Source organism: Oncorhynchus keta, chromosome 13 (assembly GCF_023373465.1).
Source record: "Oncorhynchus keta strain PuntledgeMale-10-30-2019 chromosome 13, Oket_V2, whole genome shotgun sequence".
NCBI classification, from domain to species: Eukaryota; Metazoa; Chordata; class Actinopteri; order Salmoniformes; family Salmonidae; genus Oncorhynchus; species Oncorhynchus keta.
The window spans coordinates 50565934-50638022 of NC_068433.1; the positions used below are offsets into that span (position 1 = coordinate 50565934).

General features: G+C 43.1%; 1 protein-coding gene across 4 annotated transcripts; it reads right to left on the reverse strand.

Moving 5' to 3' along the window:
• Window positions 1-2907: 2907 nt before the first annotated feature.
• Window positions 2908-40283, reverse strand: LOC118392674 (sodium-coupled neutral amino acid transporter 4-like). 4 transcript variants are annotated; one of them, XM_052460607.1, is made up of 18 exons: window positions 40135-40254; window positions 29732-29771; window positions 29600-29665; window positions 22748-22972; window positions 22233-22329; window positions 21710-21825; window positions 20330-20403; window positions 20097-20189; window positions 19934-20015; window positions 19682-19764; window positions 19492-19550; window positions 16981-17229; window positions 16641-16720; window positions 16430-16530; window positions 14135-14259; window positions 7444-7588; window positions 7085-7182; window positions 2908-6727 (listed from the first exon to the last, which is right to left on the reverse strand). In XM_052460607.1, exons 4-18 carry the CDS (start codon window positions 22858-22860, stop codon window positions 6623-6625), a joined length of 1620 nt encoding a protein of 539 aa, XP_052316567.1. In that variant the 5' UTR covers window positions 22861-22972; window positions 29600-29665; window positions 29732-29771; window positions 40135-40254; the 3' UTR covers window positions 2908-6622. The 4 variants fall into 4 exon arrangements, with proteins under 4 accessions (XP_052316567.1, XP_052316568.1, XP_052316566.1 ...); XM_052460608.1 differs by lacking the exon at window positions 22233-22329 and having other exon boundaries at window positions 40135-40255; XM_052460606.1 differs by lacking the exons at window positions 29600-29665; window positions 29732-29771 and having other exon boundaries at window positions 40135-40283.
• Window positions 40284-72089: the final 31806 nt, after the last annotated feature.

Sequence of the window (72089 nt, forward strand, 5' to 3'; positions counted from 1 at the left end):
TCTTTTCAGTCTCCTGAGGGGGAATAGGTTTTTGTTGTGCCCTCTTCATGACTGTCTTGGTGTGCTTGGACCATGTTAGTTTGTTGGTGATGTGGACACCAAGGAACTTGAAGCTCTCAACCTGCTCCACTACAGACCCATTGATGAGAATGGGGGCGTGCTCGGTCCTCCTTTTCCTGTAGTCCACAATCATCATTGTATCATTTCAAATCCAATGTGCTGGAGTACAGAGCCAAAACCATAAAAAAATGTGTCACTGTCCCAATACTTTTGGAGCTCACTATATGTGACTCACATGTACACAACCTCAAATAGCATCTGCATCAGCATGTGTCTTAGATGTATACAGCATTTGAATTCCAACACACCATGGCTCCGTTTCCGGGGAATATGTCAGTTTGCCGGCTACAATCAATTCCTGTCGATTCTTTGCCAGGAGATATTGATGTATGTGCTGTTGGTTAATGGGAAATGGAATCAGCAGGCATAGAGGCATTTATCCTCAATGGTAACACTTCACCTCATCACCTCTTTGTAATGCCTGCCTTTGGTAGGCCGTCATTGTAAATAAGAATTTGTTCTTAACTGACTTGCCTAGTTAAATGAAGGTTAAATAAAAAAAATGCAATAAATAAAAAAACAATGGCATAAGATGCCCTAAGAAGTCATGACAGCTGATGTCAGCTCATGGCAACTAACTTGACTCAGTTGTGACACAAACCGTTATTTTGCTAAGCTAGTTGGCTAAACTTACAGATGGTCAATTAGCTGACATCTGCCATAGTGTTAAAGATGCAGTCAGGCATTTTAAGCACAACAATTTCACAACATATTGTACAAATGTAACATATCATGTGAATTTGCAGGATGTAACATATCATACATAACTGGATGACGTAGTACACAAAAAACAGAGACCCGTTTTGGCTCGTTAGCACCCCTTTAAAAACTACTGGCTGAAATTATACAAAAGTTCTGGAGAATCACTTTAAGTCATCTGTCATAAGAGTTAATGACTGCATATAATGCATATTATGTCACTGCTATGACAGTGCTACACAAGCCTTACTACAGAGGATTCTGTACTTACCTCTTCAACAAACACTATTGTGGTACAGCATATTTACTGTATATGGAATTCTCTAGACCAGAGCCGTATATCAACAGAAATGGCATTGGCCTCGACCTTTCTGTGTTGAAAGGAAATCTCTGAGACGTCTCATTGGATGAATTACTGTATCACAGTGTCATAGAAGGACACAGAAGGAGGGTCAGTGCATCACTGGAAATGAGGTGAGTATGTGTCCTTGGTGGGACAGGGTGAGGATAAAGAGATAGAGGGAGAAAGAGAGAGGGGGTGGTAGAGGCAGGGGATGATCCAGAGGCGTTATGTAACCAGATCCACAGGGAACCACGCAGAGGAGTGTGACCTGCATCCGGAGTGAGGCTATGAGCTGGTGCTCACACTCAGACACACAGACACTCAGACACACAGACACACAGACACTCAGACACACAGACACTCAGACACACAGACACTCAGGCACACAGACACTCAGACACACAGACACACAACAAATTCAATAATACAAGAAAGTAGTATTCTATTTTTTACTGTTATATTTTACTACAACATTTAGTGGTATTGCTTCATAGCCCAATTTCTTTGAATTTACTTATGGTATTTCCCCAAATTTCATAGAATAAATAAAATAACATTTATAGCATTCATAATTAACCATGAACTGAATGCACTTGAGCTACTGTACAGCCAGAATAGTGTCTTAATTCAAATGAAACTCACAACCTGCTCCTCATCATTTGAAGGCTGATTCATGATCTTATATGTTTTTGGTAAGGTGGAGGACAACACCTCCTAGCTCCCACCAGCCTGTGACCAGTCCTGGAACATGACAAGTGGGTGCTAGATGTCAGGGCTGGATGTTAAATAGACAGGATAGAGGTATATTTCTGGACAGGCCAGTCTGCACTATGTCATTATGCCAGCAAAATTGCTCCCAAATCAAGTCGGTCACAGGCGTCGTCGCCACCTTACGTAACACCAGCCGTGGGCAGGGAGAGAGGGGATTTGGTGAGTAGATATAACCCCAAACAAGTGCGCACGTCCATTAGACATATTGCATATTTGTCACGGAGCTTGAGAGATAATGATGAAATAGCATCAACACTACAGCTGTAGAAGAGAAGGAATGAAATGAAAATGTTATAAGTTGAGGTTCAATAAAATGTAAATGAATTAGACCTTGTTGTCAATGTTGAAAAAAATAACAATATTTCACATACTTACAAAGAGTTTTGGTACTCAAATGATTATACTAAAACTGGTCAAGGCATTTATAAGACACATTACTAAAAAATCAAGTTGTGTTTTCAGTAGCTATAATAATCAGTGCAAGAGAATTTTGCACTGTTAGTTTATTCCGGGTACTACTTAAGCAATAAGGCCCGAGGGGATGTGGTATATGTCCAATATACCATGGCTAAGGGCTGTTCTTATGTACGACGCAACACGGAGTGCCTGGATACAGCCCTTAGCTGTGGGATATTGGCAATATACCACAAACACCTGAGGTCCCTTATTCAATGGTGTAAAGTACTTCAGGTAAAAAAATAATACTTTTGAAGCACTACTCAAGTCGTTTTTTGGGGTATCTGTACTTTACTATTTAAACATTCCTAAGGAAAATGATGTACTTTTTACTCCCATACATTTTCCCTGAAATCCAAAAGAACTCGTTATATTTTGAATGCTTAGCAGGACAGAAAATGGTCCTATTCACACACGTATCAAGAGAACATCCCTGGTCATCCCTACTGCCTCTAATCTGGTGGACTCTAGGCACAAGTCCTTGTTCTTCCCTCATTTCAACAGCAGAGAGATGCAGCCAAGTTTATTTCCCATTTTTATTGTTCATGTTACATGATATTGAAACAGCTTCACTGATACAAAAATCCCCTTTGTTCAGGCAAATATACAATTGAATGTTAGTTGATCCACAGGAAGCAGACACTGAACGGCAGGACACCGATGCTGACCCAGTGCTTCTTTCGGGCCAGGTTACAGATAAGGCAGATGCTTTTGGGGTAACACATTACTTAAACCCTCCGGCATGAATCCTACTTTATGTTGTCAAATGCATGACATGTAGTTTGCATGCCAGTGTTTGGTCATTTAACGTATATTAAAGTCAACTGTCATGACTACAGCATGTTATGCTACGACAGTCTAAAGTTGTACCTGAGTGATATTGAGGACATAGCGCTGAAGGAGCCCCTCCCCGACCCCCTTGAGTGTCTGAGACCCCAACATTTGTGCTCTCCGCTCTAGTCCTTCATTGGGGGAAAAAAACACGCCCCTTTTGAATGTTAAAAAACTAATGACAAAATCACTTTGACCAAGGTCTTACATCTAGTGCCGTACCTGACCCGAAGGTTTGCTCCCTAGATGAACTGAAGTTTGCAATTATTAAGGCAAAGGTTGGTTTCTGCATTCTCACACAATAGTAAGGTTTTTGTCAATACACTTCATGAAATGTATCTTCACATACAGTAACTGAGGCTGAGGAGGAATTTCAGCAAAGACCCAGCAGCCCCTATCGATGCGGGCCACATCTCAAATGTGGCTGTAGGGTGGTTCTTACTAAAAGCAAGTGATCTGAACGTCATTGATCTCTTGACAGCGCACCCACCCGCATGGCATGAATCAAATACTTCAGCTCAACATAGGCAATATCTACCCAAGTCTCGCAAGACATCAACACTGATATTCTACTTGGACCCTGCAGCCCCTGTAGGACTGAGGAATCTGAAAACATTACCGACAAAACCATTCATTAATTCAAGGTCTAGGTCCTCCAGATATGTAACTATAAAGAAATGAAAAGGGGTAGAGATTTTCTACAAATGTACAAGCTTCCATAAAAAAAAAAAGAAATATCATAGAGCAAAATCAAAAACATTGAATACTAAAATAACCTTGTAGAAGACTTCTGGTAAAATCCCTTACAACCCCCCACACACATAATTCAGTGAGTACCATATAATAAGATTATTTACAAAGCATATACAAGTTGTCAGAAAAGACCATGAGTATAATCTAAAACATGCACACACTATACCATTTCATTTGAAATATCAATTTGTTTCATTCATATGTAGATCCACAAAGGATCTGTAAATGTTGTCCATTCTGGCTGGATCCATTCGGAACACGTATCTGCTTTAACACCTAAGAGAACAGGTACTCTATGCTTCGAATGCAAACTGCTCATGTAGCCACCTACTGACAAATGGTTTTTAAGCACGGCACAATATTTTGAAATTCATTTATCGTGGTGTTAATTAATTAATAAGGGCATTTTAAGAAATTATGGTCCATTGAAATTATGTAAATTACAGTAACACGAGTCACAATTACAGTAATAAACACATACTGTTTATGTTAACTCTACTATCAGCAGCAATCTGGCATAAACAAATCGCTGGTAAAAAAAAACATCAAATGACAAGCCTGCTAAGTAACAGTGGATGCATTTAATTTCTCTAATCTTTTCCACATTTGACATTATGACCCATATTGAACTTAAAGGGGCAATCAGCAGTTGAAGCAATACCAAAGTGTTGACCCCGTCGGTTCCAGAAAAAGCTGAAGGTTGAGATATACGGATGCAAGGATTGACCATCCATGATATCAAAATGATGGTTTTAACCATGTTTTGAGGCTATATATTGTTTATATTTATGTTGTTTACAAACATTGGAGTAAACCAATCATATATTTTGGGTTCTGATGGGGTACGACGGTTAAACTAAGCTCGAGGCATTCACAATTGATATTTGTCAAGAATCAATGAGTACAAATCATTCATTTATACGTCCAAAAATGTAGCAACTGCAGATTTCCCCTGTAAGGTGTGAACTGCAAACACAGATAAAATAACTTATCTTGTATCTCAGCAACAGCACAGTCTGGAGGTTCAATCCATTGCTTATTTTACCCACAATATTTTTTCCCACAATTTAATTTTGTTACAAGATATCGTTTTACACACTGGGATAGAAGAAAAACATTCTCATGGGTTATAGGATCGCTGTGCCAACACAAATAGCTAAATAACCTGTATGGTATACTGCCAGTAGACCTTCTTTAACTCTCAGAGTTCTATTGTTGTTCCTCTTCACTGAAACTAGCATTCACTAGTTGTATTTCATAGCATAGTTCACTTCACATGAAGTTTAGTAAGAGATGGAGTTACAAGTTGAAAATTATCTCAAGCCAACAACATGAGCTCATCTCCTGGTAATGTTCGCTGCAATTGACCCAAGGGCTCTGTAGTGTGACACATTGGACAAGAGTGAACAAGAAGGCAAAGAAAGAAACACGTAAACTGTCATTCAGTAGATCAGTAGACGTTTGGCCAAGTACCGGTACATTCAAAACTTGGCAACATTCAAATCTATGCGACAATAACACTGAATGAATGGAGTCTCTTGTTTGAGGCTCAGTCTACTGGGCGGTTTCAAAATGGCTGACAGTGTGTGTTGATCATCACGTTAAGTGTTGATTGGGAGAATGGACATGGCTGAAAATGTTGACTTGGTGTCTGTCAATGTGTACGATTGCTAATGTCTGATCTGATGATTGCTGTCAAGGGATGTTTTGAGAGCAACACACTAGCCACTGAGAAATATGTGTGTGCACAAACTTTGGTGATGTGATTGATTGTGAGAGTATAAAATAAAATAGAAACTACTTTACAAAACCTAGTTTACAAATATCACTCAGAACAACCTTTTCCAGACTCTAGCTTGGAAAAAGATACTACAGCTGTCATATGTACGGTTACATCGACTTTTCTTTTCCCTAGGTGTACAAAAATACATTTTGACAGTAAGCAAAATAGCTCCAATTAGTGTAGATGGCGTGCTGTATGTGTGTGTGTCTGGATGTGTTAAAAATACATTAAAACTTGAAACATGCTAAAAGTGCTCTTTGTTTTTGAACCCTTGTCCCACATCTCTCTCTAATCTTCAAGTGTGCAGAGCCCATTGCCCTGAAGCCACACCTGTAATAACAACCAGCTCCAATTGTGGCAGCTCTCAGATCAGTTCTCGTTCTCTTTGGGTTCTCTAGACCGTTTAATGGTTGAGGTCCCTGCTCATATTTTTTCCTCTTCTCAGGGAATATCACAGAGTAGAGATGATGGGCTATCTAGACAACTACGGCAGGGCGCGCAGCAACAGCCGCAGCGTCTGGCGTCTTTTCTCCCGTTTCTGACCGTCCTTCTCGATTACTTTGTGTCCTTTCGGCGACCCCCTGTTGTGGAGGATTCTACAGAACTAAACCATCCAACAACAACAAGAAAGAAAAAGAATAACGAACTTAAATGTTTCAGTCGTAGAACGTAGAGTCCCATCCAGTAATACTTTGTGGAAAGGGGTGGGGGTTGAGAAAAGCGAAGCGCCCCTTTACAGTACGCTGACGTACTCAGTCTGTAGGTGATGTGTGGGGGCACCCCCCGGGCCCGGTGACCTTACCCCCAAGGCACAGTCAGGGGAGGGGGTTTGAAGTGAGAGGGGGTGGAGGTAAGGGGGGGTCGTCTTAGTGACCATTGCCAGAGCCGGGAGGGTTGTGGATCCAGTCCATCACGATGAGCGACAGGCTGCTGAACATGAAGATGATGCCCACTACGAGGAAAATGGCCGCCTAAAAGACATCAGGAAAAAAAATAACGACACTGTGAGAGGAGGTTGTGTGAAGTGTTTATATCTGTACATTCAGTGCAATCATTTTTTGCCAAGAATCTCAGTGGGCCTCTGGGAAACCTTGTTTTGGGGGACTGCTGTAACTCTGTAAATCAGGGTGTTGTCTAAGTGCTGTGGGGGGTCTGTTCTAATAACAGCTATGGTGTGTCTGTATGGGCATGTTGATGGGTGCTAATTTCGTGTGTGTCATATGTTGCGTGCGTCAGAGTGGCTGTTCTGTGTCTGAGTCACCGTATGTGATTTTGTGTTGAGTGTTTGTGTGTGTGTGTCCGTGCACCATCGTTTCCCGCACACCTACCGAGATCTTCTGCACGGAGCGCATCGGCACAGACTTGACCAGGCGTAGATAGAAGGCAGCAGGGAGGATGAAGATGAGCATGGTGGCTGCAGAGGAGCCTGTCAGAGGGGAAACAGGAAGAAGACCACCATCAGTCATCTAGCTTTTTCTGTCTAAACAAATGTCCTCACTTAGACAGCACTAGCCTCAGGGTGTGCAGGCATTTGATCCAGCCCAGCACTAACACACCTCACTCAATAAAATACCTCCACATCAAGACATCAATCAGTGTTAGTGCTTGGTGGGAACAAAATCCTGCACACCCCGTAGCTCTCCAGGAATGGGTTTGGGGACCACTGCTGTGGTTGAGGAGGACTCACCGATGAAGCCGAAAATGTCTCTGATGGTGGGGACGAAGATGACCAGCAGGTTGTTGAACAGGAGGATGAAGGCGGCGATGAGCATGTGACGCACCCAGCTGAACTCCCGTTGGCTGAACAGCATCGTATTGATGGAAGAACGGATCTGCAACACAAACCTCTTTATAATGTCTGATCAACCGCGACATACTGACGATCAGTTGACCCTTAGGATACCACTTGTAAAGTGTTTTTTTATGTATTGATTAATACAGCATTTTGTCTTTATTTCTCACACACACACACACACACACACACACACACACACACACACACACACACACACACACACACACACACACACACACACACACACACACACACACACACACACACACACACACACACACACACACAATCAAGGGCGAGTAGGTAACTATATCATCAGTCATGTCTGCAAACTAGTCTAAGCCCACAGGCCAATTCCCACAGTTGGCTGCTGACTGAAGTGTGTCAACTGCAGCATGTGAGAGTCTAAGTAGGCAGCCAGGCATCCAGGCAGAGAAGGAGGCCACCAGCTAAGAGGCTGAGAGCTGCACAGCTCAAGGCATTGAGTTAAAGACTTCACTGGGTGAGAGGTCACGGGTATCAGGTGAAAAGCAACTGCTATGGGCCAGCCGGTTGAGGTAGATGAGGCGGGGCTTAAAGCGCCATTCAAAAGGCAGAGGATTAACTCTGGGAGAGCCTCCTGCAACGGCACCCTGGGATTGCATCAGCCGAGGGCCAGAGAAGGAGGGACTGAAGGCAGCAGGATAGGCGTGTTCTGCCCCAAGGCAACACTTGTCACTTAACAGTTTCCCTTTTTTCCCTTCATTGAAATCCTCTCATTTGCTTTTTTCACTAATGATACCTTTCCTACGTAGACATTTAGACAGCAGAAAGACGAGACACTCGGCTGGTTCATGTTTCAGTCTAAATACTTGTTTGGGGATGGTTGATGGCGCGCTGCTCTCTTGAGTTGTGGATCAAGAGCCAAAATGGCCAACACTGACACCTTGCTGAAAGAATGTATGAAGGAGTGGCAGAGATTTACACCAAAATTATTTTAAGGCGTGGCAGTAACTCTGCAAGGTAAAATGACCTCCTCCCCCCATTGATAATAAACAATCCCCTCTCCCAGCAGTCATGGCATAATTGGGCCGGTGAAAACCTGGCGCCTGGGCGTGACATTTCTACCCACCTGTACGCCAAGGCTCTGAACTATTCAGCGCCCAACAACAATCCTGCGCAGGGCCTTTGGAGTGCACCATGCAATATTTGCCTGCATCTCCCTCCCTCCACCCGCTATGACAGCTCTCACTGGGGTGAGATATGTGGCAAAGCGCCACCGCTGCTAAGGTACCCGGGTCTACCAGGCCAGCCAAAAGCTAGCAACATGGCCCAAAACCAGGGAGCCTCCTGGGCTCCAACCAAGAAAGATTCTGCAACCTTTTCAGCTACAGCTAGATATATGGCATAGTATTACTACGCCTTGGTTTGCCTCTGCTTTTTTCATAGGGGAGGAAGACATTAAAAAGGGAAGAGCAAAAAGGTAAATCCAAGATTAAGCGAAACAATCACACCATAAAGTCAGGAATAAGATAGACAGGTTTTAACTTGAGATGTTTTAAATCCTCAATTGACTGACCATCAGAAATAAAACCCATTTTAAACCCTTTCCCACCACATCCAACAAGCCTATTCAACCACTGTCAAAGACAGGTGACAAGGTTCACTTTGTAAAGCCAGTCAAATGACCCTGAAAATAGTGTATTACAGCAATAACAAGGGCAGATATATAATTAACTCACTAACTATAAGCTTATTTTCCATGAAGTCACTGTGAAAAGACAGCATGCATGGCAGGCTACTTTTGGTCACAGCCAACTGGGCATTGTGCTTGTGCACCGCACCACAGGATTTGCCTTCTCTGACCTGCCCTCTAGGGGAAAACTCAGCAGCAACCTAACAACCCCATCACAAGAATAACATCACTACAAGGCCAATGTTATTACAGAGCCATAAGCAGCAGAAAATACCAAAGTTAATAGATAGAAGGCCCTATTTCCTGCGTTTATATTTCTCAGACAAGTGGTCCCACTGCTTTATTTAGAGATACGATCAAGAAAAGGTCAACCACCTTGAGATGAGGCCATAGAATATCACAACATAACAGATCATATCACACACCAACATTCAAAGACAATGTAGTAGGTCAATTAAAATGACTCACGAAAACAGGAATCGTTACACTTAACACTTTAAGTGACTTTTTAAACATCAAAATGAACAGTTGACTTGAGGTCATTTAAATATTTGTGTTCCTGTTGTTGAGGAGTCATGAAACAAAGAGAGCATGGGAACTGGACAAGTCTGCTTACCACATCTAAACACTGTTTCATTAAAACCTGCTGGTTCGTGACCAAGTATCTTAACTGTTTGAGCCCACCCTTCCACCTCCACTCCCCTCCTACACAAGCCCAGCCCTCCTGCTTGTAATAAAGGACATAGTGCTTCAGAGACAAAGCAAACGTTAATCTGGGTGCTGAAGGCTTCTCTGCCAAATGAAGAGCAAAGGACTCTCAAGGGGAGATCTCACATGTCACGTCTCGTGATTCAGAGGGCTGGACACCTGGCAACGTGATGCCAGCATGACTGGTTACTTTCATCTCACCTCTCCTATGTCTCCACAACTATATCCTCAAGCTTGTGCGTTGAACTGAACTCACTGCGCTGAAAAAGCGCCTGATGCTTTGTTGAAGCCTGAGCAGCAGTCAAGGGGGGGAAATCAATGGTTTGATGATGGGTTATCTAGGCCTGGACTAATAATGTGTTTGGAAAAGATGCCATGCATATGCCCCACAGTTTTTCAGGTGTAACAGACCAGTAGTCAATGGCTACAGAGAACACGGCAGCAGACACATCGACATGATTGCGTCCAAACATGTATTCCACATGATGTACTTGCTTTATGTTCACATCTCCTCCCTTAGTTCCTGTGCTTGACCATGGCCTGCTCAAGGAGCTTTTCGGCTATGGGAGAGGCTGCACAGACACGCCTGGTATCCTCTGATTCAGAGGAGTTGGGTTAAATGCGTTACACATTTTAGTTGAATGCATTCAGTTGTACAACGGACTAGGTATCCCCCTTTCCCTAATGGATGATGTACACTACATGACCAAAAGTATGTGGACACCCCTTCAAATGAGTGGATTCAACTAATTCAGCCACATCTGTTGCTGATAGGTGTATAAAATCGAGCACACTGCTATGCAATCTCCATAGACAAACATTGGCAGTAGAATGGCCCGTACTGAAGAGCTCAGTGACTTTCAACATGGCACCGAAGGATGCCACCTTTCCAACAAGTCAGTTCGTCAAATTTCTGCCCTGCTCGAGCTGCCCCAGTCAATTGTAAGTGCTGTTATTGTGAAGTGGAAACGTATAGGAGCAACAACAGCTCAGCCGAGAAGTGGTAGGCCACACAAGCTCACAAAATGGGACCACAGAGTGCTGAAGCATGTAGCGCATAAAAAACGTCTGTTGCAACACTCACTACCAAGTTCCAAACTGCCTCAGGAAGCAACAACTTCAGCACAAGAACTGTTTGTTGGGAGCTTCATGAAATTGGTTTCCATGGCTGAGCAGCCATGACAAGCCTAAGATCACCATGCGCAATGTCAAGCGTCGGCTGGAGTGGTGTAAAGCTCACTGCCATTGGACTTTGGAGCAGTGGAAAGCATTCTCTGTGATGAACCAGGCTTCATCATCTGTCAGTCCAACGGACAAATCTGGGAAATCTTAACGCTACAGCATACAATGACATTCTAGACGATTCGGTGCTTCCAACTTTGTGCTAGCAGTTTGGGGAAGGCCCTTTCCTGTTTCAGCACGACAATACCCCCGTGCACAAAGTGAAGTTCATACAGAAATGGTTTGTTGAGATCGGTGTGGAAGAACTTGACTGGCCTGCACACAGCCCTGAGCTCAACCCCATCAAACACCTTTGGGATGAATTGGAACGCCGACTGCGAGCCAGGCAAGTCCCCGCAGCAATGTTCCAACATCTAGTGGAGAAGAGTGGAGGCTGTTAGAGTAGCGAAGGGGGGACCAACATTTTATTAATGCCCATGATTTTGGAATGAGATGTTCGGTGACTTTTGGTCATGAAGTGTTTGTGGCGCAGCTGAGAGTCATGTCGAGACGAAGGGGTTTGGTTCAGTCAGTCGTCCCGATAAGCCCCTCACAGATAGGTAATGCTGGCTACCTGGCAACAGCATGGCGCTAGTTAAAACCTGTTAAAGAACGTGATGATTATGTCGATGGGAGAAATAACTTGTCTTATTGGTCACCATCTCCAAATTGTTCCATCCAAATGTATTTTATTCCGAGTAGGATGGAAGCCTAGACAAGAAATAACTTGTAATGTTTGTAGTAACCATCTGGATACAATCTACTGCTCAATGGGGAGAGTTTGCTCTGCACTTGCCACAGTAAGGAAAGGGTAGCTAGATAGTGTAGCCAATAACAAACAGACCATGGTGACAGCTGAAGCACATTTATTGTAGATTTGACCAAAAATGTACAACTACGGCATTAACGTCTAACGTTACATAAAAAAAGATATATACTCAGATAAAAACAAAATGATTTCAACAAGTTTCAAATTCTCGCTGAAGTTTCTAGCCATAAGCATAAACTAGGTAGCTGGGAAGGGCTCGTCGGGACTGACTGAACCCAATCCGTTAGTCACTACTCGACTCTTGGCGCGCAAGAAACTTAATTAATTTGGGTACTAGGCGTCTTCCTATAGCCTCCCTTCTGACACTGCATTTTGGTGTCAGCTGCAGTAGTCAGTGAGTGCATTGTCTCTCCCTCCCTCTATCTTTATCTTTCCCCCCCTCTCTCTAAGGTGGAGGTCACAGTGAGGGTTTTTCCACTGTCTGCTCAGGGCTTATCTCCTGTAAACTTCCACTGGGACTGTGAGATTCACTCGCACATTCCCATGAGCTGGTGAGTGTGTGTGTTTCTCTCTCTCTCTCTGTGTGTGTCTGTGTGTGTGTGTGTGTGTGTGTGTGTTTCTGTGAGCGTGTAAGAATGTGGGAGTATCAGTATAGCCCACAGACAAAACGGATACTCCCCCCACCTCTTTCCAAGCAGGGCTGACTAGAGCCATGGGGCTGACAGTTCTCCCCTGCCCTCGGCTGGTGGCTCAGTGTAACACCACCACATAGTCCATTAACCCTTCCAGCCTAAAACTGTCTCTCCCATCACAAGAACCCATCTCCCAACTCCTGCAAGCTACAGTGACTGTAGGTAAACAGTGGAAATGTGGTGCAGTTGCCCTGTATGGCACTTTGATCACTGGAGAAAAAAACATTCCATAAATCTAATATTACCATCTTCATTAATGTTCCTTGGGTCAACTAAGTCCTTTGAGAGGATCAATTCTAATGGGCACTGCTAAGTGCTAATGCATGGTTCATTGTAGGCTACAAAGGAGGTAGGTCCATGACACATCTGAGACCCTCAGCCCTTTATGGGCTCCTGTGCCAGGCTAAGCCCAAGACAAATATAGCCCACGGCCATATAGGGGGGTCAGGTACGCCATGCAAGGCCAACACTCATTCAGTGACTCACACACCACACAGGCAGACAGGCAGGCAGCATGAACAGGAGATTACATAATAACCAGTGGATCAGAAACACAGTATCAGACCTGAACAGACACTACAAACCCAAGGCTAAACTGTACAAACCAAGGCTAAACTGCAGCTTAGAACAAAATAAGGACGGTAGCAAGTGACTGAACTGCATTTATTTGCAAGGACAGCATCTGGTGACGATGTGCTGCTGAGCGGAGAGGGGGAAATGAGAGACAGGAGAGTTGTGAACATTACACTGTTGGCAGCCAGGCTAAAGAGCTTGTGACGAACAAGACGTCTATTGTACCACTGCTTTTTCACATTGACATTTAAGTCATTTATCAGACGCTGTTATCCAGAGAGACTTACAGTAGTGAGTGAATACATTTCCGTGCTTTCACATGCTGAGCCTATTGATGTGTGTCCATCTATGTGTCTCCCAGAAGGAAGGGACTGAATATGTCTGGCATCATGTGGGGAGCAGTGTATGGGTGTAATTGTTTCAAAGCTGTGTATGTGTGTGTGTGTTAATTTGTGTTTATGCTCGTACGTCTAAAGTATGATCGAGAGTATGATTGGAGGAGGGACAGAGTGCTCTTGTAAGGAAGCTTAAGACAGACAAACAGAGCTTTGAAAACCTGGGCTGGTTCTCCTTTGGGACCTGGGGAGTTGGATTGACGGGATTGCTGAATGTCCAATAATGAGTCTGCTAACGTCATAGCAGAACAGTTTGTGCTTCACCAAGTTCAGCAAGAAAACCAGCCGCGTCAACACACCCACTCACTCAGCCAATACAGAAAGAGACCCTCTTGTTGGTATTAAAATAATTAATGGATTTTTATCTCCTTTGGATAAAATGACCTAGGTGTTGAGCGGCGTGTGAATGTGTCTGCATAGATTGTATGCGTGAGAATGTGTGCATATTTTTTGTGTATGTGTGTCTGTGTGCATGCATGTGTGTGCGAGTCTCTGCTTGTGTGTGTGTGTGTGTCTGTGTGCGTTTGAGCAGATGCCTCGTTGTACTTACAGGGAATAGGACAATGGGGACAGTCAGGGTGACAGCGGTCAGGACAGCCAGACGGACCAGCAGGAGCATGGTGTCAAACTTATACACCTTGGTGAAAGTGTGGAGCAACTCCGCCTCCACGTTTCCTGAGTTTGGGAGAAAGAAAGAATATGAGCTTTATTAAGAGACATACCAATACAAAAGGCCGGAACTGGGTGTGAGAGAGAGATATGGTAAACATACCCTCGTAAAACTGACCATCCTACCGATCCTCGACTTCGGTGATGTCATCTAGAAAATAGCCTCCAACACTCTACTCAACAAACTGGATGCAGTCTATCACAGTGCCATCCATTTTGTCACCAAAGCCCCATACACTACCACATTTACATTTACATTTAAGTCATTTAGCAGACGCTCTTATCCAGAGCGACTTACAAATTGGATTGCAACCTGTACGCTCTCGTTGGTTGGCCCTCGCTTCATACTCGTCGCCAAACCCACTGGCTACAGGTTATCTACAAGTCTCTGCTAGGTAAAGCCCCACCTTATCTCAGCTCACTGGTCACCATAGCAGCACCCACTCGTAGCACGCGCTCCAGCAGGTATATCTCACTGGTCACTCCCAAAACCAATTCCTCCTTTGGTCGTCATTCCTTCCAGTTCTCTGCTGCCAATGACTGGAACGAACTGGAAAAATCTCTGAAGCTGGAGACTCATATCTCCCTCACTAGCTTTAAGCACCAGCTGTCAGAGCAGCTCACAGATCACTGCACCTAGCCCATCTGTAAACAGCCCATCTATCTACCTACCTCATCCCCATACAGTATTTATTTATTTATCTTGCTCCTTTCCACCCCAGTATCTCTACTTGCACATTCATCTTCTGCACATCTACCATTCCAGTGTTTAATTGCTATATTGTAATTACTTCGCCACCATGGCCCATGTATTGCCTTAACTCCCTTATCTTACCTCATTTGCACTCATTGTATATAGACTTTTTGTTTTCTTTTGTTCTACTGTATTATTGACTGTTTTGTTTATTCCATGTGTAACTCTGTGTTGTTGTATGTGTCGAATTGCCTTACGCTTTATCTTGGCCAGGTCGCAGTTGCAAATGAGAACTTGTTCTCAACTAGCCTACCTGGTTAAATAAAGGTGAAATATATATTTTTTTTAAACATGCAATGGTTATGGTAGCTTACTAGTGTTTAAATACATACTACTGGCTCTAGTGTTTAAATACACACTACTGGCTCTAGTGTTTATATACATACTACTGGCTCTAGTGTTTAAATACATACTACTGGCTCTAGTGTTTAAATACATACTACTGGCTCTAGTGTTTAAATACATACTACTGGCTCTAGTGTTTAAATACATACTACTGGCTCTAAGGTTTAAATACATACTACTGGCTCTAGTGTTTAAATACATACTACTGGCTCTAGTGTTTAAATACACACTACTGGCTCTAGTGTTTAAATACACACTACTGGCTCTAGTGTTTAAATACACACTACTGGCTCTAGTGTTTAAATACATACTACTGGCTCTAGTGTTTAAATACATACTACTGGCTCTAGTGTTTAAATACATACTACTGGCTCTAGTGTTTAAATACACACTACTGGCTCTAGTGTTTAAATACATACTACTGGCTCTAGTGTTTAAATACATACTACTGGCTCTAGTGTTTAAATACATACTACTGTCTCTAGTGTTTAAATACATACTACTGGCTCTAGTGTTTAAATACACACTACTGGCTCTAGTGTTTAAATACATACTACTGTCTCTAGTGTTTAAATACATACTACTGGCTCTAGTGTTTAAATACACACTACTGGCTCTAGTGTTTAAATACATACTACTGGCTCTAGTGTTTAAATACACACTACTGGCTCTAGTGTTTAAATACATACTACTGGCTCTAGTGTTTAAATACATACTACTGGCTCTAGTGTTTAAATACATACTACTGGCTCTAGTGTTTAAATACACACTACTGGCTCTAGTGTTTAAATACACACTACTGGCTCTAGTGTTTAAATACATACTACTGGCTCTAGTGTTTAAATACACACTACTGGCTCTAGTGTTTAAATACATACTACTGGCTCTAGTGTTTAAATACATACTACTGGCTATAGTGTTTAAATACATACTACTGGCTCTAGTGTTTAAATACATACTACTGGCTCTTTTTCAAACATTTCACTCATAAAATGAACATATAAAGGCAATAAAAGCAGAAACAAAGTAATTCAATTGCTGCAAATGTATCTTATTGTGTGTGTGTGTGTATCTTACCATAGAAAGTGAGGTAGCCGAACAGCGCTGAGAACATGTACATGACCAGCATGGCCAGGATGGACAGGTTGGACACGTTCTGCATCTTTCTCCGGGAGCGACTGGGGAAGACGCAAGTTGAGATGTGAGTTGTATGGAGAAAATGTACCGCAGCAATTTATATGAGCGTCTATGCAAACGTGTCTTTTGTAATTCACTTGGATGCACTTACTCTTTGAGTTCACTGTAGATGGGTAGAATTTCAGGGTGGCACACAAAGGAGAAGGCCAGGATGGGAACAGTGTAAGCAGTCTGCAATGACAGGAGAAGAGATCGTGGAATGAAACACAGGCCCAGATACACACTCACAGCAGCTATGTACGTTAAGAATTGGGTTCCTCTAAACCTTGATTAATCCCATTTCTGGGACTGTTTATCAGAGGATATTGTTTCCAAAACACAGAATTATGACATGAAGCATTCCGACTCATCACATATACACACACACACACACACACGTACGCACTCACCCCCCCACACACACACCCACATACAGTAGCTCCACACCTCACCTGAGAGTTGAACACAAAGTACTTGGGCGTGCACATCTCCTCCACGTCGTCGGGGTGTGGTTCGAAGCGGACCCCTGAGGTGTGGTGGTCGTCCAGGTAGGAGGCGGGGGACATGTCAGCTCTGGAGAAGTCCATGAGGACGGTGCCGTTGTGCAGGGCGTGGGGCCCCAGGGCTGTTCCATTCATACTGTGGTTGGTATGGTACATGAAGGGCATCGGGCAGGGGAGGTTGTACTTCTTATAGATCAGCTGAGAGGTATAGAGGGGACAGAGGGGTGAGATGGGGACAGATGGGGAAATAGGGTGGAGAGGAGTCAGATGGGGACAGAGGAGTGAGATGGGGATGATTAGCAAACATAGAAATGCATTATATTACATAGGCAGTAATCCATTATATTGCAGAGCAATGAGTTCCATCCTGTAATCTTTCATTCTGTCTTCAAAGAAACAGACGCTGAACGCTAAACTATGTATTTTCAGGGTTACTAACTACATAGGATGTCTCTCTGATAGCTACTATGGTATAAACCCTGTGTAAAGCAGAGTGTGACCGCAAGCACAGTTCTATTTCATTAATGATGATACAGACTGTATCAGTGTTTAATATGATACAGCACTAGAGAGCAAGTGGGCCAAGTTAGAGTTTAAGATATCAAAAGAAGGCTATTGATAAACTCATCTCTAATCTCATGTAAGGTAACTAACCAGCTGAACGCCACACCAGGCATATTCTAAATGTTACTAAGAACTCCCATGGCATGCAAATCGCCCACATTGCCTGTGAGAGCAAAGCCAGCACTGGCATAATACCCTACAAAAGGTCAGGATGACATTTAAGGAGGAGAAAGTAGGCATGATCAAGACGCCGTGTGGCAAGAATACAAAACCAATGTCGGACGAAATGTACTATTTTGGTAACAAGTATGTTCTGTCTGCATTGAAACATGACTGGAAGAAAAAGAATGTCAGAGTTTATAAAAAGCAGGAGTTGTTGCCATATTGACAGAAGGTGAAATGTAGCCGTCTTAAATCACATCTGATGGTACTTTATATAATATCAACACCATCATCCATCATTGCTCAGTCATTCAGGGGGCTAAAAATGCTAAACTACCGGAGCAAGCGGAGGCAGGTTAACTTCTTTGGGGTAGGGGCCAGTATTGGGTAGCTTGGATGAAAAACGTGCCCAAATTAAGCTGCCTGCTACTCAGCCGTAAAAGCTAGAATATGCATATATAATTAGTAACTTTGAATGGAAAACACTCTGACGTTTCTAAAACTGTTTGAATGATGTCTGTGAGAATAAAATAACTCATATGGCAAGCAAAAACCTGAGAAAAACTCCAACCAGGAAGTGGGAAATCTGAGGTTTGTAGTTTTTCAACTCAGCCCCCATTGAAGATACAGGGTGATATTAGTTATGTTTCACTTCCCAAGGCTTCCACTAGATGTCAACAGTATTTAGAACCTGTTTTGTGGAGTCTACTCTAAAGGAGGGGCTCATAAGGGCTCTTTGAGTGAGTGGTCTGGCAGAGTGCCACAGCCTCGGTCTGGCACGCTCATGTGAAAGGTGAAGGTGAAGTTTTATGTTAAAAACATCCTAAAGATTGATTCCATACTTAGGTTGGCATGTTTCTACGGGCTGTAACGGAACTTTTTGAACTTTTCGTCCGACGTTCGGCGCGACCTGAACGCGCTTTTGGATTTGTTTACCAAACGCCCTAACAAAAGAAGATATTTGGACATAACTGATGGACATTATCGAACAAATCAAACATTTATGGTGGAACTGGGATTCATGAGAGTGCATTCTGATGAAGATTATCAAAGGTAAGTGACTATTTAAAATGCAATTTCTGAGTAATGTTGATTACCCAATATGGCAGGTATCTTTTTGGCTGCTTTGTTGTCTAAAGGCTGTACTCAGATTATTGCATGATTTGCTTTCTCTGTAAAGTAAAAAAAAAAAATCTGACACAGCGGTTGCATTAAGGAGAAGTTTATCTAAAGTTCCATGTATAATAGTCGTATTTTTATCAATGTTTATTATGAGTATTTCTGTAAATTGATGTGGCTCTCTGCACAATCACCGCATGTTTTAGAACTACTGAACGTAACGCGCCAATGTAAACTCCGATTTTTTAATATAAATTGAACTTTACCAAACAAAACATACACGTATTGTGTAACATGAAGTCCTATGAGTGTCATCTGATGAAGATCATCAAAGGTTAGTGATTGATTTGATCTCTATATCTGCTTTTCGTGACTCCTCTCTTTGACTGGACAAAATGGCTGTGTTTTTCTGTGGCTTGGTGGTGACCTAACATAATCGTTTATGGTGCTTTCGCTGTAAATCCTTTTTGAAAATCAGACACTGTGGCTGGATTAAGGAGAATTTTATCTTTAAAATGGTGTAAAATACTTGTATTTTTTAAATTTGGCGCCCTGCACTTTCACTGGCTGTTGCGGGGGGGGCGGTTCCGCCAGTCCTAGACAGGTTAAACTTACCACTCCCAGGAAAAACACCATACAGGATAGGGAGAATCCACTGGTGTAGCCAAGGTAGCCTAGAGACAAAAGAGAGAATTAGAGAGAAACTCATGTACTATCACGCAAACACTCACACCCATTATGTAAACAAAGTATACAAAGATTAAATCTAAAACAACCGCAACACACACATACCCACACCACTTACCCAGGTTTTTGAGTATGCAGAGAGGCAGGATGATACCGATGGACACAAACACAACCAGGTAGTTTCCGTTCATGTACCATTCACTGTAAACAACGCAGAGAACAGGTCTCACACACAGAGCATCAATCCATCCATCTATCTATCAATACACCAACCAAACTGTGTAGTGTGTTGAGCCACCTGTGTCAAATTAACTACAAATAAACTGATTTGATGAAATAGTTAACGAATGGCAGACAGACAGACACCTACCCAGAGTTCTGCTCCAGTCCCATGAAGGCACGGATCACTTCTGGCAGCTCATACTTTACAATGAAGAGGTAGCTGGACATGGCTGTGTGCAAACAAACACAAATGTACATTTCAATATAGAATCATAACACTACAATGAATGCAGCATTAGCTGTTCACTTACCACCAATATTTTGGAGGGTTATCGATCCAAACGCAGCCATTTTCCCCGGCCAGCCAAAAGCTCGCTCTCCCAACTTTTCATAGATGAGAGAGCCTGTTAGAACAACAACAATGTGCTGATGAGTGATATTCAAAGACACAGAGGGAAAAAAGCAGAAAGGCGAGGACAGACAGACAGACAGATAGATGCTGATGAAAGACAGACATTTCCATTAATAAAAAAATGACACCTACCTCCTTCTTTTGCAGTCATTAGCAGCAAGTGAACGGAGTACAACGACAAGATGGCCACACCCAAGAGAAGGACTCTACGTTGGGATAGAAACCAGTCAGACATTAGCATTGGGCTATACCATACGGAAATGTTACGCAAATCACCATGAACAACACTCGGAGGGGAATCAACTGGGTTACAAAACACCCTACATAATAACTTTCACTAGTTTCCCCCCCTAGTCACTCTCACTCTGTTTTCCCCATTATCTATTTAGGGAGGTAAAATTAGCGTTAGAGCTGCAGTCATATTTCACTTGAGGGGGGTCCGGAGAAGACCATGTTCCAATGCCTAAAGCACATGTCAAAGACACCATCATGTCATGTCAATATATGTGCCAGCTCAGACAAAATAGTGGTAGACCAATGCGTGTCAGTGCTTAGAGACCAGACTAAACTCTGAGCTATTATATAAGTCAATAAAGTAACTTTAGAGTTATTCCGGGAGGGGATGTATGGGTTTCCTGCACCGGCTGAACATGATCAGCCTTAAATTCTTACACTTAAAGAGTTCACAAGGGGCCTTTAACCCAATCATCCAGCCTCCAATGGGCTCCAATGTATTCAATAAATATTGAATGACTGTATCAACTGGGTGTTATGTGATACCACCTTCCAGAATGTCAGGGAAGCCCAGAATAGATGGTGAGGAAGTAAGATGTTGCAACTGACATGGAGGACTGACGTTTGGGGACTCCCTGTAAACTCCTTAGGACCGGAAACAAACCGGCTGCACCACTATAATAATCATGTGGGTTCCTAATCTATTTTCTTGTCTCCTGTCCTTCAATCACTTTCAGGGATATGCCGAAAATGACAATGTTTTGCTTAGTGAAAGTACTCAGTCACAAAATAATTTCTTGGTAAAGCCCAGCCATACACAGTGGAAACAGAACTGAAATAAAGCATCATCATCCTGTTTTGGACATTTGAGAAACCTGGTTATAGGGTTTGATTGAACAGGCTGTTATGGACTGTCAACACAATCCGGGGAAGCTGGGAATGGATGGGGGTTGGAGTTCAGAGGCGGGGCTGTAACATGGTTGTTCACGCCACCTTTGCATGCATGCTGGGGATGGCATGTCACAAGAAGGTGCCGACTTCGAGCCAAAGTCCGTGTCTGTCTATTCCCAAATACATACCCCACCACTCACCCTGTTGTCAAACCCCACTTGCTATACCAAGGACTCTGAAGTTATTTCAGTCCTATAAGTAACACTATACGATGCAGACAGATTTGTTTACTTTATTAGCTGGTGCTTTAATCACTTGACTGTTGCAGAAACAAAACATTGACCCCGTTCCACATGGTCTCTATGGCAGAAGTTAACACACACTTACACAAAAAGCACAATGCCAGTGTTGGCCATGGCGTAGGAGAGACCCAGGATGCCGCTGCCCATGATCGCATTACTCAGGTTGAAGACCGACATACCAAAGGAGGTATGTCCTGGGTGCTGAGAGAGAGAAAGGTAGAGAGAGAGGGTAAGGGAGATTACTATGAGTTCAACTGATCGTAAACAAGAACATTTCACACGCACACACACACACACACACACACACACACACACACACACACACACACACACACACACACACACACACACACACACACACACACACACACACACACACACACACACACACACACACACACACACACACACGCACACACACACGCATGCACCACCTGTCACAGACACGTAACTACCAGTTCCTACGAAAGGGTTCCTCGGAATGAAGGTTTGAATAAAAGCAGACAGCTTTTGAGGAAATGGTCAAGGTTGTTGTTAAGAGATAGTGTCCATGAGCAAGAGCAAACATGCATGTGTTGTCATCGATAGTTCATCATCAGTCTTCTTACGTATTCTTCTTGATACTCCTCGTACTTCTTCTTCTTCATAATCCCATTAGTGAGAAATTTGTGGCTCTCTGCGTCTCCGTCCTCATCCAGGAAGTGACTGCAGATGTACAATCATTGAATCAATCTCTAGTTTAAAATACTTCTTTATGACTAGTTTATGACAGCCGTGTTAGGACTTCATGAGAGGTTACAGGGTCAGTTAGGCTAGTTCCAGCTTCTATTTCTTTTATTTTTTTGGTTGATGGATGAAATGAGATTACAGTGGAGCTAATCTGTTGGCGGTTAACAGTGAAGCTATGAGCCGAGAGATTCTCCTAACCAGTGTATTGAATAGCATTGTGTACATTAGACAATGATCGGTAGGAGACAAGAAATTTATGGTAAAGAACAATTTCTGTACAGTTTGGCAAAGAACACATTCTTGTTGCCACAACTAAGGCAATGCGCTTTATTTCCAGTTTTTTTTTTCTGTAGAAAGTCTCAGATAAAATAATTGATACAGTATTGAACCACACCTGTTGATGGTGGCCTTCTCTGAGTCGATGGGCTCTGTGAAGCGGTCGTCCAAACTGTCTGTGCTGTCATCGTCTGCCTCCGTGCAGACTTTCTTCAGCTCCATGCGGTCCATGGTTACTGCTATAGTGGTGCAGGGCTGGGGAAGGGGTCGCGGTCCAAAGCAGAGCAGTTGTACTCGGTAGGTTGGCGTGCTTTAGCTCAGCCTTACACTATAGGGCAAATACCTGTAGAAAACGGCAAAGGGAGAAATAGTAAAAGTTCTAAGAATATTCAGAGAGCTGCTGATGTGGCGGGAAGCCCTTATAACCAGCAAACATACAACCAATCATTCAATGTTGTCTAAACGTTGACTAAACGTTCTGGGCCTCAACTAGCCATCATTTCTTTGTAATTACACGTTGACTAGCCCTCTATAAAGTGACAATATCCCTAATAAGATACAAAGTAGTACATGTCCAGTCAAAAAGGCCATGGTCACAAGTTCTCTGATTTGACTGTGTAATCTGTCAACAATGAGCTAGTTACTGTTAATGTTATGAAGATACATTCAATGAGTCTTATCTGATTGGCCAGAACTCTAGGGCCTTGACAAAACACTTCAAGGGGAAGAAAAGGTGTCATTCTACACACACCCTTCCGTGTCACATTCCCCTGAACCCGCAGCAGCATTTTATCTCCCCATTCGATACATGTTGGTAGCTCACGCACTTCAGTGTGCTTTACCTATGGCGTCTTTCAATATCACTGTTCCTGTCACGCATTGGAATCTTTACGTTCCGTGCTGACTGGTTTTGGATACCTTTTGTACTCTGCTATACACTGAGTTAACAAAATGGCCTCTAACTGTATTAAGTTCAAACAGATTTTGTAGTCGACGTAGATAAGTAATTGTAGTATTTTTTGCTTGACAGACTGTAAAATCCCATATCAATTGTGACCTCAATTTTACATATCTATTTTTAGAGATTAGCACACATTATTTTCCCTAAAATAACCTCTAAGTAAACCTTTCAGACACAAGTCCATGTTCTATTGATGCTGTGCAGTTTCCTTTATGATACCATAACCACATTCATTTCAGGTGGGTTAAAGCAAGTCTCAACATTATGTCAAAAACATTTACATTTAAGTCATTTAGCAGACAAAACACACCTGAACCCTAAATTCAGGTCAAAGAGGTCGGCTAATGAGGCCTTGAGGCAGGCAAGTTTCCGACCAAATGTTCCTAACCTCTGGGAGAGCAAGCTACAAAGGCCTGTCTGTCTTGCTGTCCACGGTAAACCCAATTCAATTGAACGCACCGAGTGCACTGAAGTAGCGGGCAAGCAGGAGGCATGTGTTCATATTTCCATTCTATTGAACATTTGATTGCTGCTATTACGTAACAACAAGATGAGGCACTGGGCAGCGCACACAGAGTTCTGCTAAATGATTTTAACAGCCAATTACCCACAGTGCTGTTCTTCCCATACAAAGGCTTCTTTGATAGGAATGGGTAAAAACAGACGAGCAGCCAGGTTCCCAAAAGTGGCACCCTGCTCCCTCCCCTGTCCTACCGACCAACACCCCAGGAAAAACAAAACGGTGAAACACATCAAAACCCTCGTAACAAACATGGATGTCCAACGCTGTGACAAAGCCATAAACAGACAGCTATGGAATATAACCTCATCCACCAATCCAAGTCCATGAATTAACATTTCAGTGCTGCCCATCAAAAAACAAGCATTGTAAAAACTCTTCGAAAGGAAGTTTTAGTGCTAGAAAATACATTTCAGTCACATGCTATTTCAACTCTGGCTATTTAAACTCTTGCCCCAGCCATTGAAAGGCATTGATGAAACTGGGCCAAGTATAAAATCCATCATCCTCACATGATCGTCAAAGCACGCCACGTTTACAGTCAATAAGCCATTACGTAAGTGAGCCTATGCACAGTAGGCCCTCCATGTTGTACCCAGTCAGGACAGAGATCCATGGCCTTCAGGACTGAAACAGGCCATGTTTCCCTTTAACTCCATGCTGTGGAGAAGTCATAGACAGACTGAACCTGTATCTTACCACACACACCTCTTTTGTTGTGACTGCTGTCACCTACCCTGTATGGAAACGCATAGCCAAGCCAATCATTAGCTGTTTGTGAAGCATTTTTATACATACTTAGTTTTGCCTGGCTTGTCTACTCTACACAGTTCTGGTTTGATCGCATTCTAGTTCCTGCTGTGCTTGGACCAGCTGCATTCCTGGAACTGCTGTGTGTCCTAGTACATTTCCCATTTCTCCTCTAGATAGACATATTGACTGGTAGGCCTAAATCTTCATATTGGTAGATATTTGTATATTTGATCAAAAGTGTGCATTGCATACAAATACAATCAATCAATCATTGTCCCAACTGTACACCTCCCCAGTGTGCTACCCTCGAGGAAATAAGAAGGAACCTGCTCGACCAGACTTCACCCCTCCACCCAGGCAGCTAAGCACTCCACTGCTCCCCGTGCATATACAGTGCCTTGCGAAAGTATTCGGCCCCCTTGAACTTTGCGACCTTTTGCCACATTTCAGGCTGCAAACATAAAGATATAAAACTGTATTTTTTTTGTGAAGAATCAACAACAAGTGGGACACATTCATGAAGTGGAACGACATTTATTGGATATTTCAAACTTTTTTAACAAATCAAAAACTGAAAAATTGGGCGTGCAAAATTATTCAGCCCCTTTACTTTCAGTGCAGCAAACTCTCTCCAGAAGTTCAGTGAGGATCTCTGAATGATCCAATGTTGACCTAAATGACTAATGATGATAAATACAATCCACCTGTGTGTAATCAAGTCTCTGTATAAATGCACCTGCACTGTGATAGTCTCAGAGGTCCGTTAAAAGCGCAGAGAGCATCATGAAGAACAAGGAACACACCAGGGATACTGTTGTGAAGAAGTTTAAAGCCGGATTTGGATACAAAAAGATTTCCCAAGCTTTAAACATCCCAAGGAGCACTGTGCAAGCGATAATATTGAAATGGAAGGAGTATCAGACCACTGCAAATCTACCAAGACCTGGCCGTCCCTCTAAACTTTCAGCTCATACAAGGAGAAGACTGATCAGAGATGCAGCCAAGAGGCCCATGATCACTCTGGATGAACTGCAGAGATCTACAGCTGAGGTGGGAGACTCTGTCCATAGGACAACAATCAGTCGTATATTGCACAAATCTGGCCTTTATGGAAGAGTGGCAAGAAGAAAGCCATTTCTTAAAGATATCCATAAAAAGTGTTGTTTAAAGTTTGCCACAAGCCACCTGGGAGACACACCAAACATGTGGAAGAAGGTGCTCTGGTCAGATGAAACCAAAATTGAACTTTTTGGCAACAATGCAAAACGTTATGTTTGGCGTAAAAGCAACACAGCTCATCACCCTGAACACACCATCCCCACTGTCAAACATGGTGGTGGTAGCATCATGGTTTGGGCCTGCTTTTCTTCAGCAGGGACAGGGAAGATGGTTAAAATTGATGGGAAGATGGATGGAGCCAAATACAGGACCATTCTGGAAGAAAACCTGATGGAGTCTGCAAAAGACCTGAGACTGGGACGGAGATTTGTCTTCCAACAAGACAATGATCCAAAACATAAAGCAAAATCTACAATGGAATGGTTCAAAAATAAACATATCCAGGTGTTAGAATGGCAAGTCAAAGTCCAAAACTGAATCCAATCGAGAATCTGTGGAAAGAACTGAAAACTGCTGTTCACAAATGCTCTCCATCCAACCTCACTGAGCTCGAGCTGTTTTGCAAGGAGGAATGGGAAAACATTTTGGTCTCTCGATGTGCAAAACTGATAGAGACATACCCCAAGCGACTTACAGCTGTAATCGCAGCAAAAGGTGGCGCTACAAAGTATTAACTTAAGGGGGCTGAATAATTTTGCACGCCCAATTTTTCAGTTTTTGATTTGTTAAAAAAGTTTGAAATATCCAATAAATGTCGTTCCACTTCATGATTGTGTCCCACTTGTTGTTGATTCTTCACAAAAAAATACAGTTTTATATCTTTATGTTTGAAGCCTGAAATGTGGCAAAAGGTCGCAAAGTTCAAGGGGGCCGAATACTTTCGCAAGGCACTGTACCTTGTGTTATGCTATGACTAAGCTACCTATAGCCATAGACCCAGCCCCAGCAAAATCCTTGAACCTTTGCCTTTCATGCACATCTGAAATGTATGCTTTACTCACTGTGGTTAAAACCACTGGTACTTTTGCATATGATTGTTTGAAACGCGTTTTATATTGAATAACAACAACTGAGTGAATGTGATTTAAAGTTGTCACACACAGTGTGTCTGTGTGTGCATTTGCTGTTTGATAAAACCAATGTGATAAATGCATGCAAGTAGAGGGATTTTAATTTGAGCCGAGTTGTTGTTACAGCAGGAAAATAATCCTGCAGCAACAGGGAATGTGAATTATTACGTGGATTATAATTAATGGACATTTTGTGTAAGGGTTGATACATTTTTCGTTAGGGCAAGTTAAGTCGGACATTTTAAAGTGAAAATCACAAACTTTAGAAGCCTTTTCAAAACCTCACATACACTACAAGTTTGCATGTCCTGCTGTTAAGGAAGATTCCTGCAACAACAGGATGATCAAATTAAGATACGGCATCTGTATGCCAAATCGTTTATTGCATTAACAAACACAATATTTGATACCAGGCCTTGTACATTGTGCAAATAAAGAACCTTCTTGAAAATGACTAACACCTCAATCTAATGTAGTGTGCTTGCATACAACAAGGCTACAACACTTTTAATAGAAAACTCAGCTCTGTGACACAACAAACACTGATCAAAATTTGAGATTCTTCTAATCCAATTTGCCAACAGCGTGACATCAATCAACTGAATGGGAAAAACATGAACTTCATTAGTTTTATATATCCAGAAGTAGCAGAAAAGGAGTCTGTGCAACTTACATAACACTCAACTCCAAGTTTAAGGACACAATAAAAGTACAGTACCAGAGCATCCCATTCTTACTGGAGGTACACAACACATCATTAGCTCAAAGTTTAGCTCTGTCTAACTCAAATTACCAATAATCTCAATAACCCAACAAAACATATAATAAACCCACAAACAAAAGCTCAAAGGAAACCAACTGAATACTTCAACCAATGAAATACCTCCCACAATCTCAAAAGCACAAAACAAACTAATTCAGCTAGGTGCATCTACGGTTTCTCAAGAAAACTGTGGAAAGTTCTCCACTTTTCAATACAAGATTTTATTTTCTCAGCAGTTTCAATTTAGTGGCTATTTGAATCAAACTTAGACCAAGGTAACTAAAGTTCCCTGACATGGGAAGCAGATAAATCATGTGGAAAAGGAGACATACTCACTCATTCAGAGATGACAGAGAGAGGTTCCAAAGTGTTGTTTTGTTTTTGTTGTTTGGGGGTAGAATTAGGACAGTGCTAGTGAGCTGCTGCCTTTTTGTAACCCAGGTGACAGGAAGGCTTTTAAAGAGCAGGGGAAGGACCCACCCTGGCCAATCACATCAGGAGCCTGAAGCCCCCCCGCCCCACATCAATGACAAAGGGCAAGAGAGAGAAAGGCAGAGAGAGAGAGACTGAATCAGGAGAAGAAGAAGAAAGGGAGGGGTTAGAGGGAGGGGGACAGTACACAGACATCCTGAAGGCTCAGCCAAGATTGCACAGTGAGCGTTGTTGCAGCAACTGCTGTTTGTTCTGTGTTGGCCCGCCGAGCACACACCCCAGGTGGTCATCCCTGGGTGCAAACGGTACCATCCTCATGAGGCGGTCACTGTCCTACCCTGTCCTGCCCTCAACCACACACACCTCCCTTCCCACTACCCCTACTACCATGGGTTGACTCAGCGTGCCGTTAAGCGTTCAGAGCCTGCCAGTGACAACTGGAATCCACCGGGGAGGCTGTGACACTGCCCGCCAATCAGGGGCCGCAGCTGCGTGTGCCGCTGAGTGCAAGGTCTCACTCCGCTGAAGGATGGGGTCTTAACAGTCCAACTTTGTAACCCCCGTCACACACACCCATTATACACAGAGAAACTTCAAATTAGACACATGAAATGCTTCTTTTGAGTCCACCAACCTCCACATTTTCTGAAATAAAATAAATATTACTGAAAGTATTGTCTGGTCCACACCCATTACAGCATAGAGTATTGTCTGGTCCACACCTGTTACAGCAGATAGTATTGTCTGGTTCACACCTGTTACAGTAGAGAGTACTGTCGGGTCTACACCTGTTACAGCAGAGAGTACGGTCTGGTCCACACCTGTTACAGCAGATAGTATTGTCTGGTTCACACCTGTTACAGTAGAGAGTACTGTCGGGTCTACACCTGTTACAGCAGAGAGTATAGTCTGGTCCACACCCGTTACAGCAGAGAGTATAGTCTGGTCCACACCCGTTACAGCAGAGAGTATAGTCTGGTCCACACCCGTTACAGCAGAGAGTATAGTCTGGTCCACACCCGTTACAGCAGAGAGTATAGTCTGGTCCACACCCGTTACAGCAGAGAGTATAGTCTGGTCCACACCCGTTACAGCAGAGAGTATAGTCTGGTCCACACCTGTTACAGCAGAGAGTATTGTCTGGTCTACACCTGTTACAGCAGAGAGTATTGTCTGGTCTGCACCTGTTACAGGAGAGAGTAGTGTCTGTTCTACACCTGTTACAGCAGAGAGTATTGTCTGGTCTACACCTGTTACAGCAGAGAGTATTGTCTGGTCTACATCTGTTACAGCAGAGAGTATTGTCTGGTCTACTACACCTGTTACAGCAGAGAGTATTGTCTGGTCCACACCTGTTACAGCAGAGAGTATTGTCTGGTCTACACCTGTTACAGCAGAGAGTATTGTCTGGTCCACACCTGTTACAGCAGAGAGTATTGTCTGGTCTACACCTGTTACAGAAGAGAGTATTGTCTGGTCCACACCTGTTACAGCAGAGAGTATTGTCTGGTCCACACAAGACATCTGCAGAAACAGAGCAGTACAGTCACATAACATCACTCACACATACAGATCTAAAATCTCCCCAGAAAAACCTAACTAGCATGTCGTATATTCACATGTAGTATTTGTAATTAGATACAAGATAAGAGACGTGGACAGAGTAGGATCTGGCCAGTAGATGCCCTATAGTGGGGTTATTTCTGCAGCAGGAGACCCACAGGTTGGGTCAACGGCAGCTGGTAAACAGGGGTTGTCAAGGGGCCCCCTGACCTCTCTTATCTTCCAAAACAAAAACACCAAACCAGTCCACTGGCACCAGCAAGTAACTGGAACAGCTGAAACACCATGTCACCACAATACTACAGGCATTTCTAATAGGGTGAATACAGGGTTCTGTCCCAAGAAAGACGCGTGCACACCCACAAACTGTGCACAGCACTCCAGTCACCAGACTCTTACCAGCGCAGTCATCCAGCTAGCCTCATTCCAGCAGCCTCCACAGCTCTCTAACCAATTAGAAAAAGCTGGAATTTTAAAGCAACCAAAATAAGTTGGTACCTCAGACGCCATGTGACTTGCTGCAAATATCTCCGGTAGGCGGGTGGTAAATGGAAAGTCACGCTTTTGTTGCGTCAAATAAACCAACATCTCTTTCTGTCCAACATCAACATTGCTGGAAGAATGTCTGGGCCCTTACATCATAACAGTTTAGAATGTGTTTCTCAACACATTTTGAGCTTAGCTATGTAACTCTATGCTTACGTCTGGTGAACCATTAGAAGCCATTCATTCGCCTGTGCACTATCAGGTGTGTAACACTGGCATTCAAAAGCAAAGAGGATATAACACTCCTTCTGGTAATCCCTCAAATGCTGAAAGGTCAATAAGGAATGAATGAATACAGTGCAAGAGATACACCAGCCCTTCCACACCCTAGCTACGAATACAACAGGTGTAGGTAGACCTTACTGTGAAATGCTTACTTACAAGCCCTTAACCAACAATGCAGTTTTAAGAAAAATAGGAGTTAAGAAAAGATTGACTAAATAAAAAAAAGTTAAAAAAAATAAAAAATAAAAACAAAAACAATAACAAGGCTACATACAGGGGGTACCGGTACCAAGTCAATGTGGGGGGCAAGAGGTTAGTCAAGGTAATTAAGGTAATATGCACATGTAGGTAGGGGTAAAGTGACTATGCATTGAAAATAAGCAGCGAGTAGCGTAAAAAAAAGAAGGGGTCAATACAAACAGTCTGGGTACAACATGACATCAAAATGACTCAGGCTACAGTGATCAGCTGACCACCTCAGGGTAGTTTAGGAGAAAGTCAAGGGTATCCTATCTATGAAGCAGCGCCAAGCAGAGACACATCGGTTCCCATTTTTACTGTATGACTCAGCCAGGGATTACATTGATATCCATACAATGTTTAGTAATTACTATTATCATTACCTATTAAAAGTGTCCTAACCACCCTGTCAGTCAAGTTGATACCCACAAATCCACTATTTAGATGTTGTCTGCACATGCAAATTAATTATGAGTGGCATGTACATCTCTTTCTCTCTCAGAGACGTGACACATTCCACATGTCCACTCTCCGAGGCTCCCTGCCACAATTTCAGCTCCACCATAAATGCCTGGGTGTTATGGGAGCCCAGTTCAAGATGGGGTCGACTCGTGTATCCTACTTTGAGATGCGCTCGATCCACTGCTTATCTACACTAGCTAGTTACTATTATTGGCTGTGTGAGTCCTTGTATCGATTTGTACAATTAGTAAAGCTTTGAATGTCGGCCACTGATCAGTTTTAAACCCAATGTTGAAATTAGGTGTCGCTTCTCCCCATTCAACTCGCGAGAATGGTTTCTGAATGCCAGGAACTCAAATTTGCAAATGCAGCATTTAGCTATTGACATAGGAAAGGTTGCTTCATAACACTGCTGCTATTCACCTGTCCGGTATCAGTAAATACCAAGTGGTAATATTCTCTATTCTCAGCTCTCTCTCCATCCAAACACTTGCAAGGTGTTTGGTTAGGCCTTTGCCATTATCATCTAACAAGTAGGTGTGTTCGCTAGCATTCCCACAGGTCAGAGCATGTGAGCTGGCGTCTATGGAACTGAACATGTGGGTTGAGGGTAAGCTCCAAAACATGCAAATATTTCTATGAGAATCTCCATACAGATTGAATAGAGCCAAATAGTGCATTTGTTAGCCTTGATGTCCACGTTAGCCAACAGTGCTGAGGTTTTGCTTCTACACTAGAAGCTAAAACTGGTTCTTCGGCTGTCCACATAGGAGAACCCTTTGGAAAACAATTTTTGGTTCCAGGTAGAACCCTTTCCACAGAGGGTTCTACATGGAACTCAGAAGGGTTCTACCTGAAACCAAAAAGGGTTATCCTATGGAGACAGCCGAATAACGATTTTTTTCTAAGGGTGTAGAGTAATAACTAGCCTACAACGCAAGCATTATGCAAATTGAACCTGAGCATAAAAATAGCCATGCAAGTTAGCCTGGACGACACAGGTTACTCTTGAGCACAAAAGGTAGCTTTAAGAACCAAATTAGCATTGAGAGCACAAGTTATCTTAAAGAACACATGTTAGCATTAAGCACAAGTTAGCCAAAATAACACAAGTTAGCATTGAGAGAGCAAGATGGCCTCAAGAACACAGGTTCGCCTTGAGAACACAGGGTTGGATTCATCTGTGGGATTTTACTGAGAGCATAGCTAGACTGGAGTAAGGGAGAAATGATCTGATAGAGCCCGAGAGACTCCCATCAGGCCCAAGTCCACATAGCAACAGAGCTAAATATAAGCCATTCCTCAGAACCTCACATCTCTACACTAGCTGTGACATGACTGCCATGCTTTTACCACTTCATGCAACATTTACACCTGAATCCATCAAACCATTACAGTTGAAGTGTTCAAGAGAACTGTTCAAGAGAACATCTGGTTTAGTCTAAAAGATCTTGGCATCCCATGTGAAAGTATTAATATTGTTCAAATTCAATCTCTCAGTGAAAACTGCTAAGTATGAAACACACGAGAATCTGACTGCCGATTGGGTACTTATCACAGTAGGAGGCCGATCCTTCTCTTGCTAGAATACAAGACGTACCTTCTGTGTACTTGTAGAATCACAATGGCCGGCGGTGGCCAACAACTTGACTTTGAGCCAATCAAAGAGCACAAACCTCCACGTGGTGGAGCCGACAGGAGTGACAATAAGAAGGAAAAAAAGAGAGCTAATCCATCCTTTTAATCAGCACTGTTCTACCTAAAACAATAAAGCTGCATAAAAAAATAGAAAATCTAGAGCAAGTACTTACATATTTTATGTCTAGCTAAGGAGTTTTGTGATTTTTTGGTAGGTTTGATGAATGTGCACTAGCTTATTAGTTAGCTAGCTGGCTGTCTAACGTTGGCTTGCTGTGTGAGGAAGGCAGTCACACACACTGCATATGAAACAAATAGGGTGGTAAGTGCAGCACAATACACACAACATTATTCAAGCATGCTACCTAGCCACTGCAGCTAGAAACATTATGATTAAATCACAAGGGATAGCTGTTGAGAGTCAATGCAGTACGTTTACTTTACCTAGCTAGCACATCAGAACCCTAGCTAGCAAATCATGTTAACATTAGCCAGCTAGCTAAAACTGTATATGGGCGGTATGCGATTATGGAGAGTAAATAAAACAATGTTTTGTCATCTTGCTAGCTAGTTATCTAGCTGTGGCCATCTGGCTAGTATCAACAAGGGCTTTTTACAACAATAGCAATATTAGCGCATCTAGCTAGCTAAAATTGACGAGACAAAGCAACACACACAGACATGTATTGGCAAAAAACGCTACTGCCACCGTCTGGTAGGGTGTATTTTAATAACGCTGAGTGGCTGATGACTTCAAGGTCTTTGCTGTCTGAACACAGACGAGATTGACTGCCAACACTCTGTTCAGAGGCGCTAAGTACTGTCAACAGGCAAATGTTTGACAATCCTACCGGTGTGTCTGAGCCATTAGGTATTTCAGAATTGGAGTTGGGATTCATCAAAGAAAATATTAGCCATCAATGTAACAAAGGTACTGTATGAGTTACAGTCACAAGCATGTACTGTACTAAGCATAGGAGGATGGTGGCACCTTAAATGGGGAGGACAGGCTTATGGTAATGGCCAGAAAGGAATAGGTGGAATGGTATCAAATACATCAAACACGTGGTCTCCATGTGACTATGTACATACGTACGACTCAGTGACCTTGTTGTACATATTTCTTTGCTCAAGCCTTAGCATCAATACTGGCATTTACCATGCTGTACATTTTTTGTCAAATAATAACGAATGTACATACTCATAACGATCATGTGAAGGGTATGGTGATATGTATTGGTCAGGTCAGCACAAGAGCCTGATAGTAATAGCAGGGCCTCATATAAGGTATAATCAAATACAACAATGTGTGACCAGGTTTGTGGTGAAGAGGATCACCCAAAGCGTGGTCCCTGCGTGTTTGAGCTGGACTTCTGCAGTAAGATCTATTTTGTTGGCCTGATGGGGTTCAGGCTGTAGTCGTTGTTGTTTCCTGGTACTGTACAGGGTCCGTCCTAACTTTGTTTGTGAACACTCTCCCCAGGTCCCCCTTGTTCCGATGGTCTTATCAGTCCATATTGATCTGCCCATGGCTTTTGTTGGCTGATGACGAAGTTGCACTGCTTGACGTAGAACCACATCTGAGTGGCCTTGAATTTGCTAGGGGAGGGTGCTCCCGGGGCCAGGCAACTGAGACATTTGAAACCGAGACTCATCGAGCGATTGCTTCCTGTAAAACCTGCAAGGCAAACTCACAATCCAGCATAAATTGGAGTGGCAAATTCTTCCATGCTAGTTATTTACAGGAAGTAATCACTTGTAGAGTCTCTCTGTTTCAAACCCATTGGCGAGTTTATGTGTGTCCGGCTATCAGGCAAACTCTTAAAACCCTGAGCGGACTCATGTGGTTGGCAGCGCCCAGCTCTAGTCTGGGACAGTATGGTCATTTAGAGATATGCCAGGTTCCTTCAGGGAAGGGGTGCACTATCAGCAAACCTGTTTGCCTTTCACTGCTTCATGCCATTTTGAGAACATGCCAAACTAAACAGAGGTGGTGGAATAACGCTGGGAGAGACATTTACAGTGCCTTGCGAAAGTATTCGGCCCCCTTGAACTTTGCGACCTTTTGCCACATTTCAGGCTTCAAACATAAATATATAAAACTGTATTTTTTGTGAAGAATCAACAACAAGTGGGACACAATCATGAAGTGGAACGACATTTATTGGATATTTCAAACTTTTTTAACGAATCAAAAACTGAAAAATTGGGCGTGCAAAATTATTCAGCCCCCTTAAGTTAATACTTTGTAGCGCTACCTTTTGCTGCGATTACATCTGTAAGTCGCTTGGGGTATGTCTCTATCAGTTTTGCACATCGAGAGACTTGACATTTTTTCCCATTCCTCCTTGTAAAACAGCTCGAGCTCAGTGAGGTTGAATGGAGAGCATTTGTGAACAGTAGTTTTCAGTTCTTTCCACAGATTCTCGATTGGATTCAGGTCTGAACTTTGACTTGGCCATTCTAACACCTGGATATGTTTATTTTTGAACCATTCCATTGTAGATTTTGCTTTATGTTTTGGATCATTGTCTTGTTGGAAGACAAATCTCCGTCCCAGTCTCAGGTCTTTTGCAGACTCCATCAGGTTTTCTTCCAGAATGGTCCTGTATTTGGCTCCATCCATCTTCCCATCAATTTTAACCATCTTCCCTGTCCCTGCTGAAGAAAAGCAGGCCCAAACCATGATGCTGCCACCACCATGTTTGACAGTGGGGATGGTGTGTTCAGGGTGATGAGCTGTGTTGCTTTTACGCCAAACATAACGTTTTGCATTGTTGCCAAAAAGTTCAATTTTGGTTTCATCTGACCAGAGCACCTTCTTCCACATGTTTGGTGTGTCTCCCAGGTGGCTTGTGGCAAACTTTAAACAACACTTTTTATGGATATCTTTAAGAAATGGCTTTCTTCTTGCCACTCTTCCATAAAGGCCAGATTTATGCAATATACGACTGATTGTTGTCCTATGGACAGAGTCTCCCACCTCAGCTGTAGATCTCTGCAGTTCATCCAGAGTGATCATGGGCCTCTTGGCTGCATCTCTGATCAGTCTTCTCCTTGTATGAGCTGAATGTTTACATTTACATTTAAGTCATTTAGCAGACGCTCTTATCCAGAGTGACTTACAAATTGGTGCATTCACCTTATGACATCCAGTGGAACAGCCACTTTACAATAGTGCATCTAAATCTTTTAAGGGGGGGGGGGTGAGAAGGATTACTTTATCCTATCCTAGGTATTCCTTAAAGAGGTGGGGTTTCAGGTGTCTCCGGAAGGTGGTGATTGACTCCGCTGTCCTGGCGTCGTGAGGGAGTTTGTTCCACCATTGGGGGGCCAGAGCAGCGAACAGTTTTGACTGGGCTGAGCGGGAACTGTACTTCCTCAGTGGTAGGGAGGCGAGCAGGCCAGAGGTGGATGAACGCAGTGCCCTTGTTTGGGTGTAGGGCCTGATCAGAGCCTGGAGGTACTGAGGTGCCGTTCCCCTCACAGCTCCGTAGGCAAGCACCATGGTCTTGTCTTGTTTAGAGGGACGGCCAGGTCTTGGTAGATTTGCAGTGGTCTGATACTCCTTCCATTTCAATATTATCGCTTGCACAGTGCTCCTTGGGATGTTTAAAGCTTGGGAAATCTTTTTGTATCCAAATCCGGCTTTAAACTTCTTCACAACAGTATCTCGGACCTGCCTGGTGTGTTCCTTGTTCTTCATGATGCTCTCTGCGCTTTTAACGGACCTCTGAGACTATCACAGTGCAGGTGCATTTATACGGAGACTTGATTACACACAGGTGGATTGTATTTATCATCATTAGTCATTTAGGTCAACATTGGATCATTCAGAGATCCTCACTGAACTTCTGGAGAGAGTTTGCTGCACTGAAAGTAAAGGGGCTGAATAATTTTGCACGCCCAATTTTTCAGTTTTTGATTTGTTAAAAAAGTTTGAAATATCCAATAAATGTCGTTCCACTTCATGATTGTGTCCCACTTGTTGTTGATTCTTCACAAAAAAATACAGTTTTATATCTTTATGTTTGAAGCCTGAAATGTGGCAAAAGGTCGCAAAGTTCAAGGGGGCCGAATACTTTCGCAAGGCACTGTATGTAATTGTCCAGAGTGACTTACATTTTGTAACATTGGAAATGTCTGTTTTGATGTTACGTAATTTTCATTTAGTGGTCTTACATAAGATGATGTGATCTCATACGATCCTCTGTTGACTATCACCTAACCCTTTCGCCTTTGAATTTGATGCAATTCATCCCTAATGCTAGCCTATATTGTATACAATAAAGTAGTGGTAAGAAAAAAGGTGGGTAAACGTTGATCGCCAGTCGTGGTGAAAAAGTGAAGCTTCCTATTCTTTCAATGCATTTTTCCGCAAAAGGTGGATAAACTGTTGGGCAAAAAAAGGTGGATGAATTGTGTTTACCCTCCACTACATCACTGATGATTTTGATGCTACCAAAAGGTAACACATTCCCAATTGAGTTCTGTGGAATGATTTGCAAAAGGTTGGCTAAATGCACGTGACAGGACTTGGGTTGCATTACCCAATAGCATTGGGCACTAAATCAGCCACACAGTTGCGTCATGTAAGAACTGTGAGATATGAGCCAGCTTTATGTCTGCATTAATGATGTACATTATCTGCTCTTAATGTACTGCATATAAAATGTATAGATGGTATAGAGATTTGACTGTCAGCCTGCCTGAGGGGGCCATGAGCAAACTGGTTATGCAGTAGGATGTGGTATTACATAATGTGATTTATCGATGCAGGTTAGTCTCAGAGATAAGATCAATTATTAAGAGACCGGGTTCAAAGCCATTTCACAAATTTAAAGCTAGCCTAGGAAATATTTCTTACCATAGCTAGTGCAGGGTGTATTTAAGTTCCATATTCTTATTGTTCAAACTATTTAGTTGCATTATGCAATAGTAGTGGTAAAAATAGCCAGCCCACACATTGTATGCCCTTCTCAGATTTCAATAGGACATAGTGACAGTGTTTTAGAAAATCACCCTGAAATCCTTTGATTCCTTTGCGGAATAATAGTGGATTAGTGTTAATAGTAGCTGCCATGCACCACACACTTCAAACCAACTTTGCGACCAGCTTAAGGGTAAATTTGCTCTGTTCCACACAGTCCCAATTGCATCAGCTGTCATTGCTCGAACATGAACAGCTCTGGGCTTTTAACCTACATCTGTTCTGTCACTCAAGCCACTGCATCACACACCTTACACTGACCAATGAAAAGAGCATGCCCATTTCTATATCCCCACTGACAGGTGTGTGCTGAGAAAAAGTGCCAGGGCCTGCCCCTGCATTTGAACACACCTGCACACTGCTGACATGAAAGTCTTTGACATAGAATGAACCCATTTTCTATTAGACCGTAAACAATGAAAGTTATACAGTGTTCTCTGTAATAGCCTATGCTTCTGTCTGTCACCAAATGGCTACATCAGTAGATTAGCTGTGAAATCAAGACTTTATCAAATGTGAGAAGCATTTCTCACCTTTGCAAGTAATTTCCAATCTTTGTCTCTATAATTTGTGTTACCATTTGTGAGAATAAATAAAAAACACCACAAACTTTTACACTTTATTAATAGTCCTTTTGACAGGAGTCAAAAGAGACTTCACAGAGAGATAGAGATAGTTTACCCATATTACAAATGGACCTTTTTTAATGGATACCTAGAAAATAGTCTGTGGACACAGTCAGCAACCCAAGATGTGGGTTGGATTTTACCAAGCAACAATTTAGTAACTGTATTACCTACCTAAAATTGCATTAAAGTTCAAAACAACAGGAACTGTATGAACCCTTTTGGCATGATCTAGATAACAGACCTGTATTATCACTGTGATACATTCGGAAGCTGGACATTTTGTTTTAACTTCATGTCTCACTTCCTGAACCTTCACGTCATAAAAAACAATTAACCAAACTGGGAAACTGTGCTCCAATGCTAGCCTATACGTGTGCTGCACTTGTTAACATCAGAATGTGTCTACATATATGTGAAACATTACCATTTAGGGACAAACTTGAGGTCAGGCCACCTGAATTTGGTTGCCCAACTCAAAACCAATATTACTTCAAATAATCCCATCTCACAATAGTCTGCATGGCTACTATAAAAATATGTTACTGGTGGCAAAGGTTTCCTAATAATGCATGCAGTGTCAGTGGGAGTTCACCAGACAATATATATAACTCTTTCCCTGAATCACTTACTTTATTTCTATTTAAGATATGGCATGCCTGAGCCTCTGTTAAGGTAGACTCACTGGGCTGATAATGTACAACCTTCCGTCAATGCTGGTACATAGATAAAGAAAAAGCTTAAGGGTTAAAATTACTTAACCCTTGAGGAATCTTTTTGAAATACGCACCTCCCAAATCAACGAAAGAAGGCTGAATCAGTCTGTAGGCTAAACCACACACTCCAACATACCTCGATTTCTCATTTATTTCTACATGTTCAGATATTTCCACTATATTTATAATTGTACAACTATTAAAACACACTTACAGAAAGTATTATTCAAAATAAATATTAAACCTTTGTAAACTTTATAACTCTGACAGTGTCGTTGTGAAGGTTATTGAATGGTTAAAAATAGTGATTTTCACGTTCCTTTGTAGTATGCGAAATACACACGCGGGGCAGTTCCAAACATTGGAAGAAACTGCATTCTTTCCTCTCCAAAACACATCAAAATAGTGACTTACACATGTAATATCACTTACTGGCGTTATAAGAATAATTAACGGTCTACCATAGAATATTTGCCGTTCATGTAGGCTACACGACACATGTTATTTGCGCGAAAAACATTCTTTAACGTTCAGGCTACACCCAACACAGCAGATGTACTCCAGGGACTATGCCATTTGATCAGATATCATGGCTAATACATAACGTGTTTTAAGTATCCCGTAGTTAATTTAAACGATACATGTATTGGCTAAACAGATTACTTGAGAGATTAAACCGCAATTTTCAGCCTTGGTTAATTTATCTTGTTGATGTTTTGTCAATAATGTCAACATTAACCATTAGCTTTCCGGTGCGAATTGCATATGGGATACAGTGTTTCAAAATACCGACGTTGACAAACAAATATGCAATACCTATACAACTACGGGAGAACAATACGCTAAACATTTGAAAAAATCTTAAATGGGGACCTACCTACCTAAATTTTAATTGTTCTGGACTTCATAGGTGGAGGACAAGTAAGCGTAGTGAACACCAGTAAGGGAGACCCTTCCCATTTAACAACCGAGGGACACAGTGGAAATTTCCACCATGTGATGGCAACTCTTCAAGCATCATGTTTCACTACCAAGACACCCTCCGACTGAACGCAACCAATTGGCTGTTGTATCTCGCAGTCGTCGATAGGCAATGGCAGAACATGGAAGTTGTATGATGGACAGTGACAGTGGCCGACTAAAATATGTAAAACGTAGGCAATATGAAGAGCAAAATTGATTTTGGAGCGCCTTCACGTTGGTGTGTTATTATCTTTGTTGACATTTCACATTATGTTTGTAGAGTAGACGCACTCAAGGAGAAGGAGTGGGCACCGTTACCATTGTTTGCGCGAGCTTCATAAAGTTTCCAAAAACCTTCAATTGTGGATGCATTTTCATTCAACATGTTCACTTTCAAATTCATTTCAGTTGGATAACTGATTAAAAAAAGTAATTACTTATATTAAATAATCGAACATGCAACAACCTACAGTGTTTTTCTAAAGATGTCTTGTCTTCGTAATCCTAGAACTCATTATGGAACGTTTTTTGCAGTTTATCACTGTAGGGCAGGCTATCCTGAAAATAAATAACATTTTCGTAACCCAGGTATCGTAATAATGCAATAAAAACAATTGCCATCTAGCCAGTCACCAAAATAAATAAATAAAAATCTAGCCAATCACCAACATTTCAGGTAAAATGTTGATATAGGACAAGTAGTTTAATTATGTTGGCCTTTTTGCATTTTGGTAGGCCGTAATTGTACAAAATAATTTGTGTTTAACTGACTTGCCTAGTTAAAATAAAGGTTAAATAAAATAAAACATTAAATAAATAAGCTCGCTCCACTTTACAACAGCTTATGAATGGTTTAATATATGTGTAATATATACAGTCACAAAGATCTCATAAAGGCATGGTGCTAACTTTTTATATTTTCTATCTACACAAATTGCCGAACAACCTACTACAGGTGTAGGATCGTAATTTGATCACCCTATTGCGGGATAACCTTTCGGAGGTTTAAAAACACTTCTGAAGTTTTTTCTGACATTTCAAGGTGGAAATTACAGACTTGATTTTCCCTTACGAAAAATGTATCAACCCCTACAAATATCTATATGAATTATAATCCACATAATTCAAATTTCCTGTTGCCGCAGGATTATTATTATCTTGCTGTAGCAAACTGGCTCAAATTAAGATCCTACATCTGTATGAAATTGTCTGTACTTTTACATTATTGTTACAAGGTAATAACACCCATATAGTGACAGATGCAAGGAGCATGTCAGATGCAAGGACGTTAATGGAGCCAATGTAATCAAAGAACTGAGTGAGCTGTATAAATTGGATACATCAAATAACCAGCTCAACTGGCTATACCTTGCTTGTCTCAGCAGCTCATAAAATCAGCTTTCACATTCTCAAAGCTATGAGTCAGCAACCAACCGATAGAGCAAGCCTGCTAAGCATACTAAAAACGATATAATACAGTACCAAAATGAGAAAAATCACAATTCATGCACTGAAGGTGATATTGACACAAATTAATTTCCTGCAATTAACAACGGATTTAAAACTTTGGCATAACAAAAAGGTTTCATCAATAACTCCACAAACCAATCAAAAGGGACATATTCAACCATACTTGGTATCCTGATAAGTAAAAAACAACTTTCTGTTCAGCGACAAGGCACTCATACTAATCACAAATTAGTATGTAGAATTATTTTCATTTGCACTATATATTTTGTTTTCAAGTGCAAAATAGTCCTCTTCTGGACTTGCCCTGAATAATGGACTGATTAAACAAGGCCTGGCTATTGACACGGTCAATATGACCTTATTACCTTGCACACCATTATCTTGAGGTTCAGGGTTCAAGTTTGAGTCCACTATGTGCACTATTTTGACTATGTGTTTACTGTGACAGCCATACATTATAAAGTGGTTCATGCCATATTGATCAATGGCAGGACTTTGACAAGTCCTCACATTTATGTGATTATTGGCAAAAACACATTCCCAATGATTTGGGAGCAAAGTCTCATGATTACTCTGCCTGAACCTACTGTCTCTCTAAAAACAACAAATGTGCTCAGATTAAGAACATACTTGAATGTCACTAGTCAGGTCAGTGAAGAAAGTCAGTTTCTGCTTTCTACTTGTGAGGATGAGATGCTATTCTGGCATTATCCTTTGTGTTCTGGATTGAAAAGCATGGCTTCTAGAGACCTTGTTTTATATGATATTCATTTAATATTTGATCCATTCTGTCTGTATGACTGAGTATTTAATTTAATTTCACCTTTATTTTAGCTAAAGATATAGTTGTACTTTTTTTCACTCAAATATCACATTAATACACATTAGACATGGCAAAATGTATAGAATTGCAAGAAAACTAGCTTTAAAACTGCAACATTTATTTTTACCCCATGACAAAATGTATAGAATTGCAAAATTCTCTACACCAATAAGAGGGGTGTCAACAGTTTGTGTTATGAACAGTGCTTGTTCCCATAGAAATAGATGTGGGGGATATATCACATAGACATAAATTGTACAGATGTAGGAGGGTGCGGAATGTTCCCCAATGCTGGAAGCCCCCCCCCCCGAGTGAAAAGGTTTGGGAACCCCTGATCTAAGTGACAACTACATAATCCGTATGCCGTTTTGGTCCCAAACTTCATGTTGATATATCACATAGACATCAAATGTCAACATACAGTACAGATGTAGGATCTTAATTTGATCCATGTGCTACAGCAGGAATATAATCCTGCATCAACAGCAAATGTTGATTATTATGTGGATTATAATTAATTAATGGACATTTTTGTATAGGTTGATATTTTTTTGTAAGGGAAAATCAAGTCTTTCAAAGTGGAAATTATGAACTTCAGAAGCCTTTTTAAACCTCAAATACACTACAGATATTACATTTCCTATTAAATTCCTACATCTGTACAGCTGAACATTCTGAAAAGCTGCAAACTCTTACTGGGAAGGGACTGGGGGATACCCAGTTAGTTGTATAACTAAATGCATTCAACTGAAATGTGTCTTCCGCATTTAACCCAACCCCTCTGAATCAGAGAGGTGCGGGGGGCTGCCTTAATCGACATCCACATCTTCAGAGCCCAGAGAACAGTGGGTTAACTGCCTTGGACACGGTCAGAACAACAGATTTTAACCTTGTCCGCTCGGGGATTCGATCCAGCAACCTTTCAGTTACTAGCCCAACACTAACCACTGGGCTACCTCTAGGCTACCTGCCACCCTACAGTACATCAGTAGATGGTGAGTATGTTACGCTAATGTTTCCCTATCAGGACTCTGATTCTGGATCTGCTATGATTAATGGCTAAATTATTTCTAAACATTTTCACTGAAGTCCATGGAGAGGCTGGCTTCTGTCGTGCATTATCTGAGATCAGCTGTCACGCTCTGGTTTAGAGAGTGATACCTACTAAAGCACTCACAGGAGGAGGGTCAGTGCCTACCAGCTGACAGTGATTAAAGACTCCTACACTGTAATGAAGTGTGCAATGAAGACATGTAGGTCTGATCTAGGGAACCATTTGAGGATAGGAGTCAGGTGACGCCAGAGCAGACACGGCATGGGTGCCGCTATTCCCTTTGAAATAAGTATTTTCCCTTTTGTATATTTATCTATGGTACCAAGCATTTCTGATAAACATACTAGTTAAATATGTATTGCCAGTAACAGTCTGCTACATCAATAATTCACTACGTTTTTACAAGTTCTGCTTTATGATAAAGGAAGTATTAACAGTATTTGGGGTGGGTGTGATAGAGAGAATAAAGTAGACGGCACGGGTCAAAATGTTGATTTATGACCCTGTGTCCAGATGAAGTGTACATGTCCACATATGGGCCTCCGGCCAGGACATCCTGTTCCTGTGGTCACGTGTTAGAGGGTGTGTTATTTTATATCTATATTGCATCCTTCAATCATGCTGATTGATGTCTAGGGACCTGGTTGAACTGGGGGGGTTCTGTGTTTGAACTTTTGAAAGAGTATGGCCCCAAACCCCCAGTTTTATTGTCCTTATGGTTGCTATCTATGAAGCAGGTGTGTGTGTGTGTGTGTGTGTGTGTGTGTGTGTGTGTGTGTGTGTGTGTGTGTGTGTGTGTGTGTGTGTGTGTGTTAGAAACAAGGTCCCTTGGCATTGTGTCCATTTCAAGCTTTCAACAACAATTAAACAGCCATCTAAATAATGTTTCTCAGCCTAACACACGGTTGAGTTCCCTATTTAGTTATCTTTATATGTACATGCACAGAGCTTCCAGATGGCTCCAGCCTATGGATGTTCGGTGCATGTACACCGGGGAGATTAGAACCCCCAAAGAAAAGATCCTAAAGGTAATTTCAGATTCAGGTTTAGGGTGTAATAACTTTAGGGAAACCACATTTCACAATATGTACAGACATAGAGAGCCTTAGGTAACAAACAATACGTGCTAAATATGTGTCACAGTCAATCAAGACAGCCTCTTTATGAAAGGCCTTTACTTATGGCTAAAACAGTTTCTACCAAGCTTATTAATTAATGCTGTGGGATAAATCAGGTGTTTCTAGGTGGGCTTAAATAAAATTGAAGTACAGTAGGGCAAAAAAACAATGACAGACAAAATTAGAAAAAAAAATCCAGAAAATCACATTGTAGGATTTTAAATGAATTTATTTGCAAATTATGGTGGAAAATAAGTATTTGCTCACCTACAAACAAGCAAGATTTCTGTCTCTCACAGACCTGTAACTTCTTCTTTAAGAGGCTCCTCTGTCCTCCACTCGTTACCTGTATTAATGGCACCTGTTTGAACATGTTATCAGTATAAAAGACACCTGTCCACAACCTCAAACAGTCACACTCCAAACTCCACTATGGCCAAGACAAAATAGCTGTCGAAGGACACCAGAAACAAAATTGTAGACCTGCACCAGGCTTGGAAGACTGAATCTGCAATAGGTAAGCAGCTTGGTTTGAAGAAATCAACTGTGGTAGCAAATATTAGGAAATGGAAGACATACAAGACCACTGATAATCTCCCTCTGCGTGGATCTGGGGCTCCACGCAAGATCTCACCCCGTGGGGTCAAAATGATCACAACGGTGAGCAAAAATCCCAGAACCAGTGAATGACCTGCAGAGAGCTGGGACCAAAGTAACAAAGCCTACCATCAGTAATACACTACGACGCCGTAGGACTCAAATCCTGCAGTGCCAGACGTGTCCCCCTGCTTAAGCCAGTACATGTCCAGGCCCGTCTGAAGTTTGCTAGAGAGCATTTGGATGATCCAGAAGAAGATTGGGAGAATGTCATATGGTCAGATGAAACCAAAATATAACTTTTTGGTAAAAACTCAACTCGTTGTGTTTGGAGGACAAAGAATGCTGAGTTGCATCCAAAGAACACCATAACTACTGTGAAGCATGGGGGTGGAAATATCATGCTTTGGGGCTATTTTTCAGCAAAGGGACCAGGACAATTGATCCGTGTAAAGGAAAGAATGAATGGGGCCATGTATCGTGAGATTTTGAGTGAAAACCTCCTTCCATAAGCAAGGGCATTGAATATGAAACGTGGCTGGGTCTTTCAGCATGACAATGATCTCAAACACACCGCCAGGGCAACGAAGGAGTGGCTTCGTAAGAAGCATTTCAAGGTCCTGGAGTGGCCTAGCCGGTCTCCAGATCTCAACCCCATAGAACATCTTTGGAGGGAGTTGAATGTCCGTGTTGCCCAGCAACAGCCCCAAAACATCACTGCTCTAGAGGAGATCTGTATGGAGGAATGGGCCAAAATACCAGCAACAGTGTGTGAAAACCTTGTGAAGACTTACAGAAAACATTTGACTTCTGTTATTGTCAACAAAGGGTATAAAACAAAGTATTGAGATAAACTTTTGTTATTGACCAAATACTTATTTTCCACCATAATTTGCAAATAAATTCATTAAAAATCCTACAATATGATTTTCTGGATTTTTTTCTCATTTTGTCTGTCATTGTTGAAGTGTACCTATGATGAAAAATACAGGCCTCTCTCATCTTTTTAAGTGGAAGAACTTGCACAATTGGTGGCTGACTAAATACTTTTTTGCCCCACCTAGTATGTTCTACTAGTATATCTTGCTGACTTAAAAAAACATATTTATAAGTTAGTTAATTAAGAAGCTGAATATAAAACGTGTGGCTTCTTACATAGAAATGGGTCAGGCCTCTTGCTCAATAGCACAAAGCAGATCATTCAATCTATGTTCTTACTGGTTCTAGACTATGTTGAAATAATCTAAATGAATGCAGCGACCACTTCATGAAAAACTATAGATGCATTTGACCGTAGACCATTTTGTTTTATAATGGGTACATGTTCATTACACACCCCTGCATTCTATATTATAAAGTAGGCTGTTGGTCTTTGAGGTCCGTTATGTCAATTTGCCTTTATACATCTCATTGACCTACTGTAAACTCCCTCAGTTGTAAACATCTACAATAATCATTAGACGTACGCGTCAGAGTTATCATACCCCGTGTCGGGGTTTGTACAGAGTTGGTTAAATCAGCTCTTTGCTCCCCCTTACATGGGTAATAATATCCAAGCTGCTCTAAACGTTGATGTTTTGATGTCTCTAGGTTAATCTCTAGACTACATATTTAACACGTATTGCAGGTTACAGAAGACTCCTGTTGTACTATGAATCACCACTCATCCCTGTTAGATATTGATGTGTTGGCTCTCTATGTATGTACATGTTTATAATCCACATAGTGTGAATATTGTTTTCCATAAAGTTAATAAGCCCCTAAACCGAAATACGAAATTACCTTTAGGATCTCTTACCAACCTATTACTTTGTGGTTCTAATCTCCCTCTTTCAAAATCGCCACAGTGACAAAATCTCTAACATTCCTGATCCTTCCCTTATATTTGAACCCTAAACCTTCCACAATAACTATTGTCTATTGTTAGTCTCAGTGACCTTACTGACAATATCAACATTTAAAACAGATCGAAATACATTGTTGGATACAGTTTGTCTTTCATTATGCAGACATTTGTTTTATTAGACTATATTTCTCATTAGGAACACGGTTGTCAGCCCCTTGGAGGCTTGGTGCATGTACAAAGAAAAAGTACCAAATTCAACTATTGGTGGCTGTTAACTAAAATAATGGCAATGCGTGTAGTCGTATTAAGGTTTTCATTGTTTTCTTGTCAGAGTTTTATGGTTTTGCATATGACTGTGCATTATATGCTGTCGTAATAGGGTTGAGGATCAGATCAAGCTGTCACGATCATCGTAAGAAGAGGACCAAAGCGCAGCGTGGTGTGAATGCATCGTTTTAATGGATGACGAAAACACCAAGTAAACAACGACCGTGACGCTATATACCAAATGTGCTGACACAAGCACCTAACATAGACAATCACCCACAATGACAAAACAGGCTACCTAAACATGGTTCCCAATCAGAGACAACGACTAACACCGGCCTCTGAATGAGAACCCTATCAGGCCAAACACAGAAACAGACAAGCTAGACATACAGCATAGAATACCCACTCAGATCACACCCTGACCAAACAAAACCTATAAACATACAAAGCAAACTATGGTCAGGGCGTGACACAAACCTATTGGGAATTCTTGCTCAATCAAAATGTAACTGTTTTCCATATAGAATGACATGTATACAGATTATATTTCAACTTTTTTGTGTTTTGGCTTAGTGGTTGTTTCTTTACTAACTAGGAAAACTCAGTGTGTTAGTCTGAGAAACATTATTGAGATGGTTGGTTTATTGTTGTTAAACGCTTGAAATGTACACATTGAGAAGTGATATTGCAGCAACAGTTTTAAAGTGGGTAATTGTATCAAATATATATCCTTGCATGTTTGAATTAGAGCTCCTTTAAAGTGTTTTCATCACATCCTGGTAAACACCTTCTTGTAAATTGTCTACGTTGACATTTCTGGTTATGTCTCACATGTAACATAATAATATTAAAGATTATGATAATAATGTTATATTATTTTATAATAATGCATATCTGCAAACCAAATGTATTTCTGAAAACCCCTTTTTTGCATCTTCAATAGTTGTAGATGTTCCAACGTTCGTAGATGACCCTCAGGGGCATATAACAACCAGGGTTGCTGTAGAGTGGGCATAAGTTCAACACTCAGGAGTCAATGTCCTAGCTTTTGTCTTTATCATAGCCTGAGAGAGAGAATATATTCCACAGCCTTGGTTTCTAATCATACTTTCTAATCAATAAGCGGGTCATGTTGACCCTAAGAGGGCAGTAGCTATTGTTTACAGTGTGAATAAAAAAAACATTGTTTCATTGTATAAATAGTCTTCATTTTTTAAAAACATACATGTAAATGCCTAGAATTAATACCTATCATTCTTAAATAATATATATCTATATACACACACACATCACCTTGAATATTCAACTCCCCTTCAAAAAAAGTTCCATGAGGCAGGAAGGATCCCCCGATTAGGGTTTTTATCTGTCCTGGGACTGCTGCCTGGTGTTTGGAGTTAGGTTGAGGCCATGAGGCAGGAAGGATTCCCCGATTAGGGTTTTTATCTGTCCTGGGACTGCTGCCTGGTGTTTGGAGTTAGGTTGAGGCCATGAGGCAGGAAGGATTCCCCGATTAGTGTTTTTATCTGTCCTGGGACTGCTGCCTGGTGTTTGGAGTTAGGTTGAGGCCATGAGGAAGGAAGGATCCCCCGATTAGTGTTTTTATCTGTCCTGGGACTGCTGCCTGGTGTTTGGAGTTAGGTTGAGGCCATGAGGAAGGAAGGATTCCCCGATTAGGGTTTTTATCTGTCCTGGGACTGCTGCCTGGTGTTTGGAGTTAGGTTGAGGCCATGAGGCAGGAAGGATCCCCCGATTAGGGTTTTTATCTGTCCTGGGACTGCTGCCTGGTGTTTGGAGTTAGGTTGAGGCCATGAGGAAGGAAGGATTCCCCGATTAGGGTTTTTATCTGTCCTGGGACTGCTGCCTGGTGTTTGGAGTTAGGTTGAGGCCATGAGGCAGGAAGGATTCCCCGATTAGGGTTTTTATCTGTCCTGGGACTGCTGCCTGGTGTTTGAAGTTAGGTTGAGGCCATGAGGAAGGAAGGATTCCCCGATTAGGGTTTTTATCTATCCTGGGACTGCTGCCTGGTGTTTGAAGTTAGGTTGAGGCCATGAGGAAGGAAGGATTCCCCGATTAGGGTTTTTATCTGTCCTGGGACTGCTGCCTGGTGTTTGGAGTTAGGTTGAGGCCATGAGGAAGGAAGGATTCCCCGATTAGGGTTTGAGTTAGGTTGAGGCCATGAGGAAGGAAGGATTCCCCGATTAGGGTTTTTATCTGTCCTGGGACTGCTGCCTGGTGTTTGAAGTTAGGTTGAGGCCATGAGGAAGGAAGGATTCCCCGATTAGGGTTTTTATCTGTCCTGGGACTGCTGCCTGGTGTTTGAAGTTAGGTTGAGGCCATGAGGAAGGAAGGATTCCCCGATTAGGGTTTTTATCTGTCCTGGGACTGCTGCCTGGTGTTGGTGTTTGGAGTTAGGTTGAGGCCGTTAGTACAAAAAAACGTAGAATAGCATCTGTTTCATCTGCTCTTCCAAAGTCGTTCAGAGTGCACACTTTTCGTTTTTTAATATCTAAATATTCTTGGGTATGTGGTTATTTGGATATACGCCAAAATTTGTGTAATCGTGAAGGGCTACGTAAAGGACAGGGCGCAGTTTGCTTCTGGGAATCCCCGTCTAACAGTCGCTTCCCAATCACATATGTCCAGTAGCCTTCAGAAATATCCATTAGGAGGGATTCACAGAATATATATTTTTTAATCTGTCCTGGCAGCTAAATATTCGGGGATGTTGGTCCGTGGGTTTGCGCTAAAGCTGTGCTAACATAGTGTTAAAGTATATGCTCCACTAGACTCGCTCCGCGTTCTTGTCCCGAACTATCAAAAGTACGGAATGAGTTTACAGGGGCATTTTTTTTTCTTTTTTCGGGAGATATCATGTATGCAACACCCTGTATATTTGATTTAGAGAACAACGGCAGTGAATTCAAACAACAGGAGGGGATGTCGAGACATTTTGTCTACAACCGGGGTGGGGGGCACCGCGCGCTGATTAGAGATATCAATGTTTAACCCCGGGGGGGTCGGCAGATATCTGGACATGCCGTATGCATGATGGTGCACACCTTGATTTCAAACGACCCCCCTCCAGATAGAATGGGGCTACATGCTTGGACCCTGTTGAACACACACCCCCTCTTTGTTTTTGAAACGCACACACACTCCTGCTGCTCCGTCACATCCACACTCATGCACGCACCCTGATTTTCTGTGTCTTTTTTTTGTTCGCGACAGACCGGGGTGATGGATGGAAAGGACATTTTCCTATCGTTAAAGGGTGAGATACTGTTTTAAAACCATTGATTTAATTCCAAAATATTTAGTACAAACTTTTTAAAGACATGTTAGAATTAATTACCAAATTGTACTAATATTTAAACATGCATCATTAGTGTTCTATGTAAAAACGTTGGAGGCCTACAGTTGTACATCATTACAAACTTTAATAACCTGTAATGTTTATAACATACCATTGTAGGAAAGACTATAAAATAATACATGTTTTTTTCAGACATTACATTTCTCTGCGACAGACCATGGCAAAGACGCATGCCCGCTCCATCAAAACTCTGTAAATTTTCCCTCCATGTGTAGATCATCCGTCCGGCAAGTAAATGCTGGGTATGCCCACAGCATTAATTAATAAGATGTGTAGAAACTGTTTAGCCATAAGTAAAGGCCTTTCATAAAGAGGCTGTCGTGATTGACTGTGACACATATTTAACATGTATTGCTTGTTACCTAAGGCTCTCTATGTCTGTACATTGAATATCCCCTAGCAGATTTTGTCGCATTTGCACAAAATCTGTCATGTTACTGTGGTCTTTTTAAAAGTCAATAAACATGTATGTAAAGTGTACACGTTTGTTTCACTGTAGATTTATTTAAGCCCACCTAGAAACACCTGATTTATCCCACAGCATTAATTAATAAGCTTGGGAGAAACTGTTTTAGCCATAAGTAAAGGCCTTTCATAAAGAGGCTGTCTTGATTGACTGTGACACATATTTAGCACGTATTGTTTGTTACCTAAGGCTCTCTATGTCTGTACATATTTTGAAATGTGGTTTCCCTAAAGTTATTACACCCTAAACCGGAATCTGAAATTACCTTTAGGATCTTTTCTTTGGGGGTTCTAATCTCCCCGGTGTATATGCACCGAACATCCATAGGCTGGAGCCATCTGGAAGCTCTGTGCATGTACATATGAAGTTTAATTGTTGTTGAATGCTTGAAATGGACACAATGCCAAGGGACCTTGTTTCTAACACACACACACACACACACACACACACACACACACACACACACACACACACACACACACACACACACACACACACACACACACACACACACACACACACACACACACACACACACACACACACACACACACACACACACACACCTGCTTCATAGATAGCAACCATAAGGACAATAAAACTGGGGGTTTGGGGCCATACTCTTTCAAAAGTTCAAACACAGAACCCCCCAGATCAACCAGGTCTCTAGACATCAATCAGCATGACAACTTCAAAGGATGCAATGTAGGTATAAAATAACACACCCTCTAACACCTGACCACAGGAACAGGATGTCCTGGGTGGAGGCCCATATTTGTACACGTCATCTGGACACAGGGTCATAAATCAAAATTTTGACCCGTGCCGTCTACTTTATTCTCTCTTATGATATAACAAGAAGAAGCAGCCAGTTTAAAAGGGGAGGATGATATAGCAGAATGATGACTTCTATGTGAGATTGAGTATAGATACCTGATGGTAAAATCACAGGCAAATCATTGTGCAAACACTTCTCAAGTTCTTGTGTCAGAGTGGCTGAGGCGTTGGGTATTTCACAGAGGTGGGAAACTCGGCTTGCAGAGGTGGCTGACCCAGTTATCTGAAGCCAGTCTATTTCAGCTTTGGGGAGGGGGCACAGATAGGGGTTTCGGTGGGTGCGGAGGTACAGCCAGGAGTGACAGGCGTGACTGGGGTCACAGTCTCCAGAGTGACCTCATACATGGCATTGCATGGTAATACTCACGACACCTTCCCAAACTCAATTCTCCTACTCAAAACGAGACCCTCCCCACTACCTATGCCACCCCCTAAAAACCTATATATATATATGTATATATGAGCGAGAGATGCTGAGATCGTGTGACACTTAGATTGCACACAGGTGGACTTTATTTGACTAATTATGTAACTTCTGAAGGTAATTGGTTGTGCCAGATCTTATTTAGGGGCTTCATAGCAAATGGGGTGAATACATATGCACACACCACTTTTCAACAAAAAAAAATTTTTTTTTAAGTATTTTTTTTTCACTTCACCAATTTGGATTCTTTTGTGTATGTCCATTACATGTAATCCAAATAGGTTGTAATGCAACAAAATAGGAAAAACGCCATGGGGGGTGAATACTTTTGCAAGGTGCTGTCACGAGTCCGACCGAGGGTGTTTCCCCTTCCCGGGCGGTTGGCGCTCGGCGGTCGTCGTCACCGGCCTATTAGCTGCCACTGATTGTTTTTCCTCTCCCTCCTTGTATGTTTAGTGGTAGCACCTGTTCATGATTAAATCAGCTAATTAGTTTGTCTTTATTAGACAGCCGGCCCGCCTGGTTGTTGTGCGGGATTATTGCAGTGTAACCTTCGGCTCTGTTGTTAGAGGTACGTGTTAGTGCCTGGTCGTTACGTTTTCTGTTGTACATTCTCATTCCCTGTGTTTGGGGCCGTTACTATTGTGAGCACCCTGGGATGCGTTGGCGCTATTAAAGACGCACAGCTTTGCACTCACTGTCTCCTGCGTTTGACTCCACACACCTACGACACCTGAAGTGTTACAGAATCCCGCACCTATTTCAAATCGAATGGAGTCAGCAGGAGCAGCAGCCAACCCTCTCCCATCGATGGAGGAACGGGTTCTCCACCACACCACCATTCTCCATCGGATCGGATCCGCGATGGATCAAGTGATGGAGAGAATGGACCGATGGGAGAGGAGTGGTCTCCTCTCTCCACCTTCGGCACCCCCGACTCCGGTCTCCCCATCACTCGACTCCAGCACCCTTCGTCTGACGCTACCGAGGGCTTATGATGGAGCGGCGGCGGGTTGCCAGGGGTTTCTGCTTCAGCTGGAGCTATACCTGGCCACCGTTAGACCCCCTCCCTCAGGAGCGGAGAGGGTGAGTGTCCTCATCTCCTGCCTCACGGGTCGTGCTCTGGAGTGGGCGAACGCAGTCTGGAATGGCCCAGACTCAGCGGGGAGCACTACCCAGAGTTTTCCTGCCGCTTCCGTGCCGTATTTGATCACCCTATAGACGGCCGAGCGGTGGGAGAACGACTTTTTCATCTCAGGCAGGAGAGGAGGAGCGCCCAGGATTACGCGCTGGAGTTCCGGACCTTGGCAGCCGGATCTGGGTGGAACGACAGGGCCCTTATGGACCACTACAGGTGTGGTCTCCGAGAGGACGTCCGCCGGGAGTTAGCGTGTCGGGACACCACTCTGTCACTGGATCAGCTGATTGACATGTCCATTCGACTGGACAATCTGCTGGCTGCCCGCGGGCGTTCAGAGAGGGTCCTGTGCGTTCCACCACCCGGCCCCTCCGCTCCCATTCCGATGGAGTTGGGAGGGGCTGCGCCGAGGGGTACCGGAGGAGGAGGCCTTCCCTGCACCAACTGTGGTCGGAGAGGACACACGTCTGATCGGTGCTGGGGGTCCGTCTGGGAGTAGAGATGGCAGGCGGAACGCTTCTCGGTCACCCCAGGTGAGTCAGCATCAGACTCACCCAGAATCCCTTGTTGGCCATATGTTTGTCTTAATCTCTTTCCTTCACTTTTTCCCTCTTCCCAGCATAGGGCGCTAGTCGATTCAGGCGCAGCTGGGAACTTTATGGATCGCGGACTCGCCCTTAAGTTAGGGGTTCCGCTGGTGCCGATAGATTCTCCTTTCCCCGTGCACTCCCTAGATAGCCGGCCATTAGGGTCAGGGATGGTCGGGAGACCACGGTCCCACTGGACATGGTGACGCAGGGGAATCATAGGGAGCGTATCAGTTTTTTTATTATTGATTCGCCTGCGTTTCCAGTGGTGCTGGGGACTCCCTGGCTGGCCCGGCACAATCCTAAAATTTCGTGGAGACAAGGGGTTCTCCAGGGGTGGTCAGAGGAGTGTTCTGGAAGGTGTTTGGGAGTTTCCATCGGTGCCACGTCGGTGGAGAGTCCAGACCAGGGTTCCACGGTGTGCATTCCCCCGAGTATGCCGATTTGGCAATCGCTTTCAGTAAAGTGAAAGCGACTAAATTACCACCTTATCGACCGGGAAGGGATTGTACGATAGATCTCCAGGTAGACGCTGCGCTTCCCAAGAGTCATGTGTACCCGCTGTCCCAGGAGGAGACGTTGGCAATGGAGACATATGTCACGGAGTCGCTGGGACAGGGGTACATTCGGCCCTCCATTTCACCCGTCTCCTCGAGTTTCTTTTTGTGAGGAAAAAGGAGGGAGGTTTGCGTCCGTGTATCGATTATAGAGGTCTAAACGCCATCACAGTGGGGTATAGTTACCCTCTACCTCTCATCGCTACGGCGGTGGAATCGTTCCACGGAGCGCAGTTCTTCACAAAACTGGATCTCAGGAGCGCGTATAGTCTGGTGCGTATTCGGAAGGGAGACGAGTGGAAAACCGCATTTAGTACTACATCCGGCCACTATGAGTACCTCGTCATGCCGTATGGGTTAAAGAATGCTCCAGCCGTTTTCCAATCCTTTGTAGACGAGATTCTCAGGGACCTGTGCGGTCAGGGGGTGGTTGTTTATATCGATGACATTCTGATCTACTCGGCCACTCACACCGCGCATGTGTCTCTGGTGCGCAAAGTGCTTGGAAGACTGCTGGAGCATGACCTATACGTCAAGGCTGAGAAATGCGTGTTCTCTAAACGAGCCGTCTCTTTTCTGGGATATCGCATTTCCACCTCGGGGTGGTGATGGAGGGTGAACGCATTAGGGCCGTGCGTAATTGGCCGACTCCAACCACGGTAAAGGAGGTGCAGCGGTTTTTGGGTTTTGCCAACTACTACCGGAGGTTTATCCGGGGTTTTGGCCAGATAGCGGCTCCCATTACCTCACTGCTGGGGGGGGGCCCGGTGCGATTGCAGTGGTCAGCACAGGCGGACAGGGCATTCAACAAGTTGAAGGCGCTGTTCACTGAGGCGCCCGTGTTGGCGCATCCGGATCCCTCTCTAGCATTCATAGTGGAGGTGGACGCGTCCGAGGCTGGGGTGGGTGCCGTGCTATCACAGCGCTCGGGTACGCCACCAAAACTCCGCCCCTGCGCTTTCTTCTCAAGGAAGCTCAGCCCAGCGGAGCGTAACTATGATGTGGGGGACCGGGAGTTGCTAGCGGTGGTTAGAGCTCTGAAGGTGTGGAGACACTGGCTTGAGGGGGCTAAGCACCCTTTTCTCATCTGGACCGACCACCAGAATCTGGAGTATATTCGGGCTGCAAGGAGACTTAACCCACGTCAGGCAAGGTGGGCCATATTCTTCACCCGGTTCCGGTTTACTTTGTCTTATAGACCGGGCTCCCAGAACGTGAGGGCTGACGCACTGTCCCGCCTTTACGACACCGAGGATGGGTCCACCGAACCTACTCCCATCCTTCCCGCCTCTAAGCTGGTAGCCCCAGTGGTATGGGAGGTGGACTCGGACATCGAGCGGGCGTTACGGGCTGAACCCGCGCCTCCTCAGTGTCCAGCGGGCGAAGGTACGTGCCGCTTGATGTTCGGGACAAGCTGATTCGGTGGGCTCACGTCCTACCCTCCTCGGGTCACCCTGGGGTGACGAGGACAGTGGGGAGCCTTCAGGGGAGGTATTGGTGGCCTACGTTGGTTAAGGACGTTAAGGGTTATGTCTCCTCTTGCTCAGTGTGCGCTCAGAGTAAGGCTCCTAGGCACCTTCCTAGAGGGAAGCTACAACCCCTCCCCGTTCCACAGCGGCCATGGTCACATCTGTCCATAGATTTCCTGACCGATCTTCCGCCGTCTCAGGGGAACACCGCGGTTCTAGTGATTGTGGATCGGTTTTCTAAGTCCTGCCGTCTCCTCCCGTTGCCCGGTATCCCTACAGCCCTGCAGACTGCGGAGGCATTATTTACCCATGTCTTTCGGCACTACGGGGTGCCGGAGGACATCGTTTCTGATCGGGGCCCCCAATTCACGTCTCGGGTATGGAGAGCGTTCATGGAACGTTTGGGGGTCTCTGTCAGCCTGACCTCCGGTTATCACCCCGAGAGTAATGGGCAGGTGGAGAGATTGAACCAGGAGGTGGGTAGGTTTCTGCGGTCGTATTGCCAGGATCGGCCAGGGGAGTGGGCACGATACATTCCCTGGGCTGAAATGGCTCAGAACTCACTACGCCACTCCTCTACTAACGTGTCCCCTTTTCAGTGTGTGTTGGGATACCAGCCGGTCCTGGCACCATGGCATCCGAGCCAGACCGAGGCTCCTGCGGTGGAGGAATGGGTACAGCGCTCCAAGGAGACCTGGAGGGCCGTCCAGGAGTCTCTACGACAAGCGAGTGGACGGCAGAAGAGGAGTGCTGACCGCCACCGCAGTGAGGCCCCGTGTTTGTACCGGGGGACAGGGTCTGGCTCTCGACCCGAAACCTACCTCTCCGCTTGCCCTGCCGGAAGCTGGGTCCGCAGTGTGTAGGGCCCTTTAAAGTCCTGAGGAGAATAAACGAGGTGTGTTATCGATTACAACTCCCTTCCTATTATCGAATTAACCCCTCGTTTCATGTGTCTCTCCTCAGGCCGGTGGTAGCTGGTCCCCTGCAGGACAGTGAGGTACCGGAGGTCCCTCCCCCCTCTGGACATCGAGGGGACCCCGGCGTACACGATCCGGGCCATTCTGGACTCAAGACGCCGGGTGAGGGGCCTGCAGTACCTCGTGGACTGGGAGGGGTACGGTCCGGAGGAGAGGTGCTGGGTACCGGTGAGGGACATCTTGGATCCATCCATGTTGAGGGATTTCCATCGCCTCCATCCGGATCGCCCTGCACCTCGTCCTCCGGGGCGACCTCGAGGCCGGTGTCGGCGCGCTGCGGGAGCCGCGCGTCAGGAGGGGGTACTGTCACGAGTCCGACCGAGGGTGTTTCCCCTTCCCGGGCGGTTGGCGCTCGGCGGTCGTCGTCACCGGCCTATTAGCTGCCACTGATTGTTTTTCCTCTCCCTCCTTGTATGTTTAGTGGTAGCACCTGTTCATGATTAAATCAGCTAATTAGTTTGTCTTTATTAGACAGCCGGCCCGCCTGGTTGTTGTGCGGGATTATTGCAGTGTAACCTTCGGCTCTGTTGTTAGAGGTACGTGTTAGTGCCTGGTCGTTACGTTTTCTGTTGTACATTCTCATTCCCTGTGTTTGGGGCCGTTACTATTGTGAGCACCCTGGGATGCGTTGGCGCTATTAAAGACGCACAGCTTTGCACTCACTGTCTCCTGCGTTTGACTCCACACACCTACGACACCTGAAGTGTTACAGGTGCTGTATCCTCAATGGACCTAGAAACAGCTAGAGGAGGATATGTGACCTAATTCTGACCCAGAGCCCACTAGCTGTTGAATTTAATATTCTATAGACCACAGTACAGACTTGTGATGTTTTAAAGTGTCATCATGGCTCAATGTACGTAGAACAGATAGCTTTCATAGAGGGAAAATGCTAATTATTACCCAGAAATGGAGAAGAGGGAGGATATTGTTGGGGTTCCTTTTATCCGATCTCACGTTAGTGCAACATATTCTGCCGATTGTCTACCGTACAAGGTGAATTAGCTGAGGACGACTATTGGAGAAATATCCCACCCAGAAGATACTCTTAGCCCATCGTTTTGATGAGAAAAGAAATGTACAAATACTGACCTGTAGCCTAACAGCTGAACTTATAGGGTTAGCTGAAGAGACTATTTGTTTTCTTTTGTCCAGATGCTGACCTAAACTACAACCTGTTCTAACCCTAGAGGGCATATCAACATACAACATGCATTTATTCAATCCCGTTGCACAAAGAGCAAGACAAAAAATATGGCTTTATACCTCTGGTAGGTTTTGTTTTGCTTGATTTTAGAAAAAAAGTTTTGGAACTTCCAGAACCATTAACATTTTAATGATTAGGGTACAAAAACAATGGGCTGTGATGCATACATACTTTTTATGACAACAACCAATCACATGAGGCAACCCAGTTCAAGAAGTCAGAGGTCATTCTAGGGTCAGATGATGTACACCAGAATAAGCAGAAAGTAATCTGTTAGTCAGTCACCACTGTGTTGATGACAGATGTGACACAAATCTTGGAAGGATAATACACAACACTTCAAAGACTGAGAGGACATGACTAAATGGTAACCCAAATGGGGACTAAATGCCCTAATGGGGCCTAAATGCTAACCCTAATGGTGGCTAAATACCCTAATGGTGTCAATTTCCTCCATGCTGGATACAATGCAGTATGAATCAAACACACTTCTGAACGAGTAATGCAGAAACCCATTAGGCAACTTTTGAATTCCAGTCAGAGCAACCAACTGTGCAATTAGAGATGGATTGGGTAGATGTCATAAGACTGACAGGAATCATAGTGCAGTGTGTTATTCTTAAAAAAAAAAAAACTTATTTGAACTAATTTGTCTTACCGTTAAATCATTTTCGGATGGAAATTGACAGTTGTATAATTATTCAGATAAAATGTATAAATAAATACAACGGCCTATGGTTTATGGAGTAGATCTTTTAGTAGTTTTTGTGGTTAAAAAGGGGAATTAATTTACTAATTGTTAACAGGAGACTGGAATTTGATAATTGGTCTGAAGTCAAGCCAGAGTCCCCAAAATAAAAATGTGGTCACAGAGAGGGACTGAACTGAGGCACCTATTACTGTATAATTACATTTATGACCAAGACTGTGGAGCCATTACTATACCATTGATCAAAACCTGATGTGCATGAATGAGCTTACATGCATGGATGAAGAATACAAATATTACCCAGACATAATGACAAGAAGTACACCCAAATCTGAGTTGAGGAGACCGCAATCAATGTTCTGATCAACAGTCTAATCGTAATTTAGGCAAGTACTTTGCAAAAGACGTTTGCTGAAGTGCAACATGATGTAATGGAAATGATACCTCTTAGATGTGTCGATGTCTGTATTATTAGGGATCTTCTAACCATTCATAACAATGGCTTGTTTGCCAGTGCCCCTGTTAACTCCCTCACGACGCCAGGACAGCGGAGTCAATCACCACCTTCCGGAGACACCTGAAACCCCACCTCTTCAAGGAATACCTAGGATAGGGTAAGTAAGGGTAAGTAATCCTTCCCCCCCCAAAAAAAAAAAAAAAAAAAGATTTAGATGCAAGTGGCTGTTCCACTGGATGTCATAAGGTGTATGCACCAATTTGTAAGTCGCTCTGGATAAGAGCGTCTGCTAAATGACTTAAATGTAAATGTAAATGCATGTTTGGATCCAAAGGGGCCATTGTAAGTGGCAATGCCTGTGAACAAATTGCTCTGCTGAGCCCTGTCTTAAACACTGATCCCAGAGCTGCGACTGAGTGGCCCCTATCCACCTGAGTAAACAGCTAGGAACAGGGGGCCTTCTATTTTTCAGTTGGTTGGGGAACTTCCTCTGTGTCTGTCTGTAAGATGAACTGAGTACACAGATGTTCTCTCATGCAAAAATAGACACCTTTTCACATTCACTCTTGAGTGCTGTTTGCTCCTCGAATAATTAAAGTCCAGGTCATGTTGAGAGCCAATAAAATACAGTTGTTTATTATTCTACAAGAACAGCTGGTGTCTGTTGTTTGACAAAAAAATGAAAGCGCTTGGTCTTCCTATACTTGACTCAACACATCCATCTGAAGCCTGACGTTACATAATGCATGTTCATTTTTCATCCTGATTATTGACCATATTGAATAGAGCCCAATGTATTGTACACATCAGAGTTGTAGTCTTGACTCTAAAAAAAATATGACATGACACTCCACCCAGACTTACCAAGTGTTTCATGCCTTAAGACTGAAACCTTTTTTATGACTGAACAAATTAAGGCAAACCTTTACACTAAGACCGAAAGGGTTTTGAGTAGGACTAAAACTGATGAACGAACAGATGACAGCTATGCCATTTCAACACTTTTTTTTTACACAAATACCCCTCCCACTTTCACTATGTTCACAGGACAACTTCTTGAGACTTGACCCTCTTAACTCTCAAGAAGGAACCTTCTTGAGACTTGACAGTCAAGATGAACTGCTCAACTACACCAGAGTTATTGGGTTAGCATGCAGTGAGTATTCTATAAAGTTTAGTTTCACACAAACTTCTACAACCTCAGGCAATCTCAGAGAGAGAACTTGTCTGAGTCTGAAGTGTAAGACACTCTGTATTTATGCTCCATAGAAAATAGACTTGATACGGAGGAATACAACAGGGATGTAAGTCTGCTTGCATGTGTTGCTGCTGCATCGTGCCTAAGAACAGCCCTTAGCCGTGGTATATTGGCCATATACCACACCCCCTCGTACCTTATTGCTTAATTTTATTCTACTGTATTTAGTCAATGCCACCCTGACATTGCTCGTCCTAATATTATTATATTTCTTAATTCAATTATTCCCGCTTTTAGATTTGTGTATTGTTGTGTATAGTTAGATATTACTGCACTGTTGGAGCAAGGAACACAAGCATTTTGCTACACCTGCAATAACATCTGCTAAATATGTGTATGTGACCAATCAAATATATATATATATTTTTAAAGACAGATGGGCACAGTCATGGCTTAAAAATAACATCAGAACTTGTATAAACATTTAACCTGTTTCAGTGGAGTGACTCCCATTTGGCTAACAGATCAAAACATGCAGTATTTGTTGCATAAACTCTCTTGGTATTTATAGATCAATACCTCCAAGCTACAGACACACCCATATCTGAACAATAATGCTATGTTGAAAACCATTCACCTTTCACAGAGAAAGATCAGGATAAGCTTTAATTTTATTTTACTATAAATTGGTTGCTTTATCCCCAAGAGCAAATTAGGGATTTGTTGGTATAAAAGGGTGATACAATCTTTCCATAATACAGATGATTTACTATTCTTTATCTGGCAAAATGTCTGGCTATAAGTAGATTAACCAATGTAGCAACTAAATGGCATTCTCCAAAAATGCTAGCCAGCTAACGAATGTAAAAACAGGTTGGAAGAAATGATAATGTCCCAGGCAAGTCAAAAAGAAGCTAAAATGTAAAAAGGAAGAACTATTACTTTAAGACATTATTAGAACTCACTAAATCAGATATCTCATAATGGTCCAAATTACAATTCTACTTTTACAGGTTGCACTAATTCTGGGCTGGGTGGTAGCCTAGCGGTTAAGAGGTTGGGCCAGTAGAACATCTGCTAAATGACAAAAAAAAAAAAAAAAAAATCACAGATCACTGTTCCTTTTTATAGACCACACCATTTCCCCCCCCCCAAGTCTTTACTAAGTCCCCCCCCCCTAAATTTTTTCAAACATCTGCTAAAATAGTATTTAAATCCAATTCACCGATACATCATGAGAAACAATTATTGAGAGGTTTTTAGGGGGTGGCATAGGTAGTGGGGAGGGTCTCGTTTTGAGTAGGATAATTGAGTTTGGGAAGGTGTCGTGAGTATTACCATGCAATGCCATGTATGAGGTCACTCTGGAGACTGTGACCCCAGTCACGCCTGTCACTCCTGGCTGTACCTCCGCACCCACCGAAACCCCTATCTGTGCCCCCTCCCCAAAGCTGAAATAGACTGGCTTCAGATAACTGGGTCAGCCACCTCTGCAAGCCGAGTTTCCCACCTCTGTGAAATACCCAACGCCTCAGCCACTCTGACACAAGAACTTGAGAAGTGTTTGCACAATGATTTGCCCGTGATTTTACCATCAGGTATCTATACTCAATCTCACATAGAAGTCATCATTCTGCTATATCATCCTCCCCTTTTAAACTGGCTGCTTCTTCTTGTTATATCATAAGAGAGAATAAAGTAGACGGCACGGGTCAAAATTTTGATTTATGACCCTGTGTCCAGATGACGTGTACAAATATGGGCCTCCACCCAGGACATCCTGTTCCTGTGGTCAGGTGTTAGAGGGTGTGTTATTTTATACCTACATTGCATCCTTTGAAGTTGTCATGCTGATTGATGTCTAGAGACCTGGTTGATCTGGGGGGTTCTGTGTTTGAACTTTTGAAAGAGTATGGCTCCAAACCCACAGTTTTATTGTCCTTGTGGTTGCTATCTATGAAGTGTGTGTGTGTTAGAAACAAGGTCCCTTGGCATTGTGTCCATTTCAAGATTTCAACAACAATTAAACAGCCATCTAAATAATGTTTCTCAGCCTAACACACTGTTGAGTTCCCTATTTAGTTACCCGCACACCCCGAGAGCTTCTGGTCAGCGGGGTGGTGGCACCGGGATCCTCATCTCTCCCAAGTGGTCATTCTCTCTTTCTCCCCTTACCCATCTGTCTATCGCCTCCTTTGAATTCCATGCTGTCACAGTTACCAGCCCTTTCAAGCTTAACATCCTTATCATTTATCGCCCTCCAGGTTCCCTCGGAGAGTTCATCAATGAGCTTGATGCCTTGATAAGCTCCTTTCCTGAGGACGGCTCACCTCTCACAGTTCTGGGCGACTTTAACCTCCCCACGTCTACCTTTGACTCATTCCTCTCTGCCTCCTTCTTTCCACTCCTCTCCTCTTTTGACCTCACCCTCTCACCTTCCCCCCTACTCACAAGGCAGGCAACACGCTCGACCTCATCTTTACTAGATGCTGTTCTTCCACTAACCTCATTGCAACTCCCCTCCAAGTCTCCGACCACTACCTTGTATCCTTTTCCCTCTCGCTCTCATCCAACACTTTCCACACTGCCCCTACTCGGATGGTATCGCGCCGTCCCAACCTTCGCTCTCTCTCTCCCCCGCTACTCTCTCCTCTTCCATCCTATCATCTCTTCCCTCTGCTCAAACCTTCTCCAACCTATCTCCTGATTCTGCCTCCTCAACCCTCCTCTCCTCCCTTTCTGCATCCTTTGACTCTCTATGTCCCCTATCCTCCAGGCCGGCTCGGTCCTCCCCCCCGCTCCGTGGCTCGACGACTCATTGCGAGCTCACAGAACAGGGCTCCGGGCAGCCGAGCGGAAATGGAGGAAAACTCGCCTCCTGCGGACCTGGCATCCTTTCACTCCCTCCTCTCTACATTTTCCTCCTCTGTCTCTGCTGCTAAAGCCACTTTCTACCACTCTAAATTCCAAGCATCTGCCTCTAACCCTAGGAAGCTCTTTGCCACCTTCTCCTCCCTCCTGAATCTTCCTCCCCCCCTCCTCCCTCTCTGCAGATGACTTCGTCAACCATTTTGAAAAGAAGGTCGACGACATCCGATCCTCGTTTGCTAAGTCAAACGACACCGCTGGTTCTGCTCACACTGCCCTACCCTGTGCTCTGACCTCTTTCTCCCCTCTCTCCAGATGAAATCTTGCGTCTTGTGACGGCCGGCCGCCCAACAACCTGCCCGCTTGACCCTATCCCCTCCTCTCTTCTCCAGACCATTTCCGGAGACCTTCTCCCTTACCTCACCTCGCTCGTCAACTCATCCCTGACCGCTGGCTACGTCCCTTCCGTCTTCAAGAGAGCGAGAGTTGCACCCCCTTCTGAAAAAACCTACACTCGATCCCTCCGATGTCAACAACTACAGACCAGTATCCCTTCTTTCTTTTCTCTCCAAAACTCTTGAACGTGCCGTCCTTGGCCAGCTCTCCCGCTATCTCTCTCAGAATGACCTTCTTGATCCAAATCAGTCAGGTTTCAAGACTAGTCATTCAACTGAGACTGCTCTTCTCTGTATCATGGAGGCGCTCCGCACTGCTAAAGCTAACTCTCTCTCCTCTGCTCTCATCCTTCTAGACCTATCGGCTGCCTTCGATACTGTGAACCATCAGATCCTCCTCTCCACCCTCTCCGAGTTGGGCATCTCCGGCGCGGCCCACGCTTGGATTGCGTCCTACCTGACAGGTCGCTCCTACCAGGTGGCGTGGCGAGAATCTGTCTCCTCACCACGCGCTCTCACCACTGGTGTCCCCAGGGCTCTGTTCTAGGCCCTCTCCTATTCTCGCTATACACCAAGTCACTTGGCTCTGTCATAACCTCACATGGTCTCTCCTATCATTGCTATGCAGACGACACACAATTAATCTTCTCCTTTCCCCCTTCTGATGACCAGGTGGCGAATCGCATCTCTGCATGTCTGGCAGACATATCAGTGTGGATGACGGATCACCACCTCAAGCTGAACCTCGGCAAGACGGAGCTGCTCTTCCTCCCGGGGAAGGACTGCCCCTTCCATGATCTCGCCATCACGGTTGACAACTCCATTGTGTCCTCCTCCCAGAGCGCTAAGAACCTTGGCGTGATCCTGGACAACACCCTGTCGTTCTCAACTAACATCAAGGCGGTGGCCCGTTCCTGTAGGTTCATGCTCTACAACATCTGCAGAGTACGACCCTGCCTCACACAGGAAGCGGCGCAGGTCCTAATCCAGGCACTTGTCATCTCCCGTCTGGATTACTGCAACTCGCTGTTGGCTGGGCTCCCTGCCTGTGCCATTAAACCCCTACAACTCATCCAGAACGCCGCAGCCCGTCTGGTGTTCAACCTTCCCAAGTTCTCTCACGTCACCCCGCTCCTCCGCTCTCTCCACTGGCTTCCAGTTGAAGCTCGCATCCGCTACAAGACCATGGTGCTTGCCTACGGAGCTGTGAGGGGAACGGCACCTCAGTACCTCCAGGCTCTGATCAGGCCCTACACCCAAACAAGGGCACTGCGTTCATCCACCTCTGGCCTGCTCGCCTCCCTACCACTGAGGAAGTACAGTTCCCGCTCAGCCCAGTCAAAACTGTTCGCTGCTCTGGCCCCCCAATGGTGGAACAAACTCCCGCACGACGCCAGGACAGCGGAGTCAATCACCACCTTCCGGAGACACCTGAAACCCCACCTCTTTAAGGAATACCTAGGATAGGATAAGTAATCCCCCCTAAAAGATTTAGATGCACTATTGTAAAGTGGCTGTTCCACTGGATGTCATAAGGTGAATGCACCAATTTGTAAGTCACTCTGGATAAGAGCGTCTGCTAAATGACTTAAATGTAAAATGTAAATCTTTATATGTACATGCACAGAGCTTCCAGATGGCTCCAGCCTATGGATTGACAAAATGAGAAAAAAAAATCCAGAAAATCACATTGTTGGATGATGATCATAACATGATGTCTGATGTGGACAAAGATTTAGGAAGTTGCCCGTTTGTCCACTTTTAAACCATAGGAGTCAAAATGAAGGAAAAAGGAAACCGCACACTGCTCTTGATAGTATCACTGATATTTAATAAGCTTGCACTCTTTTGTAGACCTAACCCCTCCAACATCCGTTCTGAACATCGAATGGGGGTTGAAGGCAAACCATAGGAGTCACACACACACCTTTATATACAGTAATAACACTAAACTGACACGGTCCACAGGAAGTGAGCATGCACACACTCATAAATACATACAAGTACTTGAAACCAGTTAAATCACGAGTGAGATGTTATAAAAACAAGGAACTATCAAATACTAAGAATTTGCCTATAGTTTAATAGTGACTGGCTTTGATACAACAGTGGATCTTATTCCTCGCAAAGATCCATACAGAATTGTAAGTAAGTAGCCTTGCACGACCTTGGCTTGTGTGAGCCAGAATGGCTAATAGAGGCAGGAGCCTATCTTCTGTTTCTGTAGTGTGAGGCAACTTGATGTAGAAGTACACCCCTGGAAGGTCACATAGTTGGTATACAGAATGGACTCATCGTGTATCTGTGTCAATTCTCAGAATGTGAATACATTGGGAGTATACTTGTGTTACGGACGCCCTTATATTTTTCCTTTCACAACTTTGTCCAGCTCTTATCATTTGATCCATGTCCATTTCTTAGTATTTTCTGTGTCATGTAGATAGCAACAGACAACATGAGTAAAAAAAGTTATACATAAACATTTTGAGAACATGTTACACGTAGCAGGATGTTGGATGTATGCTGATTTGGTGTTTGGCGGTAAATTTTACGGTTGGTTTCTGTGATGGCAATCATTAGCAACCATGAACAGAGATGATCACAATTATGGACTGTCTTGTGATGCTGTAACTGGCTTGCATCTCAATATGTACAACCTCCTCTTGGCCCCAAAATAGCAATCTGTAATAGTGTTACTAATGTAGCACTGAATTGGTAAGGCTTCTGACTTCTTGTAAATGCTTGTTTAGGTCTCCGGCTTACAGTTGGCTACATTAATATTTGGAATCTGAAATGTTGACACAAATAACCATTTTTAACCTGATTAACTGTGCTAGGCTGGACCACTTACTGGAAGCGTGCATGTCACAGGTGAGTGAAGTTGTAAGATCAGAAAGATTGTCAGTCATTCTTGATTGTACAGTATAGAGTATAAAAGCTTGCTCCCATTCAAAGTAGTGTACACACATCCAACCAGTTCCACTTACACCGGCGCAGAGTACAAAACAAGGGCTTGGAAAATATGCTTGACATTTAATTATTAGAATTAGAAAGCTACTTCTGAAGAAAATAATGGCTCCTTAGTTCTTGTCAAGCAAACAACCTTCTGAGAGAGACAGGGAACCCATTAGAAATGCCATGGAAATCACTTGCTGCGTTGACAAGAACGCTCATGTTCTCCAACTCAACACGTTTGACCTCCTAATGATCCATATTTTATTTTATTTTACCTTTATTTAACTAGGCAAGTCAGTTAAGAACAAATTCTTATTTTCAATGACGGCCTAGGAACAGTGGGTTAACTGCCTGTTCAGGGGCAGAACGACAGATTTGTACCTTGTCAGCTCGGGGATTTGAACTTGCAACCTTCCGGTTACTAGTCCAACACTCTAACCACTAGGCTACCCATGCCTAATGAAAACTAAATCAATTCATATTAAATGATCACTGACGTATGGGCACTATGTCACCGTCACAGCCTGCGCTTGAACTGTACATAAAAACACTGACATCTACTGTAGCAAACCCCTGATTTCTACAATGTGCAGAGTGTGATAGTAGATCTAGGAAGTTTACTAGCTCCATCCAGTGGCTACTCACAACCGTTACACAGAGGGCCCTATTCTAATGAAGCTGCTGCGCTGCCTATCTTGTGTTATGATAATGGTCATTTAGAATCAAATCAATAAAACAGTGTTTTGATGTTGAAATAAAACTGATGTTTTATTAAACACATTCTCTTTCTGCACAGAATGTGGTTTAAGTGCACACAGTAAATGTCAAAATACCAATTGGGATCCAACAGGGCTTTCACCCTGGTCCTGAAGAAAGGTGGTAGGATGACAAACCATTACCATCTCATCCATTTAAGTTAGGAATTGAAATGTATTTGATGTTACCCTCTGGCCTGGACTGAATCGACTTGAAATAGAATGCTCTTCAATTTTCATAAAGTTGGTATACAAATATATTTACAGTACATATGGAATTGTATTGCCATTACCCAATTGCTATTCATTATTACCCAATTATAGCTGTAACTCAAACCCTAATGTTGTTGTGGTGTGTAGCCTACTATTTAGTGTGCTTGTTGCATTTATATGTTGTAAGGAATAAGCCTAACAGTACATCTCTCAGTCAGAACGTGTGGCACAATCAGTTAAAGCACGAGGGCACCATTTCTCTACTGTACTAGGCTATGAACAAAACGCATGCCACCAGAGGTGTAAAATACCAGAAAATACCCAATGTTACCACATGATTTCCGATCAAATACCAGGTAAATACCAGAAAAAACAGCAGTGGTGGATAAAGTACTCAATTGTCATACTTGAATAAATGTCAAGCTAAGCCGCCTGCCATCCAGGACCTCTACCTACACCAGGCGGTGTAAAAATTTTAAAAGACCCCAGCCATAGACTGCTCTCTCTACTACTGCATGGCAAGCGGTACCGGAGTGCCAAGTCTAGGACAAAAAGGCTTGTCAACAGTTTTTACCCCCAAGCCATAAGACTCCTGAACAGGTAATCAAATGCCCCCCCCAACCCCTCTTTTTACGCTGCTGCTCCGCTCTGTTTATCATATATGCACAGTCACTATAACTATACATTCATGAACATACTACCTCAATTGGCCCGACCAACCAGTGCTCCCGCACATTGGCTAACCAGGCTATCTGCATTGTGTCCCACCCACCACCCGCCAACCACTCTTTTACACTACTGCGACTCTCTGTTCATCATATTTACATAGTCACTTTAACCATATCTACAGGTATATACTACCTCAATCAGCCTGACTAACCGGTGTCTGTATGTAGCCTTGCAACTTTTACAGCCTCGCTACTGTATATAGCCTGTCTTTTTACTGTTGTTTTATTTTTTTTACCTACCTATTGTTCACCTAATACCTTTTTTGCACTATTGGCTAGAGCCTGTAAGTAAGCATTTCACTGTAAGGTCTACACCGGTTCTATTTAGCGCATGTGACAAATAAACTTTGATTCCATATAGCTTAATAGAAAATGACTCAAGAAAAAAAGGGAAAGTCACTTGAGTAAACATATTTGGTTTTAAATATACTTAAGTATCAAAAGTAAAATTATAAATAATGTAAAATTCCTTATATTATGCAAACCAGACTGTACCTTGTGTTTTTTTAATGTACTTACAGAGAGCCAGGGGCACACTCCAACACTCAGACATAATTTACAAACAAAGCATGTGTATTTAGTGAGTCCGCCAGAGGCAGAAGGATGACCAGGGATGTTCTCTTGATAAGTGAGTGAATTGGACCATTTTCCTGTTCTGCTAAACATTCAAAATGTAACAAGTACTTTTGGGTTTCAGGGAAAATATATGGAGTAAAAGTGGAAGTAGTCAAAAATATAAATAGTAAAATACAGATACCCCCAAAAACTACTAAAGTAGAACTTTACACAACTGCAAAACAGTACTGTTCATTATTTGTGCTACAGAGAAAATATGCCTACTGTACACATACATACAGAAGGTAGAATCATTGAGATATGATGCACTCATTACTCAAGTGCTAATAATTCATTGATATCAACAGGAAATGTGTCATTTCAGATTTGCATATCTCAAATTGGGATTGAATAGTACACTAAACAGTGTGACATGACAGAGTTACACAGGAGTGTAAAACCTTCCCAGTTTGAACAAAACAGAGGGAGAGAGCAAACCACCCACAGGGCATACACTGGTTGAATCAATGTTGTTTCCACGTAATTTCAATGAAATTAGGTTGAACCAACGTGGAATAGACGATGAATTGATGTCTGTGCCAAGTGGGCATTGTAAAGGGCAAACTTTCATGTAGTAGACATCAAGAAACCCAGTTCTGTTAAGAGGAGCTCAGGTAGGTCACACCACAGACATGCATTAGCTGAAAATAGAGAAAGAGGGAGTGTTCTATGAAATGGAATGTACTGGATAATAATATTAATAATATAATAATATAATATAATAATATAATAATAATATATGCCATTTAGCTGATGCTTTTATCCAAAGCGACTTACAGTCATGTGTGCATACATTCTACGTATGGGTGGTCCCGGGAATCGAACCCACTACCCTGGCGTTACAAGCGCCATGCTCTACCAACTGAGCCACAGAAGGACCATATATTCGGAAGTGTTGTCAATTAACTCTTTGTAGTGCTTTAATAGAATGGAAATTCAGTGGTGGTTATTTTCATGGGCGCAACTTTGGTTTTAGAAGTGGGGGGCGGCGACAATTAAAAAAAAAATCCAGTCAGACACACTCTCCAAACAGCCTACCCGACCGCTCGCAGTTGTCCGCATGGTCCTAAAGCACACCGTTGCCTCTTTTTGTATCGCATTCCAATGACAAACCTGGGGGGGGGACAAAAATGCAATTTCAGACTGTGGGGGAAAAATGTCCCCATACCCCTCCCCAGTGAAAGTTGCACCCCTGGATATTTTGAATGATAAAACATTTTAAATTGCCTTTAAATGAAACATAGATATTCTGGAATAACTACCTTCTCTGTTATATGCATTTGGGCTCCAGATCCACCTAGACCCAAGTAAGCTTTATGCAGAAACAGCACTCAAGTTATTTTCAGTTTCTGCAAATGGAAATTACATCACTTGTAATTCTTAGAAATACACCACTAATATATTTAGATTACATGACATCAGTGTTTTCCCAGGAAGATTGCATCAAATGGGCTTCAAACAACTTTTTCAATAATTGTTTTATTTATTTAACTAGGCAAGTCAGTTAAGAACAAATTCTTATTTACAGTGACGACTCACGAATGGCGCGCTGCATCTCAGTGCTAGAGGCGTCACTACAGACCCTGGTTTGATTCCAGGCTGCATCACAACCGGACCACGCTGGGCCAATTGCGTGCCACCTTATAGGACTCCCAATCATGGCCGGTTGTGATACAGCCTGGGATCAAACCTGGGTCTGTAGTGATGCCTCTAGCACTGCGATGCAGGGCCTTGGGCTGCTGCGCCACTCGGGAGGCCATTCATACTTTTCCTATGGAAATATTTCCTCCTTCACAATATAATATTTCTGTTTTCTATCAATTACTTTATAAAGGACATTTACTCCAAGCATATGAAGTGTCAGTGACTCAATGCGTCAGTTTTCAATTTCCTGTTCACTTACTTATAGCTAATGTGCTGCTACACTGCTAATGTTGAGAACCTTAACATTGGACTGACTGAGGGAAAAGTTGGCTTCAACAGTTACATGTATTACTTAGTTATTACATATTAACACTTACATGTCAACATGCCAATTTAACACATGTACATGTTTAACAAAACTTGCCTTTTGTGTGTGTGATTGTAGTATATCATACAAATATGCTAATAAATCTAACAGGCTCATCATAGCATCCAGTCATTGACCAATGGGCACACATACTAAACATACTAAACATCTCTGAGTTGTCATTATTACAGAAGCCAGGCCTATAGTCCGTGTGGTGGTAGCTCCCTGCCATTGCTGGGAAAATGTTCCCTTTTCTTCTGAGGAGAAGACATGAATTGCCATTTTCACATCAGTTTGTGGGCAATGTGTGTTTTAGGGAGGACTTCAAAAACAAAAAACGACACAGTTTAGAATATAGTACCATATGGCCATACTGTGCACTAATCTAAACTATGTAATTGTATGAGAAAAATATTTTTTGAGTTGCTGTACACAAATGCTCGCCTTGTCTTGCCCCTTCATCAATGATATAACTGTCATGGAGGCGGAGTTTCATCCTACGTGTTCCTCTAACTCCCGTACAGTTATGGTAATGACAGCAAAGAGATCTGTTGTTGACATGGATTTCCTGTTAGTTAGTGAGACAGCACAATCTGAAATCAGATACAGCTCTGGGATCCCTGTGGTTTCAAGCATCAAATCAAGAATTGTTTGTTCCGTTCCTACAGTACAAACAAACCACAACACATAAAAGCATGAATGTCATTTTTATAAAGATCCTCTTATCCTTTGTTGGCTGAAAGGACTTTTGAAAGC

What these genes read in the sequence shown, in the direction of transcription:
- LOC118392674 (XM_052460606.1), bottom strand. Translation starts at nt 22,860, where the DNA reads ATGGACCGCATGGAGCTGAAGAAAGTCTGCACGGAGGCAGACGATGAC. An exon ending in ATCTACAGTGAACTCAAAGA is followed by an intron (nt 16,531 to 16,640) that starts GTAAGTGCATCC and finishes CGTCTTCCCCAG; the next exon opens with TCGCTCCCGGAGAAAGATGC. An exon ending in CGGCTACCTCACTTTCTATG is followed by an intron (nt 14,260 to 16,429) that starts GTAAGATACACA and finishes TCCCAAACTCAG; the next exon opens with GAAACGTGGAGGCGGAGTTG.